This window comes from Rhipicephalus microplus, unplaced genomic scaffold (assembly GCF_043290135.1).
Source record: "Rhipicephalus microplus isolate Deutch F79 unplaced genomic scaffold, USDA_Rmic scaffold_49, whole genome shotgun sequence".
Taxonomy (NCBI): domain Eukaryota; kingdom Metazoa; phylum Arthropoda; class Arachnida; order Ixodida; family Ixodidae; genus Rhipicephalus; species Rhipicephalus microplus.
This window is the reverse complement of record NW_027464622.1, coordinates 2,115,839-2,187,291: the sequence shown is the minus strand read 5'-3', so window position 1 is coordinate 2,187,291 and position 71,453 is coordinate 2,115,839. Positions and strand designations below refer to the sequence as shown.

The window sequence follows — 71,453 nt, the reverse complement described above, 5'->3', positions numbered from 1 at the left end:
TTCAGTGCCTAAAGTGGGTTTCAGCGAGTTCTCATCTTAAATAGTTAGAAGAAAAAATTAGTATTTGAAACAATTAGTGTTAAAAGAGTATTCTACAAGAGTATGGGAATGATTATGACGGGTTGGTCTGCCGTGAAAAAAAAAAAATAGAAACCTTGAGGTATCTATTTTTATTATGTTTTGGAGTAACTGAAACATTAGCTTTAGTCTGGTTAGCTTTGTTCGGTTTTGTAGTGTTAAAATGCCAGCGTTATTGAATAAGTGCATCGCTGAGTCCGTCAGTCTATACTTGCTAAAATAAACTTTATTTCTTTTCTTTGAACCACTTCTATTTTATTAATCTGTTGATGGGTATATGGGAACCCGACAGGGCTGGCATAATCTAATACAGATCTAATATTACCAGGGCACTAATATTAGCCAACTTCGACTCAATAGCAGTAAGGCGCTCCTCTTTTATCTCTTTTAAATCGTCAGCAATGCTTTGTAGCTCCTTCGCGAACTGGGTAACATCAGGGCCGGGTTTGTTTCTACGTCTCCTGACAATAGCAATAAGTTTTCAGCACAGTCTACAAGATTAATTACAAACAAGCAAACAAGCCGCGGGCACGGCAGCATGATCAAAAATGGGTAGTTAGAACGAAAGCATTTTCTATAGCGCCTGCTCACCTGCATGAAGTACAGAAGAGGATTAGCCAACCGCATCGTTGAGTTGCCGCCGTGCCCGAGTTTTCTTCTCGCTTTCATGGTTGGGTCGGTTTCTCGCGGTGCTCTGTTTCAACTAAAGCCTAATAATACCGCTGTCACACGAACACTACGGCTAATAACAGTTACAGGCACCTACACGGTACACGGCAAACATAACCACTGTTAGTTTTCTAACCGCGGTTATTGCAAATCAGAAGCTTAGGCAGGAGTTTTTCTTTTTTTCGGGGACGGGAGGGCATCACTTTGAGCTGAAGTGGGGGCGGGGCACACCCGTATCCAATGGCGAAAAAATTCAGAAGCGTGGGGGCATGGACCCTGATGTGCCACCCTCTGGATACGCCACTGTCGCAAACGGGTAACTCCACCAGTGATCGACGCAGATCCGAAAAATGATATTTCAGATTTGATTGAGTATTTAACATTTGATGCACGTAGCATCCGCTAACCCGAAAATAAACTCAGTTTCTTTTAACAGCATCATTTACGAGAAAAAAATAAACATAATGAACACAGAATGGAATGAAAAAACTTTATTTCAGTCCTGCAGGACGCGCTTAGCGCGTAGCGGGCGTCTCCCACGTAGGGACCGACCGGGAGTACCTGGCGGCCGCTTCGTGAGCCTGCTGAACGGCCCATTGCTGGTCGGCGAGAAGTGAGCTCCTGAGGGACCTCTCCCACTTGCTTGCAGTAGAGTCGGGAGGAGTTGTTCTACACTCCCAGAGCATGTGTGCGAGTGTCGCTGTGTGTCCACATGATGGGCATGTGTCGCTGGGGTATGCATCGGGATAATAAACGTGAAGCGTGGCAAGGTTTGGGTACGTGTGTGTCTGTAATAGGCGTAGGGTTAATGCCTGCGGTCGGTTAAGTTTCGGATGGGGGGGTGGAAAAATGCGGCGTTCCAAGTAAAAGTGCTTTGTAATTTCATTGTACGTAATTGGTGCATCCCAATTGGTATCTAACCCAGCAAGATGAGGTTGCCCTATGGCAGTGCGGTCGGTAAGTGCGCGCGCTGCATCATGGGCGATCTCGTTGAGGTTGGATAGGGCACTCGGCACCTGGCCGAGATGGGCGGGGAACCAGATGACAGTGTGGTGCTTCAGGGCACTCGGGTCCGCATTGCGCAGGATACGTAACGCCTGGTCGGAGATGACTCCGCGTTTGAAGGCTTTGATGGCCGGCCTGGAGTCGCTGTAGATGAATTCCCGTTTGCTGTCGAGCATAGCTATAGCTACTTGCTCCGCTACTTCGGGTTTTCGGGTGAGGATTGTGGCTGAGTTAAGAATCTGCTGCGCGGATGATACCGCGACCGCGGCGAAGGCTTGGTTGTTGCGATAGGCAGCGGCGTCCACGAACGAGACGTTGTCCGCTTCCATGTCTATGCGCTTGAGAATGGCGGTGGCCCGCGCAAAGCGCCTGCCTCTGTTGTATTCGGGGTGTACATTTCGTGGTATGGGAGCGATCGTGATAAGGTCGCGGATTTCACGGGGAATTAGAGTCAACTCTGGGGGGTCCCTGTCCCTCGAGGAGAAGAAGCCGAGCTCGCGCAGAATATGGCGGCCCGCCTTGGTGGTAGTGAGTCGGGTCAATTGCACACGTGCCTGAGCTTCGGCGATCTCTTCTAGCGTGTTATGTACGCCAAGTTCGAGGAGTTTGTACGTTGGAGTAGTGATAGGGAGGCCAAGGGCTCGTTTGACCACCTTGCGAATAAGCGCATTGAGTTGATCGCGCTCAGCACGCAGCCACTTGTGTATAGCGGCAACGTAGGTAAAATGGCACAAAACAAACGCGTGTACGAGACGCAGCAGGTTGTCTTCTTTGAGGCCATGGTGCCTGTTGGCTACTCTACGTACGAGTCGTATGGCATTCTCAGTCTTAGTCCTGAGCTTGTGTACTGTTTGGGTGTTGGTTCCGCGGGACTCGATGATCATGCCGAGGACCTTGATGGTGTCTATCCTGGGTATAGTACGACCATCTCTGGTGTGGAGGGTGATATTGCGTTCCGCCGGAGGTTTCCACCCTTTGGGCTTGGCACCCAAGCGTTTGGGCAAATATATCAACAGCTCCGACTTCGCAGGTGAGCACCTAAGACCGGTGTGGTCGAGGTAAGACTCGGTGGTGTCAATAGCCTCTTGCAGGGCGGACTCAATGAAGCCATCCGACCCTGTGGAGCACCATATGGTTACATCATCCGCATAGATAGTGTGATTTAGCCCGTCTATTTTTGAAAGTCGTTCGGAAAGCCCAATCATCAGGAGGTTGAAGAGCGTGGGTGAGAGGACGGATCCCTGAGGAGTGCCCCGCTGCCCGAGCTCCACTTCTTATGACACTAGGTCTCCTACGCGGAGGACGGCTCTGCGTCGAGTGAGAAAAGAGCGGATAAAGTAGTAAAATCGATGACCTAGGCCGAGGGCTGCGATCGCTTTCAAGATTGACGAGTGCGTTATTGTATCGAAGGCCTTTTCTAAATCGAGACCGAGTATTGCCCGAGTGTCCCGAGTGTTCCCGCCATCTAGAATTTGATGCTTTAGGAGTAACATGGCGTCTTGTGTGGATAACCCTGGTCGGTGTCATGATATGCGCGGTAGGTTCATCTGGTGCGCGATGTTTGTGAGTTTGTGCTGTGCCGTACGCCGACGAAGATGACGATGAGACAAGGAAAAGGCGGAATCGTGTCGTCAAAGTCAAGCCAAGCCATGGGGAGAGAGAAGAGGAAGACGACGACGGGGCGTTCGAGAAGAAGGATCGGAACGAAACAGTGGCAGGCTGAAGCGCTCGTCGGGTCGTGGTCCCGAAGCCTACCTGTGCCTGGGGTCCGCACGAGCCTGGCTCCCTTCTACCGTGTGATCCAGTAGCCGGCGCCGGTCCGTTGTACTCGGATCCGGGCGTTTTCCAGACCTGGACCTACTACTGGCTGTCCGGGACGTGCTTGCCACACATCGACTCTGCCTCACGCTCCGCTCCGACCATGCCTGAGGCATCGCTGATGTCGGCGTAAGACGCAACGCAACGCATCGACTCATCTGCCTTCGACGTCACACGGTGAAGTGTTTCAAACCTTGTGTAGTGCAGTGGGGGACTACGCTAAGCGTCAGACCTTGTCTTTCGAGAACGTGTGTCGTGCTCGTACTTAAGGCAGTTCTTCGCTGTTGCCATGTAACACGCCAAGCTTCTTTATCGTTTTTTTTTCTTTTTTTCGTGGCATTAAAGCCTTATAACTCAAGTTGCAAATGTCTTCGTCAGTCTCGACAACAATTATTTAAGTTGCCGTGATTGCCCGAACCTTATCCCTCACAATTGGCGTCCGCGCGACAGGACGAAGCCGTTTGCACTGGGTTGAAATCTATAGGGAAGATGAGTGAGCAAGAGCTTATAACGCTAGCGGAACGCATGGGGCTTCAAGGAGCCGAGCTAAAGACGTGGGTAGACGCGCGGTTAGAGCGGGCTCATGAGGAATCTGTGCAAGCGCGTGAAGAGCGTTCCGCGGAAAGGCAGGCGGCGAAGGAACGTTTGGAGATAGAAGAAAGAACTCTTCAACTGCGAATTCGACTAGCTGAGGTTGAAGGTAGCCGAGAGCCAACAGCGCGGGACCGCGAACCTGAGAGGAGTCAAAGCCGCCCGTGCTTGATCAATCCTCACAACCTGATCCCAGTGTTTGACGAGGGGCGTGACGATCTCGATGCGTATCTCAAGAGGTTCGAACGCGTTGCAGTTGGTCAAGAGTGGCCTGAGGAGAAGTGGGCGACAGCGCTTAGTTTATGCATCAGTGGGGAAGCATTGAAAGTCTTCGGTCGTCTGTCGCCAGAAGACTCAATGGATTACCAGAGTACGAAAGTGGCCTTGCTCCAGAGGTTTCGTTTCACAGCCGAAGGCTATCGCGAAAAGTTTCGGCAAAGCAAGCCTGAAGACGGCGAAACTGGTAAACAGTACGCCACGAGATTACAGAGTTACTTCGATAGATGGCTGGAAATGTCGGAAACGGACGAGGACTTTGCATCCGTGCGCAACCTCATTGTAGCTGAGCAGTTTCTGAATAACTGCCACGATCGCCTGGCACTTTTTCTAAGGGAGAAGAAATGCAGGACGGTAAAAGAAATGGCAGAAGCAGCTGATACCTTCTTGGAAGCCCAGCGGCAAACAAACTTGTTGGTATTTCGTACCAAGTCTGCAAACAACATTCCCAAGGAGCAAGAAGGATTTACTTATACCCAGCCTCCTCTTAGATGTTTCGTCTGTGATCGACCCGGCCACAGAGCATCTGATTGCCGCACGAAACCCCAACGAGTCTTCTGTGGGCACTGTCGGATGCCCGGCCACGATGCAAGAGCATGCCCAAGCAACGGTGGGTCAAAGAAAATGACATCTTGCATCGTGTCTACTGACCAGAAGTCCGAGACGCCCCGATGTGCCGATGATTCATCACAAGATGAATATGTTGCTAGTGCACTCCGAACGCGCACCGCAACAGCTACACGAAACTTGCCGGTGTTACAGGGAGAAGTGTTTGGACATACTGTATCAGTCTTGAGGGATACTGGAAGCAACACCCTGGTCGTGCGACGTTCCCTCGTTCCCGATGATGCGCTGACGGGTACTACCGCCACTATTTTATTGGCCGATGGTAGTTGCATCGAGGTACCGGAAGTACGGATTCTATCGCCCTATTTCACCGGAAATGCGATAGTCAAATGCATGACGTCGCCACTTTACGATGTCATCGTAGGAAATGTTCCCGGCGCCCGTGACGCTAATGACCCCGACTCAACGTGGAAGGAGTCAGCGAGCCTGAAGTCGGAAACTAATCAGGCATTGAATTCTGAAGAGAAATCCAAGGATGGATGCGGGACGAAGAGCACAGTCATGGTTGGTGTTTCAAGCAAAGGACATCGCCGGAAGCTCACGACTGCTAAATTTGGAAACTTAGAGGTGACACAGGAGTCATTTCGCCAAAAACAAGAGGAAGACCGGTCGCTGGATGTTTGTAGGGCGAAAGTCGACACCCTCATCCGCGGTAAAGGAGCCACATACCACTCATTTATGTTCGAGAAAGGAATCTTGTACCGCGTTTACCACTTGACTCCGGGTAAATCAGTTCAACAAGCGGTGGTTCCAAAGGCGTTGCGTGTCCATGTGTTGCACTTGGCACATGAATCACCGATATCTGGTCACCAGGGTATCAAGAAGACGAAGGACCGAGTTTTGGAGTCGTTTTATTGGCCCGGTGTACAGGAGGAGGTACGAAGATTCGTAAAATCATGCGACGCATGCCAAAGGACATATCCCAAAGGCAAAGTAGGCAAGGCGCCTCTTGGACGAATGCCTTTGATTGACACGCCATTCGAACGTGTGGCCGTTGATATCATTGGACCTCTGACGCCGATTTCAAAGAAGGGTAATCGGTACATTCTTACCCTTGTGGATTTTGCCACTCGGTACCCGGACGCGGTGGCTTTGCCCGCAATTGATTCGGCAACAGTAGCAGATGGACTACTGGAGATGTTCTCTCGAATAGGATTTCCACGGGAGATCCTCTGTGATCAAGCATCTTGCTTCACGTCAGGCCTGATGGAAGAGGTGAATGCTCTGCTTGATATTCGACATTTGAGCTCGACGCCTTACCACCCGATATGCAATGGCTTGGTCGAAAGGTTCAACGGCACTTTGAAACAGATGTTGCGCAGGTTGTGCCAAGAGAAGCCGAAGTCATGGGACCGTTTTCTTGCGCCTCTGTTATTCGCCTATCGAGAAGTACCTCAGGCCAGTATGGGCTTCTCGCCGTTTGAACTGATCTACGGCCGGCACGTCCGAGGACCCCTGGATATATTAAAGGAACTCTGGACAGGGGAAGACCTAGAGGAAGATATCAAGACTACTTACGGATACGTGCTTGATCTGAGAGAACGTCTTGAACGCACCTTGAAGCTGGCTCAAGAGAATCTCTCCCGAGCTCAACACTCGCAAAAGAAGTATTATGACCGAACCTCCAAAACCCGACAGCTCAAAGTTGGTGACCGGGCTCTTAAATTGCTCCCAACCAGGGAAAACAAGCTTCTTATGCACTGGAAGGGGCCATTTCCGGTTACAGGAAAAAAGAATGACCACGACTATTGGTTGGACCTTGGGCACACCACGAAAATGTTTCACATAAACATGCTCAAGCGCTACGAAGAACGTCAACCAGAAGTCACTAGTCAAGCTTCATCGTTCGTTGTAGTCGAAGAAGGAGAGTCGGATTCACCCCTCCCTACATTTAAAGTAAATGAAGGGAAAGGTATTGAGTCGGTCACACTCGGAAGTAATTTAGACGAAGCACAACGCGATGATATGTGCAATCTCTTGGAGGAATTCCGAGACATATTTTCCGAAGTTCCTGGGAAGACGAACCTCCTAGAGTGCCGGCTAGAGCTTACTACAACAAAACCAATCAGCACGTCACAGTATCCGTTGCCGTTTGCAATGAAGGAAATAGTAGAGAAGGAGGTTCAAGATATGCTGAAGTTGGGAGTTATTGAACGATCCCATTCGCCGTATAACTCACCCTTGGTCCTGGTTAAGAAACCGGACAACAGCTTTCGCGCGTGCATTGACTTCCGTCACATTAATGAGGTTCTGGTGTCCGATTCTGAACCCATACCCAGAACTGACATTATGTTTGCTGAAGTCGGCACGAAGTCGGTTTTCTCAAAGTTAGATCTTACAAAGGGCTATTGGCAAGTATCCTTAGAGGAAAGTTCTCGACCGAAAACAGCTTTTTCAACGCAATCTGGACACTACCATTTTCTCTATATGCCTTTTGGGATTAAGACAGCCTCGGCCATATTCACACGATTGATGAGGAAATTACTGCACGGCATTCCAAACACAGTGCATTACATAGACGATGTTCTAATTGCCACAGCTACGTGGGAGGAGCATCTAGTGACATTGAAACAGTTGTTTCAGAGGATCCGAGAAGCAGGCCTACGGATCAAACCTCAAAAATGTGAGATCGGAATGACTTCTGTCATCTTCCTTGGGCATCACCTCGGCGATGGTACAATCCGCCCAGTAGAAAGCACGATAGCGAAAATCGCTAAAGCCACAAGACCGGAAACGAAGAAGCAACTTCGCTCTTTTCTCGGCTTGGCGGGATATTAGCGAGACCTCATACCTCACTATGCCCAGAAAGCGAAACCACTGACTGAAATGACAAGAAAGATGGAAAAGAACAAGTTAGCGTGGAATACCGAAAGAGAAGAGGCATTTGAAACCCTCAAACAAGCTCTAGCATCTACGCCAGTAGTCAAGGCTGTTGACATAAAGAAACCCTTCGTATTACGTACAGATGCATCTGATAGGTGTATAGGCGCTGTGCTTATGCAGGAACACGAGGGTCTTCTTCACCCGGTGTCATATGCCAGCCGCCAACTTATGCCCCGGGAAGAGAGATACTCTGCAATTGAAAGAGAGTGTTTAGCGTTAGTTTGGGCGATCGCGAAATTTCATATCTTCCTTTATGGAACCTCCTTCGTCGTTCAGACTGACCATCAACCGCTACGATACCTCTCTCAAGCCAAGCATTTGAACAGCCGGATCTTGCGCTGGAGTCTCGCATTGCAAGAGTACACCTTTCGCGTTGAGCATATCAAAGGATCAGAGAACGTAGGTGCTGATTATATGAGCAGGCTACAGGTGTAGGTGCTAGCTATACCACATTAATGTAATAATGTACCATATGCCTAGGGACTCTCACATACAGACTATTCTCTTGGTGCAACAGTTCTGTACATTTGTTTGTCGTAAGTCTTGTCTCCCACGCACTTTGGACAGTTTTTTTTTAAAAAAGAAAAAAAAAACTTTTGAAAGGGGGGACTTTTGTCGTGATATGCGCGGTAGGTTCATCTGGTGCGCGATGTTTGTGAGTTTGTGCTGTGCCGTACGCCGACGAAGATGACGATGAGACAAGGAAAAGGCGGAATCGTGTCGTCAAAGTCAAGCCAAGCCATGGGGAGAGAGAAGAGGAAGACGACGACGGGGCGTTCGAGAAGAAGGATCGGAACGAAACAGTGGCAGGCTGAAGCGCTCGTCGGGTCGTGGTCCCGAAGTCTACCTGTGCCTGGGGTCCGCACGAGCCTGGCTCCCTTCTACCGTGTGATCCAGTAGCCGGCGCCGGTCCGTTGTACTCGGATCCGGGCGTTTTCCAGACCTGGGCCTACTACTGGCTGTCCGGGACGTGCTTGCCACACATCGACTCTGCCTCACGCTCCGCTCCGACCATGCCTGAGGCATCGCTGATGTCGGCGTAAGACGCAACGCAACGCATCGACTCATCTGCCTTCGATGTCACACGGTGAAGTGTTTCAAACCTTGTGTAGTGCAGTGGGGGACTACGCTAAGCGTCAGACCTTGTCTTTCGAGAACGTGTGTCGTGCTCGTACTTAAGGCAGTTCTTCGCTGTTGCCATGTAACACGCCAAGCTTCTTTATCGTTTTTTTCTTTTTTTCGTGGCATTAAAGCCTTATAACTCAAGTTGCAAATGTCTTCGTCAGTCTCGACAACGATTATTTAAGTTGCCGTGATTGCCCGAACCTTATCCCTCACAGTCGGAAGCCAATCATGTGGTGCGGGATGCAGTCGTTATCTTCGAGGTATTGACCAACCCTGTTGAGGACGACGTGCTCAGCCACTTTGCCCACGCACGACGTGAGAGATATGGGGCGTAGGTTATCTAGGCTCGGCGCCTTTCCCGGTTTGGGTATGAGAACCGTGTGAGCTAGTTTCCAAGCATCGGGTATCTCACCCTTTTTCCATATCTCGTTGATAGTGTCAGTGAGGTAAGTGACGGAGGAATCGTCCAGGTTGCGTAGGAGCTTGTTGGTGATGCCATCGGGGCCAGGGGCTGAGCGGCCATTGAGCTCATGGAGAGCTCGGCGCACATCTTCAATAGAGAAGTCGGCGTCTAAGTTAGTGTTGTCGCTGCCAGAGTAATCAGGGTGAGGGGTCACAGGGCCCGTGGGAAGCGGGAGATATTTTTCCAAGGGGTTTTTTACAACATCTTCCGGTGACACTGTCCGTTTAGCCTGATGAAGTATCTTCACGATCGAATGACGCTGATTTGTGCGGGTGTTGGTTTCATTGAGGAGGTGTTTGAGTAAGTTCCACGTTTTGCCATTTCGAACCTGACCATCAATCGAATTACAAATTTCGTCCCACTGCTGTTTTGAAAGGATGCGGCAGTGATCCATCATGGTCTTGTTCAGCTGAGATATGCGTTTGCGTAACCTCCGATTAAGGCGCTGGCCCTTCCACCGGGCCAATAGAGACTGTTTGGCCTCTAGTAGGTGGGCGAGACGACTGTCCATCTTTTCGGTTGGAAGGTCTGTGCTGATAGTTTTCGTTGCCTTGTTTACATCAGCTTTGAGCTGGGCCGTCCACGTCTCGAGGCTCGGTGGGGTATTAGGAGCGGGTCGTTCTGCGCGGGTTTTACGAAGGAGGTCCCAGTCAACCCATGTGTACGACTTGGTCTTCCTGCTTACTGTGGGGAGGTGTACAGCCAATATGAAGTGGTCGCTACCAAGATCTACCGCGAGGTTGGACCAGCAGGCGTCGGAGATATTCTTGACGAAGCATAGATCCGGTGTAGTATCTCTTTGCGTGGATGTACCATGAAGGCCTTGTCCGTAATGAGAATAAGGCCCATGTCATTCACATTTTTCCAAAGCTCGTTACCTTTGGGTGTGTCGTACGTGTAGCCCCAGGCGCTATGCGCAGCGTTAAAATCGCCTGCAATCACTAGCGGGTTAGGCCCCGCGAGACGGACAGCTTTCTGGAACAAGCGTGTGAATCTTTGTCTATGGTGGCTGGGACTACTGTATACATTGAGCATGTATACGCTTTGTTGTGATATGTTGCCAGGGAGAATTTCGACCATAACGTGCTCAATTTCGGGCACATTGAGGCTGTGCGCTGTGCAGGTAATCTTGTTAGCGACCAGGTTGGCGATACCACGTCTTCCCGAGGGGCCGGGCAACCACTGGTATCCGGAAAACGTGGCGGTTGGTACGACAGTCTCTTGTAATAGCATGATGTGAGGTTTGGCTTCGTGGCTACGGAGGTATTGCTGCAGGAAAGCTTTCTTGTGGGTGAAGCTCCTGCAGTTCCATTGCCAGATTCGCAACTCGTCAATTGGCCTGGTCATCTTGAAGCATTTCGGAGTTGGCCTCAGCACCCGGCGGGTGCATAAGGGCCGCGTGATGTGGTGGACTGGGCACGACTGTACGTTGCGACAACGGCTTATCCGCGGCAACGGCAGGGGCGACGACGTGATCAAGATATTGCTCCACTTGGCCCAAACGATTACCGTGTACCGCAAGAGTAGACTGCACGAGAGCCATGCTTTCGCCAAGAAAGCGAAGGCTTTCCTTAATCGCTGATAGCGTGCTCTTAATGTCGTCTAACTCTGCCTTTGTAGCTGGCTGGTCGTGGGCGACCGCGCGTTTCTTGGGTGCGCTCTCGCCGTCGTCGTTACCGGCGCCTACGGGCTGCGGCTGCAACGGAGTGACTGCATTGTCGTCGTTGTCGGTTGTGGGCATAGCAGCGCGTGCGTTTCTGTCAGTTTTTAGTTCGGCAATTGCGACTGTGAGTTTACGTATTGTTTCTTTCATCATCGCATTTTCGTGCTTTAAGATCGCTATCTCAGATGTGTTGTGTGTATCATGCTCTGGGAGTGAACCCGACCCTACCTGTGATGTAGTGTTTCCTTTTCTCCGGACGGCGTCCGCTCAAGTGAGAGGTCCCCGCTTATTCTTGTTGGCGTTGCCTGGCGATGGTGGTGCCGATGGGCTAGGCGATCGTTGACGCGAGACCCCGGTGAGACTGGGGTGAGGCCTGGAACCAGCATGAGGCCCGGAACCAGGGTGGGAGCCGGAGCGTGACCCGGGCCGGGAACCTGAACGGGAACCGTGACGTGAACCAGAACGAGACCTGGAGTAGCCTCGCGATATAGATCTGGTTGGGGTCCCACTTCTGGTTGGAGTCCCACTAAGTTTCTGCAAGTAAATTAATTAAACGTTATTCAGCAGAGGTAACGTCCGTTACTTTTTTTTCGGTAACGGCAACGCGTTTATTTTGTGTTGCAGGGGCGAGTAACGTATTTAGTTATTTTTTTTCGGTGGCGGATACAACACTGGTCTTAACAGAATGCGAGTACCGTGCGCGCATTTTCAAGAGAGCCTTGTTTCGACTCAGAGAATCAGCAATGATATAGTACGGGAAACACCCGGCATTGACGAGCGTAACGAAACTCGACCCTGGAAGGTGCACAAGTGCCAATCGTCTGTTTGTCGATGATCCGTTGTCTCGGATATGGCAATCTGGTATTTTTGTGGAAGTCGCTTGTCATTTCACGTCACCAAATTTTATTGCTGCCTTGAAATGAAGAAAGAATTAGCGTCATTGTTTCCTGCAACTGGAGGGATTCTTTGCTAAGCACTTGAATGAGGGCTCAAGTCCTGGCATTAATAAAGAAAAAAATCACACGGGAGAATGGGTTAATTCGATGGAAAGAAAGAGAAAAATAAAAACCTAGTACGCAATGCACGTACGCGCCAAATTGCGCTGCCCCCCCCCCCCCCCCCAAATGAAGAAGGACTCCTCGTTGTTTCTTTCTTTTTAAACGCCATAGTGTGAAAGGTCTCGTTTCGCGAAAATTCCAGCGTAGGCTTCGTTGGTTGTAGGCGAAAAATCGGTGTTGTCTGTGATAGAAAATTCGACGTAAACGCCTCTCAATAAATAAATTAATAATCGAAGTTTTCGGCTTCAGTAGGAAACTAACCCAAGCCTCCCGCGTGGCTAGAAGTTGTTCTAACACAGTCACGACAGGGTTTTAAGGTGTTAAAAACACGAGGAAAAAAACAACAACGACCACATCGATGTCGCCTGGGGACTTGCAGAAATATGTAGCGCTGGGAGTTTTCTTGAAGCATATAATAAGTTATGACAGATGCGTCGTAACATGCGAACCGTGCAACAAATGAGTGGTTTAAATGCCCACTTGTTACAAATTTCTTCGGTATAAATAATCCTCGTTAACAGTGTGAATAAATGTGTGCAGCCCCGCCGGTCGCGAGATCGAATCCCGGCTGCGGCAGCTGCATTTCCGATGGAGGCGGAAATGTTGTAGGCCAGTGTGCTCAGATTTTGGCGCACGTTAAAGAACCACAGGTGGCCGAAATTTCCGGAGCCATCCATCACGGCGTCTCTCATAATGAAATGGTGGTTTTGGGACGGTAAACCTCAGAAGTCAATCAATCAATCAGATGTGTGCAGCGGCGTACAGGCACGCGTGTAGCCTTACACGGGCGCCTAGTGGGTACTTGATCAATTCGCAAAAGGAATATTCATGGCATAGTGGTCACTGCATAGTTGTTACTGACGTAGTCGTTACTGCACTGGCAGCAGGTATTGCAGGATAGCTTCAAACGGCCAATGTTACCGAGTACAGGCGTTTCTTTTCTTGTGGCATCATTGAGGCGTCCACCCAGAAGCGAAGACATGCTTGCGATTCACAAGGCGCTGCGAACAGCGCCCTATTGTGTTGTCGCGTTCTCTACTAACGGCAGCGAAGCTCAAGCATCCTCGAAGTTGTTTTACTTCAGTAAGAATACTTGTAGGGTGCGTACAAACGTACTACACTCGCAAGGTCTTGTTACGCCATGCATGTGTCTAAGGGGAGTGCACTATAGGGACATGTCAGAAGTTCCATGTCGAATAGAGCGTGCGCTAGCGAGGCAGCTGTGACGCAATAGCTTCCTGTTATCGCTAATTAAGAATTGCGCGTTCTGTGGTTAAAGATAGGTTCGTTGCTCGCCCTGCGTATTTCGACTGTGCGTGTGCGCACATCTAAAGACATGCGGCCGCGATAGTATGCGATGATACGGTGGCATGATTGACGTACCAACAGTATACGTCAGCGCATTCATCCACTTTTTAGAGTCCCGTACATCAATATGGTCGTTCGTATTTGGCCAGCTATGGGCTACAAATCACAGACATGTGCGCTAACCTAATAGGCCTGCCAAGGTAGCGTGGCTGCATGAAATGTGACAGATCTCGTTTTGCTCAACTGAAGCGATCGAAAAAAAAACCCCGATGGCTCAAAACAAGCAGCATTTGTTGTTTTCGTGTTGGAAAACTGTTGATGCTTTTCGTAGGGTTCATGTTCATCTTTGATTGGTTCATATGGTAGCCTGACACGGGTGTATATAAGCATCGCCCCCACTCCATGGCATGTCTGTCATTGTTTCCAAGTTCGTAGCGATGGCTGTCCAGCTCGTTTCTGCGCTCCTTCTGATCCTCAGTGCCACGGCTGCTCATGGAATCGAGTCGACGGTACGTATGCATTAGTGAGCTTTCAGAATTGTTCGCGGGGCAGCTAATTGCCAGTGGGCGCGAAAACTTCATTCGTTCAATAACGCTTGCGTCCTCACTTGCTGCAGTAATGCCAGTTGGTGCCGCAAGTGCAGTAAAGTAGATGGCGCAAGTAATCAATTTTTTTCCACTACCTGTTTTCGGTTTTCGAGAAGGTTCCGGACTGTAGTAGATCTGCAGTTTCGAGAAGGTTCCGGACTGTAGTAGATCATTTCGATAAGATCACGCCCACTGTGCGAACGGTACAGATTGTTCTGGAACCTACGCCACCGCCAGTGATAACGCTAGAACATTCGACGGCAAGAGTATAAATGCCGACGCACTTCGCCGCTTGTCAGCTGTTGATCGAAGGCCGACGCTCTTTTCGCCGCTATCAGCCCGAGACTGCTATCTGTGCGAGACTGTTGCTGTAATTGGACTTTCCGTTTACTGGGCACAGGTTCGTCCAAATAAACAGTTAAATCCCAACACGAAGTCTCCTGTCTTCGGCCACGTCACGACCCCGTGACAATACTCGTCACAGTGACACTCCTGTAGTTGAGCGCGTGATAAGAGGGTTTAGCCCCGCTGCATATCGCCATCTGGTCACGACGGCTTGGGGGCACTTCCATGCATACGGCGTCTCCATCAGCCCTATAGCATTGCATCGGAATTGTTATATGCGGCTATATCGTATCAGTAAACCATGGGGTAAACATCACATGTCGTGCAGCTTCCTTTCAAGAGGTCACTGGTAAGACATGTGTTAAAAAAAAAACTTGTGCGCTTTTGCAGGAAATGCACCGTTGTATAGGTTCGAGATTTTCATGTTAATGAACTTTATCAGAGTAAGTTATAGGGATGTACCTCTGCTTCTTGAAAAACGGAGCCATGTGTCCAGGAAGAAGCTACGAGGAAAAACTGCAGGCTCATTGTCGCAGTGTGATAATGGCTTGCGCATGAATCACGACGTGCTTGTATTCAATGGACGTTTTATTTCTAAAGCGTCCACAGAGTATTTTGAAACAGTCGTAGTGCGTGGCGTTGCCTTTATCTAGCACTGTTCGCCACGCTTACACAAGTCGAGACATTTAGTTGCAACAACGGGATAGTCGCCATGATATCATTTGCCCACGGGTAGCTACTCTGCGCGCTTTGACCGATTGCGAAAAAGCTCGCACACGCATACGCACATAAAATTAGCGAAAAAATGACGTTAGAATGCTTTTTGATAGGGAGTATTAAGTATGCTATTTAATACGTTGCCTCTTGTTTCACCGATGAACGAAGCTTTCTGTCCTCGAATTCGTTCTCAAAACATACTCTGCTGTGGCTATAGAGCTCTGTTGCTGGGGCAACTTGCCATCGTGGTCGAAGGTTGGGTGGCATTACGAGATGACCACACTGCTTAACGCGAGAACGCTGGCGTATATAGATTTAGAGACAGTTCTTACAAGCTCCAGGGCCTTCTCTTCGTAGCTATGTTTTCAACTCGATGCTGTGCCACTCCGATCGTCCGCCATTCATCTTATTCATAACTTGAGTAAAATGTGGCCAATTCCAGATCGAGCGCGAAACAGCATATCCCTGAATCAGGTATTGATATGTAATCATGAATGATTGATATGTGGTGTTTCACGTCTCAAAACCATATATGATTATAAGAGACGCCGCAGAGGAGGGCTCCTGGGGATTTAGACCACCTGGGGTTCTTTGACGTGCATCCGAATCTGAGCACACGGGCATACAGATTTCACCTCCATAGAAAGTGCAGCCGCCGCTGCCGGGGTTCAAACCACAAGCAGCCGAGTACCTTCCTCTAGACCTCCGCGGTGGGGCATTGGTATATAATCGTGGCCCGGGAGTTAGCCGAAGTAACCCGGAGCTTTCCTTGTCAGCGTGCGCCTAACTGAGCCCATATGCGTTGCTTTTGGTAAGCTCCTCTCAATGCGTTCGTCCTCTTGGCCTTATACAAATCGTTTTTTTCCTCTCCCACATAGGTGGATACTTTACCTTTTATTTACCTTTCGAAGATAGAGACTTCGCGGCAATGAAATGTTTCCGCTCACTGATGCATTGTCCATTCGTCACTCATTATCACTGTGGTCTCATCAGATTGAGCCTCAAGTTTTCTTGGAGCATCCGAAAGAACAGTGGAAAACTTTCGCCTGCGACGACAATTTGAATCATAAAGACATACGCCACAGCGAAAAGTTTACGTTCACAACATATTTTACAGTGAACTCCAAGGCAATGCGAAATAGTTGGAAAGGACAGAGCTGATAGAATGGCGCGTCCGACGCATTCATAGAATGACTAGTTACTTCCTACTACAACTTCTGGCGGCAAATGATGTGGGATGTTTATTGATGAATCTATGCGCTTGATTTTTCAACAAAACTTGTTTCGTTTAAATGGTTTGCAGAGCTCTCAATAGCACCGTAATAATCATTAAATATATATATATATATATATATATATATATATATATATATATATATAGTGGGAGTAATAATTCAATGGGCCAGTTAGTCTTCGTGAAGGTATGAGATATGGCACAACGGGAGCGTTGTCAACAAGGATAAATATATTTCCCAACAGTTTCGGGAGAGCAGGGAGGACCCCTCCCGAAACTGTTGGGAAATAAATATATTTATCCTTGTTGACAACGCTCCCGTTGTGCCATATCCTATGTATATATGTATATATATATATATATATATATATATATATATATATATATATATATATATATAGTCTAGTAGATCCTCCGTGAGCGGTCACAACGTGGTTTATTTCGACGTTTCGGCCTAGAGTCTGGCCTTCATCAGGAATAAAGATACAGTATGTCGGTGCTCAGCTTTATACAATCTCAAATCAGAGGGCAAGGAAAGAGGAAAAAAAGCAAAGAAAAAAAGAAAAGAAAAGGAAAGAAAAAAAAAAAGAAAAAAGAGAAAAATAATCCACCGTATATTATTTTTCTCTCTTTTTTCTCTCTTTTTTCTCTTTTTTCTTTTTTCTTTTTTCTTTTCTCTCTTTTTTCTTTTTCTCTTTTTTCTTTTTTTCTTTTTTTTCTTTCCTTTTCTTTTCTTTTTTTCTTTGCTTTTTTTTCCTCTTTCCTTGCCCTCTGATTTGAGATTGTATAAAGCTGAGCACCGACATACTGTATCTTTATTCCTGATGAAGGCCAGACTCTAGGCCGAAACGTCGAAATAAACCACGTTGTGACCGCTCACGGAGGATCTACTAGACTATATGCAACGCTACGGCCACTCAACCACCATGCCTGCCTATATATATATATATATATATATATATATATATATATATATATATATATATATATATATATATATATATATATATATATATATATATGGACAAGAAGTGTATACCTAAGGCTCATTTTTTCCGTGTTTTGACACAATATTAGTAAGATCTAACAGATAATAATGCAAAGAAATGTATAGGGGAAGTTATTAAAACCAATGTAATGTAATAAGAAGAAAGAAAAGTGGGTGAAAAAATAACTTGCCATGAGCAGGTCACTGCCGTGAGTTGGTCAGCTGCCCGCTCATAATAAGTTCACGTGCTACGTGACGCCACATAGGCTCATAAAAAGATGTTCCACACTCGCCGCTATGGCTACAGATGGCGCTCACTGACTCTCCCACGTTTAAATTCACATATAAAACTAATAAAGTGGCTGGGGAGATAGCCGCCATGATAGCTCAGTGGTTAGAGCATCGAACGCGTTATTCGAAGGTAGTAGGTTTGTTTTCTGCTCACGGCAAGTTATTTTTTCACCCACTTTTCTTTCTTCTTATTTACATTACATTGGTTATAATAACTTCCCTATAGATTCCTTGGCATCATTGTCTGTTAGATCTTACTAATATATATATATATATATATACATATATATATATATATATATATATATATATATATATATATATATATATATATATATATATATATATATATATATATATATATATATATATATATATATATATATATATATATGTGGGCGGGAAAGATTAAGTAAATATTATTTAGTACAAAAAATACAATTCAAGTCATACACATATAAGCACAATATTCATTAGAAACGTAAGTTACAATACGTGAAGGCGTGAAGGTGACTTACAAAAGACAAGTATTTACTAATTAGAAATGTCTGCTGATTGGTGAAAACGATAATTCGTGGAAATACTGCAAATCTGACAAAAGGTGGTAAGGTTATGAAAGGAAACGTTTAACCTTTCATATCTAAGATATCCGCATTTATTTTATCATAGCTTTGAGTTTCAAACAGGTGGGCAGTAATTTTTTTTATATTCTCAAATTTCGGCTGTGCAGCACCTTTTATTCTGTACGGTGTTTGGGATAAACTTATAGTTCATGTGAAATGACATGGTGGTGTGATGAGGCTGAAGAAAACCAAGTGTACATTCTTCTACACTTGGCTCTACTTAAGAAACTCATGCAAAAAGGACGAAGTTTCGATAGATGTTCACTATCATCATACTTTCTTTTTTCGATCAAGGGTGAACAGAAAACATTTCAGAAAGATTACTCCGCGTACTAATTCATAAAAGAATACTGCGGGCCTTAGTAATAATTAAGTGTACTGCTGAAGACATGTTCCTTGTATTTTCTTATTTATATAGTATTTGTTTCCTCGAGTATCACTTCTGGTAAATCAAAAACAGTTTGCAAGTGTTCTGTATTTAGTTCGGGAATGTTTAGGTGTTTTACATGTAGATATTTTAGCGTAGCGAATATTTCGCGCTGTGCGATTAACTCACCTGCCTCGTGAAAACTTAATTTGCATACGGAAACTGAGTGTCTGAATGTTCCTCTATGTATACATTTGTCAAATTTTGTATTGACAACATTACATCGACAACTATTACTTAAGAGTAGCCGGTGATGCAGATGGGCCCCACTTTTTGTTAAATGCATTTACGATAAAAAAATGTGGCTGATCCCACTACCCCGGCATCGGTATAGCACGAAAGTGAATTGTGTCTTTACAGTGGTAGTTGAACGTTTATTGTGCGTTGTTTCATCAACAGCAACTCATTGCAAATTCACGCAAAGAACGGCAAGCAGCTCGAAACTGGCAGCGCACACCTCAAGCAGAAAACAGGAACAAAATGAGCATACACAAGACTAGCGCTGCCTAACAGCTGTCACAGCTCGACAATAGAAGAACGCTGTTCAAAGAGAGCGAAAGGCACACGAAACGAACGCCGAAGTATACACAGGACAAGCTGAACAACTGTCACAATTCTTACTTGACTATGAAAAAAAAAAAGAAGCATTTGTCTCCAAATGCTCAAACACTCCCGTGTTTCTGCTACACAAAAATAATTCTCATCTACTTCGAGTACTTTCTCGCGTTATCACAAGGATTCCGGTACTTCGCGGTAACGAATGGCGCGTGCGTCATCAGTGTAACATAGCATTCTTCTCAGGAATGTGGCCAGCTCAGGTTTTTAAGGAAAGTAACGTGAGCAAGTGCACATGACGATTATTGTTGTGTAGCACAGTTACTCCCCGAAGATTTCATTTTTTCCCCTTAGAGTGTGCTTCGTGTATGAGCTGCGGCTTCCCTCCATAAACACGGTCGGGGCAGCGAGTGAAGTGACCTTCATGCTCTCCCGAACCTAAGCGCGCTCCCGAACCTAACCACGTTCCGTGCAGGTGGCACTCGTTGAAACGCGATAGGCGCAGCGTCCAACGCTAAACAACGCTGGAATTATTAGGCACTTTTAGCGCACTGACCTCCATTAAAAAAACTGAACGACGTATCCCCACTCGTTCATGCAGGCGCTTGTGAAGATACCAGAAGGTTCTTTCGCTGTCCCGGAAACTGGCGTCTTCAGGGCGTTTCAGGCGCGTAATTTAAGCATTATCTGGGGGCAGTCATTGGTGTGATCGTATCTTCGTGTTTTTGTAATATATTCTCGCAGTCATTCGACTCGACACAAAAAATGACAGACACCGTAGCGATGCTGTTAGAATGCGACGGAGGGCTGTAATCTACAACTAGCGCATACAACGAACCCTACGATTAGGCACCACTTGGAACGCTGACTGACACTGCACAAAAAATGACAGAGGCTGTAGTGACACCGTCTGAGAGGCGGAGTGCAATACTCTACAACTAGTGCATACAATAAACTCAATGATTAGGTGTCATTGGAATGCCAACGCTACATGAAAAATGACAGACGCAGTAGCGACACCTTCTGAATACAGCGGAATGCTATAACGTAGAACTTTACAATTACTCATCAGTCAGGTAAAAGAAGAAAATTTGTCACGGAATAATTTTTACAAAAAGAAAAGAACAATGAGTGCAATTTTAGCTAGGGGTGCAGATTCGTCTTTTGTAAGTGATCTGAAAAAAATAGCGTTTTGAGAGCGCCGTTTCCAAACTGAGTTTTTGGAACCGAGTGGTCAAAGCCAAGGAGCTTTACTAAATATTTTTTAACCTTCTTGGTGCGAACTGGTCACTGCAACATCTGCTTTCTGGAGATGGCGTCGAGCTGTCCTTCTTCGAGTTACTGACCTACTTCTCGTATATTTGAAGCATCGGTAGTAGGAAACAGCATATGAAAAAAAAAACACCTTCATCACGCCTTGTTAAAAAAGAAAAAAAAACGGCGAGCAACTACCCCAATTTCTTCGCAGAATGCGTAAAAAGTAAAAATATTTTGAGCAACTTATACGTGAAACCTCCTTGCAACAACATTTCAGGTCAATTCGTGCAGTGTACTGCGCTACAGGCCAGAATTTCATTAAAAAGAAAAGAGAAGCCCTCACGCCGGCCGCAGGTGACTGTTCATGGCGGTGGCTTTCGGGACGGCGGCTTCTGGTGGCTTCAACCACACGTGCTCGTTGCGCCATCGAGCTCCCCCTAGTATAGAGATCAGTGTTTTAGTGGACCGTATTTTGCCTACTACTCCGCTGAGCCACTCGGTGTTTGCGCCTCTGCGCATGCCCTATAGACGGTCAGGTGCTGAGCGTGTGAGTGGACCGTCGTAACAAGCGAAGGATCACGTGACGCGAGGAGAAACGACCAAAATGGCAGCCTCTTGTGCCGCGAGTCCACGCCGCTCGGGTAACACAGTGGTTGGTTGATTGATTGATTAAAACTTTATTTTTGTCCTGAGAAGACACAGGGGAGACCCCGCGCCACCCGGCTAATCCCACGTAGAGACCGTCAAGCCGAGCTTGGCGGCCCGTTCACGGGCACTCTGGACGGCCAGGGTTTGATCCTTAAGTTCGGGGTTGCGTAAGAGTGCAGCCCACCTGTCCTCGCTGAGGGCGGGGCTGATGGCTTCACATTCCCACAACACATCCGCAGAGTTAGGATACGCACTGGCTTGGTCTTAGGGTGACTTGTTCAGCAAACACGCAAGCACCAACGGCACTCCAGGACACACTAGAATCTGTGCTTCCTCCGAGCAGTCGTCGCAGTGAATCCCTTCGGGAATCCGTGCATGTTGGGTGATCTTCGACTTCAGACAATAAGGGAGCGAGCGTCTCGAGACGCTATTTTGGTACACTTGCTTTGGGAGCTCACGGCAATACCCCAAATCAGGGGGTACAGAGAGACATGGAATGGACATCGTTTCAATACGGGGAAGCTAGCAGCAAGATAAAATTTGAGGAGCGATTGAGAAAAATGGGAGAGGAGCGTTGGGCTAGGAAAGCTTTGAGTTACTTGTACATAAAGAATGTCGATACTAAATGGAGGAACCGAACTCAAAAATGGTCAAGCAAGTATTTAGACAACAGCAGAATACCAAGCCGAAAGAAAAAATTGGTTAAGAAGAAGGCAAAAGAAACAGAGGGACATGTGGAAGAAGGGAAGGCTTACGAAATCATCACTGGAGACCTACCGAACTTTTCAGCAGGAAACTGCAAGGGAAAAGACCTACGATAATTCTCAGGGTAGTTCTCTGCTCTTCGAGGCTAGAACGGGGGTATTGCGGACCAAGATGTACCGAGCAAAATACGAAGGCACAGACACGGTATGTAGTGCGCGTGGAGAGGAGGAGGAAACGGCTCAACATTTTATATTATTTTGTAAAGGGCTACATCCTATTGTCGAAGATAATGGCGCTGAATTTTTCAAAGCATTGGGGTTTAGGGACAATGAAGGCAAAATAGACTTTAAACGGGTAGAAATAACCAGAAGGAGGCTAACTGATTAGTGGCTACTATCGAGGCGTGAGTGAAATTCAATCCTTAAACAAACAGTGATATTACTTAATTTTATGGCTAGGTGGCGTGAGCCACCGCTATCTAAAGGGCACAGCCGGATACATCCGTCCATCCATCTTGGGTACTTCCGCTAAAGCGACTTCATGAATCTTCGTTAGTAAGCAATTTAATTAGTAACAATTTCCTTTCAGCAGCAGCAACTGATCCACCTATCCAGAAAAGCTCTTTAGATTGATTTGCCACAAGACAACGCATTTAAGGCGCTGCCTCAGGGCAGGGCGTCTGAAACGTGTTTCGGCTTCTTTGAAGGCTTCGGTTGTAGTTGAGCTCCAAGTGAAGGAGACAAAAAATTAAAAATGCTCATGCGTCAAACAGTAAATGAATTTACACTATATTAAAACAACATTTTCAATGTTGTTGCAAGATAGGAACGTTGTTTTTATTTTTCTTTACAAGAATGTTCATGCACTCGTGGCGTCGCCATTGCGATGACCGAACCATGCTTGGCTGAAACCGAAAACGTGCGTTGCGTTCTGGTAACGTTGAGCGTTTGAGCAGAACGTAGAAAGGAGCGCGAAATTGGTCAGCTAAAAGTGCCTATTGTATATGCAACTTTATGTAGCAGGCTTGCTCCAAGGCACGCCATCTTGATTTCAAATGTGTTGCCGGAAAGCTACTCGCCACCCGCGTATGAGCAGTTTCCGGGCTTCAGTGTACTACAGTTGCTTTGTTGTGCTTTATTTGCATTTTGTGAAGGTACTAGCAAAACTCAGTTCCTTTCCATTTACTCGCGTTCCTTTCCATTTACAGATAGCAAATTATTCGTGCACTTTTCATCGTGGTTGAGTCAGTCAGAAATGGAATTCTTTCGTCACGTAGGGCTCATTCGTTAACTGTGTGAGGAAGCCAGCTAAAATTTTGTAGACTTCAGCTTAATCGAGCTGGATAGTGAACGAATGGCCGTGCAACGCCCTCGTTACGCGCGGCTCTCATTACGCGCAGTTTCGTAAAACAGTGACGCAACTCTGCTACCTAAAGTTAGCATATACAGTAACTCTACCCAACGCGAGCTCATCATGTCATTTCGCTACGGATGGCAAAAACGCGCTGAAATTTCGGAACCTTGAGGACAACCAAATCGTATACGGTGTATATAGATGGCTTACCGTAATCACTATTGTCAACGTATGCTACGTGGCCTAGTGGCGAGAGCCGCGCAATGAGGAGTAGGGGATCGCTGGTGCACCGTGACAGAACTTTTTCCGTCTCGTTTTTTTTGCAATCTGTGAGTATACAGTCATATCCTGGACGAAGCTACGTCAGCGCAGCTGTAGTGGACACCGGTATAAAATGCTTGAGTGTTAAAAGATCGTATCACAAAACAATTCCAAAGGATGGTCACTGCTGAAGTGAACCGACTTTCCTATCATAGAAGAATCATCTTACAGGCAAGGTTCATCCCTAATGCGTGATCACTAATTATGCACGAAAATGGCATAACCTGAACATGTTGAATTGAAAACTGCGGTGCCAGGGGTCCTGCATAAATCTCGCTCATATTTCGTGGAAGACCAGGATGAGAGACAGTGATAATGAACGTCTAGCTGCTCGAATTGATATCATTTGTGATTACAGAGGTTGGGTCCCTCTTCCGGGGCACCAATTGTGCTCACCGGCCTGCAGGTCATGTATCACTACGTTGGTTTCCGCATTCCATTTCTGCATGTATAGCGCCTGCCATGACCAGCTTAGGAGAGTGTTGAGCGCTGTCGCACTTGAAAAAGAAAAGCGCATCTTGAATTTATGAATGCGTTTTAATGTGACTAGCATTTTTATAAAATCTAGATCACCACACGCTTTTGTCGCTTAGTGGCTATTCCGCTGCTTTTCCAAAAGTGGCGCATTCAATGACGGAGTACGGTGGCCTATCCAAGAAAAGTCCTAGCTTTTACATAGTTAACTGTTCCTCATGATGATATCATGAATCCAAGCACCAGAGTAGCTCAGTGGTAGAATACTGGGCTGGCACCCATATCATGAATCCGGCTCTCAAAACATCAGAATGTTTAAATCTTATGCGGAACACTTCAAGTATTGTGCGTGCATATCTAACCTATTTCGTGACCACTGTTGATTTGCACATAATTCCTTGGAGTTTTCTCTGTGTTGTGCGGAACCGAATTCGCATAGAGATTCTGTAATTGCGACGCTGACCAGGCACTTTTTAACTGCGCCGCCGGTTGCATTGGCAGCACAGGGTTATCTTTCAGCATTCACGCACGCCAGTGCCTGAATCCACCCACAAACTCTGCTTTCAGTGCCTGAATCCACCCACAAACTCTGCAGTAGCGCTGCTTGAAGGTGCGACCAGAGAACAAACACCTACCACTTTAGAGAACGGAAACTGTACTTTTGACTGTAGTAACAAAATATGCGTAGCGGCGGCGTTCTGAACTGCAATGCCGAGAGGCGAGATGGCGCTGTTAATGCTATTATCACCCATAAACAGACACATTTTTTTCGCTCATGGTTGACTGGTTACAGCTGGTTTGTGCTACCACGCTGCTCGCTCCCAGTGGTAATAAAAGCGAAGCATTTCTTAGCGAACTTCGGCGACTTTGAGCGTATCTATCTATCTATCTATCTATCTATCTATCTATCTATCTATCTATCTATCTATCTATCTATCTATCTATCTATCTATCTATCTATCTATCTATCTATCTATCTATCTATCTATCTATCTATCTATCTATCTATCTATCTATCTATCTATCTATCTATCTATCTATCTATCTATCTAGCCGCCTACGTTTTGGTGCTCTCGTGGTTACCCCCTTAACTTGGCGAAAACCAAAATTAACATAGGAGGATATGATGGTTTGACGAATATGACGTGCTGGTCAAGGCATGAGTAATGTCACAGTCCCGTCACGTACGTCGTCAAGCACTTCCCGCCAGGCAGTGGCACATACACACGGGCGGATATTTGCCGCTGGTATGCGGGTATGCGCCACAGGTAATTGACACTTAGTATCTACCCATCTACCCAGGAATGACGAGCACACACATGGGCAAATTTAACGTGCGAATGTTAAGAAATACCCGATACCGGTAGCGTTGACCCAACGAATGCAAAGAGTAAATGTCAGGGTCACAGCTAGAATCGAACCCAAGCATCCTGCGTGGCAATGAAGCATTTTACAACAGAGCTATATACGCCAGGTCTCGGAACTACTTTTCAAATAGATGCAATAATCTTCGTTAAACGTCAGTAGTGGTTGCAATGCTGCCTATCCAATTTTACAAACATTACATATGTACTCATTCGAGATAGCCGTCATGTCGCGTTAACGTCAATTGTGGTTGGTTGCCATGCGGTGAAGTTGATTTATGTAGCAGTGTCTAGGGCCAGCATTCTCGTGAGCGTCAGCGCTTCATACCAGCTTCTGGTGTTACTAATATGCATGTTGGCATCGTGGCGCAACTGAAAACAACTGGTTATTTAGACATGTGCAACTCTTCAACATATATGTCTGTGCGTGTGACATTCGTACATGTATTTAGCATTATTTCATGACTTGTCGCTCAATAAAAAAAAGTACAATACGGTCCCTCCCTCCGCATGCTTGGCGTAACGTCGATTCTCAGGTACGTGGGATCGGCTAGTTTTTTTTTCTCGTCGTTAAATCACGAATCGTATGTCTTATTATCGCGAGGTCACCAAACTGGTGAAAACAACGTCAATCAAGTAAGATTTGTATCGTTTATTGAGAGTGCCCAAGCCGGTACAAACGATGTATGTATGCAGTCATGTCCGAACGAACAAGTCACTCATACTTATCGCATACTCTCCACCCATGTGTAAAGACTGTTGAAAGGTAACAGATATAATGATATAACTGAATAACGAAATTCCTGGATCAGCGTCACTCTCATTGTGTCGGGCGTGCGAGTTTAATGCCTGAATAGCTTCAGGACAGGGCGCTCATCCTGCCGTCAGCTATGCGGCGCTTGTCATGTTGTGTTCATCTTGAAGTGAGCGCATGATGTGGAATCGGGAATGAAACATGCATAATGCCGACAGATAGCGTAGTGAGGACAATGTGGTGTTGCTAAATTTGTTACGTAAATAATCGCAGATGCATGCAGTTCTGAATCTTCCTGGCTCTGCGTTACCATGAATGTTTTACAAATGGGCGAGGTTGCGTTGTGTCAACAGGGTAGGCACGAGTTTTCATTTCGCGGCCGTGAGCCCTTATGAAGAGTATTACGCATTTAGGTGATCGGCGAAAAAATATTTAAGGCTTATATTCCCTGTTAGAGGTTCATTACACAGCTAATAAAGCTAGAATTTCTCGTCGTAAGTAACAATTGGTCTACTGAGTATGCAGCGAACATGTATGCCAAAGAAACAGATATAAGGTGAGTTTTTAAAGAATGGAGAACCAAAGGTATAAGAAAGTAAGCTTTAGGCATGCATTGCACATTTTTGTTGTTTGCATTTCTTTGTTGGTGATCATACGGTACACTAAAGAACTGCTCAGCTGTAAGCGCAATCTCTTTTAAATGCGAATGTATATCTTAGTCGGGCCATGTCAGGCATCCGACGTCGTCCGCGGTGGTGTCCGCGCCGGCAGGCCTTATGTCTGCTTCCTCACTCCTCCCATAGCGACAGCTGCGGGCACGCGCACTCATCCTTGCCCCTAGTAACCGGAGCATGTGATGCGAGAAAGTATAGGAGAGGGCAGGTGCAGTGCTTCGCCGCTCCTTATCTCGCCGTTCACTCTCTCTCCTTCCTGCGCCCCACTTTCCCGTCCACTCTTGCTTCACCCTGAACCATTCACTGGCTGGGTGCCTCTCAAAAACATCCGAAAATGTGTGCTCGAGACGCCTTTGTGGAACGCCAATGTCGAGCCAACAATTCTTTTGTTCACTTCATAGTATTTTTTTACCATGCACGCTAGCTACCAGAGCAGGAAACGCATATCACGTTTCTCGCGACAGAAACACGCCACGTGCGGCGAACGGTGCTAATGGCTGCACGGTCTAAGCAAAACAAAATTTTTCTTCTAATGCTGGGTTCTTAGGTGTGAAACACCGTTATGAACGCTACGCATTGAATTCGCACTTCCTCACAATTATAGTATTTTCGGGAAGGTGGGGGCATTTTTTTGCATAGACATGTCGGTAGAACTTGAGCACTCTCTTGAGAGCAAACACCCCCAAAATAATTTGGTGGGGCTTGATGTGAACCTGTGCTGAGGCAAGATCAATAAAGGTCACATATATTACATACTTGTTGTGCTCATGTTTTCAGTATACTCGTGTACGGAAGTTGAAAATTGTTTTCTCCCAGCCACTTTTAGAAGTTTCGGCTTGAAGTACTTAACATCTTGCAGCGGGGCTGTGAATAAGTCATGATGATGTACGTTTGAAGTACCTCTTCAATTTCATAGTTTCTTTATAACAGTAGTCTACAGAATAACACTTCATAGTGATAAATACTATAGCTATGACAAGGTAATCTAAACAGAAGCAGACGTTCTGAAACAAATGTGGGATGTTTCTCTGCTATATGAAAAAGAACACTACCACATCTAATAAGCACAATCTTGCTCATCACAACAATGCTCACGTGCTTGGCATAGCTGTGCTGCTAGTGCTCATCACCTTTATAATTCGTTTTTCATTTGAAGGAGTCCACCGAGCATATGTGCAATGTCGAATGCGATTGAGTGCAGCCTTGTGAGCTTTGGGGCATCTTTTTGTAAACTTGATATGATGCCAACAAGGTTGATTCAGAAGAAACAGTTCAAAGCGTAGTTTGTAAACTGTCTCACAAGGCACAGCGAAAGGTCAGAAAGGCTGGTATTGACCCTCACTGCTGTGGTGTTCATTTTGTAATTCAAATAATACTTTTTTTACAGTTGCTGTGCAAACCACTTCATGTATATGGGTTATACAGTACTGGTTAAAACAAATTCAATCGTAGCCTCACTGGAAACATGACTGCCTGTGAAAATATCTGTTCTTGCACTTCGTCCTCACAGATTTTTCACATTTTCAAGCTTCCAAGTTGTGGTGGCAGCGAGAACTATCGCTCATGTGCAGTGCGGCCAGGTGGCGAAAACTCTGCCATCACACGCATTGCGTTAGGCGAGCCAACGCGTGTCGTCTGCTGCACGCGCACGGCAGTAGGAAAGCCGTGTGCCTTCAAATGGCAACAATGTATAACAACCAATTACGTTCCACTCGATATACAAGTAAACTTTAAAATATGTTACTATTTTTGCTGGCGTTTTTTGGGTCATCGTTGATATTTCAGTTGGCGCTTTCTCCGATGCACATTCTGTGTTCCAGCATACCTAGCGCTGGTGGACATTGTAAAAGTATTGAACAAGCGCATAGAAAATCGCTGGATCACGGTGCTCTTCTGGCAAGCTTGAAAATTTGTGAAAATATGCGGGAATATACATGAAATCACCTATGTGCGAAACCCAGTTTACGTGGCGACTGTGGACAAACGCAAGGTTTGCCAACAGTGGCAAAATCTTCGAGTGCATCGTAACTTTGAGCCACTATTTTTTACACCTTCCAGAATGACAGCAGTACTTTTGTTTTTCAAAGGGGTACACGACAAAATACAAACGTAACATTAGGTGAAACTATTCCAGCTTACAGACAGAACCTAAATAAACGTACCAGTCTTTCGTCAAATTTAACGTACACAAACTAACAGTTTGGGTGTTTGCGTTTTTTCACTTATTCGTTGTACTACAAAAAGGATGAAAAAATAGAAAAAAATGATGAAAACCAAGTGACACAGCAGGCATAAAAGACAAGGCATTTGAACTGAAAGCACCCAAATTTTTGTTGCCATCATAATAGGATCCGCAGGAAGGCCGAAAATCAGCTAGCAGACGACAAACGAGCGCTGCGATGACGTGATGCGCGCGAAGTGAGGCTGCCCCGCTCGCGCATGGGCTCAGATACTGTGACGTGTCGTCTAACGGCACTAGTAGTACTGAAAGCCATGCGCTTCTGTGTTTACTCCCAAAAAACTGCGACTGTACTAGTGCTGCACATCTCCTGCACCTTTTTGAAGTCAATAGCGTGGTTCAGAGGTCGTCATTGCTGCACCACTGAAATGAACGGCAAAGTACAGCACCTCATGAAATAGATCATGTGGTGCAAGTGACTCAAACTAACCCTTATGCACACGAGTGTGTCTGCATTTCACCTCCATCAAAATGTGGCCACTGGATCAAACATGTGTCGTTGAGCTCAGCAGTGTCCCGTAACGCAACTAATGCACAGAGGTAGTGTTTCAGTTTCAACGCTATAAGTGTAGATTCCATGACACAGCAGGCATTCGATGCTTCTGGCCGATCAAAAGCCCCCTCCACGCGAGGCAATGTAGCACATTCCCAACTACAGCATTGGAAGGTTCGAGATGGTCTGTGGTAGCGCACGTTTAGATGTTTCAACGTGCTTGCAGAGTGGACATTTTGCGGTAGTCATCCCGTTGTTTCATGGCAGTCAAAAAAAAAAACAAGTAACAACATCTTTGATAAACTTATTGAATGAAGATGAAGTTTTTCAAAAGTAAACAAATAAACTTTGAGAACTAGTAAACCGCAGTCTGTTACCCATATATGTAATGGTACCTTATAACACAAGTGTATCAGTTGGCTTTAATTCTTTACAAGGCGTGTCATGTAGCAGATACTCTGGCCATTGTACACAGCTGCATCATGTCAGGTAGGCCATGAGGCTATGATAGAAAAAAAGCAGTATTTCTCATTTAAGTGATCGTTTCTTCGTCACACTGAGGCGAAAGTACACTCATTCTGTGATGCTTCTCAGGTACGACTGCGGCACACTATACCTCGTAGGTTTTTTTTTTTTGCTGATCTACGGGCTAGGCACAAAGACGCATGCGAGGTGGTAGTGTTGCATTTGCCTTCTTTCATAACAGCGTCCTGGTTTGTGTTACTTGGTAATAAACTTTCAGAATGCACTAATGAGTCAGCAACTCGCTCCCACGTGAAGCCATGCCGCAAGTAGCGCACGTTTTCTCGGCGACAGATTATGACACGCTGAAAACGTTAACATTGCAATGCGCTGCCACCGTGTGACGCCTGCGCAATGTTAGTGGCGAAAAACCGAAGTGGTTTTTTACTTACCAGGCCCTAGGGTGTCCGCAGAATTTTTTTTCAGGTAGGGGGGGGGGGGGGCAACCACTTGTTGGCGGGGGGTATTGTAGGTTAGCTCTAAAAGAGCAATATTTATCCTCAGAGTTACGCACATGCAAAAAAAAAAAACGAGACAACGAATCATTTGATTGGAAAATACATTGGATTTTGTTAATGAACAAATAACTAGAAGGAATGAGCAAAACGCGAAAACTTAGCATCGATTTCAACGTGTTAATTTTGGCGCAAAACTAGAGAGAATACGAAACGTAAAATGACAGAGAAAATAGTCAGAGGGGAGCAAACTACGCACTTTTTATTGCCGTCCGAGATGAGAAATCAATAAAACTTGTACGCATGTGCCACGGCGTGAAATTGTGACGTAAGCATGTCAATGGGTAAGCTGTCGATTAAAAAAGGATATCTGAGATTGATACACTACAATTGATGTACCACTGACACAGATGGACTCATTCCTTGAAATATGAAACGCTTCTAAAAGTTATCTCACACGTTTGGTCTCTGCTGTTGCCAAGGTTCTTAGCTTGCTCTAGGAAGATGTGCACCCTCTTTTTTACCTATCTATTGGCGTGCTCCCTTAGGCGGTCATTACGTCCCGTTTGAACTTGCTGTTCCCGCAGCTAACAGGAATTCGGTATACAACACCTTCGGCACCCCGCCTGAAGGGTTTCGCGTGCCTCTTTAGGCACCCTTGCTGCTTGATTGATTGATTGATATGTGGGGTTCACGTCCCAAAACCACCTTATGATTATGAGAGACGCCGTAGTGGAGGGCTCCGGAAATATCGAGCACCTGGGGTTATTTAACGTGCAGCCGAATTTGAGCACACTGGCCTACAACGTTTCCGCCTCCATCGGAAATGCAGCTGCTGCGGCCGGGATTGCGTCCCGTGACCTGCGGGTCAGCAGCCGAGTACCTTAGTTACTAGACCACCACAGCGGGGCACCCTTGCTGCTTAGTACTAGAGCTTTGCTGGCACAGCTGCGCCAGTTAAACTGGAGCGGCAAACACAACAGGAAGTACACGCATAGTGGCCACCTTCCTTTGTTTATGGCTCACTTTGTGCACGCACGGCAGCACTTGTTTTGCACGCTCCCATGCTCTCAAGTGCTCTTCCACAGTACTCATTTTCACTTTCCTCGGCAAAGACTCGGCTACGTCAACCAAGACCATTCGAAGGAAGCCAGCCTTATCGAGTTTGAAAATCTTAGTGCAAATTCTAGTGCATCATGCGCAAACCCGACCTGCGCAACACAGATTCAAGGAAATACAGAGCAACGCACACTTAAAAACCGTAAGACAATAGCGCCTTTGTGCGTCGAGGCAAGTATAAATGCAAGAAACTAAATCAATTTTCACAGCCGGGCAAACATCTAAAACTGCACACAATATTTGGTCTGAAGGTCATGAGTGCAAGTTAGTCCCTTAGAATCTTTCTTGAAGGCACCTAAAATGAAATATACCATTTCATGCCCATAGTGGGCAGCGCACAAAATGAAAACACACAAGAGAAGGAAACCGGACAAATAGGAGTTGTCCTGTTTCCTTCTCTTGTGGGTTTTCATTTTGTGCGCTGCCCACTATGGATAAGTTCCAACTCGCCCACCTTTCGGTTCTACTACCGTTTCATGTTAAGGAACATGGCATATCTTATATTGAAAAATTGAAGTATCGTCAACATATACCTGAACAGAAAATGGATGAAACGAAGTGGAAACACATTGTACTGCCTGGTCAGTGCGACATAAAAATATATACTGAAATTGGTGCTACACTGAACCTGATACAAATTCCTTTCTTTTGTACATAAATGCCACCGTTAAAAGAAGATAAGATGCTGTTCAGAAAAATTTGAGATAAACTGAGATAGCTACAAAATTAGCCTCGCCACTTACTTCAATGCAGTGCTTAACTGCAGAAACAGTTCAAAGTGAAACAATATAAAAACATCATTCAAATCGACTGAAAAGATATTCTGTATTTTCTTTGAAACAAAAAAACTCAACACTATAAGTTCCCCGCGCACTGTTAATTGTTCGGAATGGTACATAGACCTTGTGGGTTTTAGCGTTAAAATACTAGCAAGCTATCTGCTTTGGACTTCGAAATCTGCTTGGACGAACGCTTAGCCCCAACTTCACACAGTTTGTCTACGTTCTTCTCGACTTTCGTCAAGCTCGCTTTCACACACTTGAAATTCTTAATAACAGCCTGCAAGGCTTTTTCTTTAAAGGCCCATCGAGCCAATGTCACAAAACTGTCTTTTCTGTCCAGTTGCATTATGCATAACTCATTGTCTTTAAAAATATATTACGCGATTTTAAGTGTGCACCTGGCGTTCAGTTGCTGTCTTGAGCGCAAATCTCTGGAGACGGTCACCTTCCAGTAAGCACCGCTCACGCTGCTCCGAAGACGCTGTTTTATGTTTAAGCTTTGCGCCAAATTTAACACGTTTAGCAAACTCACTGCATGCGGGATTTCAGTCTCGCTGCATGCGGGATTTCAACCAGTGTGAACTGATCATCACCAGCGCACAGAAGCACACCATTGTCATCGATATATAACTGCATTCCAGTTCGCCAGTTTTCTTGGAATAGCAGCTGCAACCGTCTGGGGGTTTTCTGGGCGAATTGCGTGATGACACGCGTGATAAATTCATCCTTGTGTCTCATAACACGCTCGCTGTGCACAATCATCATACAAAGGGAGTCCAACCTGTCATTTATCACTGATCGTAGCCATTTTTTGACTCTCCTCATTGTACCGAAGGAGCGTTCGACGGTGCAGGTGGTAACTGGCAATGTCAGAGCTTCCTGAATGGCTTTTGCGACAGCAGGGAAGAATGTTTTGGCCTGAAGCAAAAGTTCAGAATAGCTTAATTTTGAGGTGTCCCTGGTTTTGGTGTGCCACAACTCGTACCAAGGTTTGATCTCTTCCTTGAAGTTTTCGATGCTGTGAAATTCTTGGAGTTTATCAGCAAGGACAGCCAACTTAACAAGGCTCAAAAACTTCATTTTGGTTGGATGAAGCTGTAGAAGCTTCAAGCTCTTCTCATTAGTGTCAGAAAAGCGGCTTGCCAAGGAAGCAGTGAGAGAGTCCAAGTAAGGCACATATTGTTATGTAAAAAATGACACGAGGCGTGTCTATTCAAAATCTATATTTAAACTGATGCGTATGGCGTCGACTAAGATGGAAGACAGCACGCACAACCGACAGACCACTTCCTCGTTGTCGTCTTCTAACCACTGATACGTCAGCTACGTAGCATTACCCCCCCCCCCCCCCGGTGGTAAAAGCGCCATCTCGGTGCACATTAACTACGGTCTTCTGTAGGCAGGTGGTAAGGTTTTAGCCTGCTGACGTGCACAACATCACTGGGTGTGGTTGCAGGCAGGCTTGTGGTCTCAGATGCAGGAATGATCTCATAGGTGACGTCGGTTACCTGGCGGATGATACGGTAAGGACCCATGTAGTGAGACAACAACTTCTCTGACAAGCCAACTCGACGAACTGGGCACCACAGGAGAACAAGAGAACCGGATGAGAAGTGAACGTCAGCATGCCGGCTGTCGTAGATGGCTTTCTGGGTGGCTTGCGAAGCCGAAAGTCTAGAGCGGGCGATCTGACGTGCGTGGTTGGCACGACCAATAGCGTCGCGTGCATATTCGGTTGACAGCGTTGTAGTGGTTGGAAGTAGGGTGTCGAGCGGTAACTTCGAATCACGGCAATAAAGCAAATAAAAGGGTGAATAACCAGTAGTGTCGTGGCGCGAAGAATTATACGCGAAGGTCACGTGAGGTAGCGCCAGGTCCCAGTTATGGTGGTTGGAGCACACATACATCGCGAGCATGTCCGTTAGGCTCCGATTTAGCCGTTCGGTAAGGCCATTTGTTTGGTGATGGTAGGAAGTGGTCAGCTTGTGGTGCTTCGAGGAAGAGCGCAGAAGATGGTCGATCACACGGGACAAAAATGCGCGGCCGCGATCCGTGAGTAATTGGCGAGGAGCGCCATGGTGATGACGACGTGGAGCAAAAAGTCCGCAACGTCAGAAGCGGTGCTGGTGGGGAGCGCTCGAGAGATGGCATACCTAGTCGCGTAGTCTACAGCAACGGCGACCCACTTGTTGCCCGATTTCGACTCGGGAAAAGGACCGAGAAGATCTACACCAACACGGAATAGAGGTTCGGTTGGGATGGAGATCGGTTGAAAAAATCCAGCCGGGGGCACAGTAGGTCGCTTCCTATGTTGGCATTTATCGCAGGAGGACACGTAACGGCGAATGGACCGGGCGAGACCGCGCCAAAAGAAGCGGCGACGCACGCGGTCGTACGTCCGAGATGCACCCAGATGACCAGCAGTTGGTTCATCGTGAAGCTCGTGCAGTACGGTTGAACGCAAATTTTTCGGCACGACAAGAAGGCGCTCGGGGCTATCTGGCTGGAGGCTACAACGGTACAGCGTGCCATTCAGGAGGACGTACATGTGAAGTGACGTGTCGTTCGGAGCAGATTCGAGACGGTCAATAAGTTGTCGCAGAGAAGCATCACGACGTTGTTCATCACCAATCTGAAGAAACTGGGACACTGACATGACGCTGAGGGTTGGCTCGATGTCTGGTTTGTTGGGCTGTTTAACAGTGTAGCGAAATAAGCAATCGGTGTCCAGATGGAGGCGTCCAGACTTATAAGCAACCGAGTAGGAATACTCCTGTAGGCGTAATGCCCAACGACCAAGTCGTCCAGTGGGGTCCTTCAGAGAAGAAAGCCAACACAGCGCGGGATGATCTGTGATGACACGGAAAGGGCGGCCATACAAGTAAGTACGGAATTTTTAAACCGCCCAAACAAGAGCGAGACATTCCCGTTCTATTATAGAATAATTGCATTCAGAGTTAGAAAGCGGACGGCTAGCGTACGCGATTACACGGTCGTTGCCCCACTGAATTTGCGCCAGAACTGCACCAATTCCGTGACCACTCGCGTCTGTTCGCACTTCTGTAGGAGCATCGGGGTCGAAATATGCAAGAATAGGTGGTGTCGTTAGAGCGGTGATTAGCTGAGAGAAGGCGTCAGCTTGAGGAGGGCCAAAAGAAAATAGGACGTCTTGTTTGAGAAGGTTGGTGAGTGGCCGTGTGAGTGCCGCAAAGTTTTTCACGAACCGGCAAAAGTAGGAGCAAAGGCCCAGAAAACTGTGAACATCATGGACAGAGCGTGGGACTGGGAAGTTTGTTACAGCGCGTACTTTCGCCGGGTATGGCCGTACGCCGGCAGCGTCAACAAAATGTCCCAATACGGTAATCTGGCGAAGACCGAAGTGGCACTTGGAGGAATTGAGCTGCAGGCCCGCCCATCGAAGTATCGATAGAATGGTCGAAAGGCGTTCAAGGTGGGTTGCAAAGGTAGGTGAGAAATTGATCGCGTCGTCCTGGTAACACAAACATGTCGATCATTTAAATCCTTGTAGGAGCGTGTCCATCATTCTCTCGAAGGTCGCTGGAGCGTTGCAGAGCCCGAACGGCATGACCTTGAATTGGTAAAGACCGTCAGGGGTAACGAAGGCGGTCTTTTCTCGGTCCATGTCATCTACAGCAATTTGCCTGTAGCCAGTTCGAAGGTCGAGAGATGAAAAGAAGGTGGTGCCATGGAGGCAATCAAGGGCATCGTTAATGCGTGGTAGAGGGTACACGTCTTTTTAGGTAATTTTGTTGACGTGGCGATATTCAACGCAGATACGCCATGAGCCGTCTTTCTTTTTTACTAATACCACGGAAGATGCCCAAGGGCTCGTTGATGGTTCGATTACGTTTTTCGTAAGCGTTTCGGCCACTTCTATCTGAATCACTTCTCGCTCGGACGCTGACACGCGGTACGGCCGACGGTGAATGGGCGCAGAGTCACCAGTGTTGATTCGGTGAGTGACAATTTTAGTCTGGCCCAAGGGACGATCGTCGGTGTCGAAAATGTCACTGTATGAGGCCAAAACATGGCAGAGAGCGTCGGCCTGGTGAGGCGACAGCTCCAATCCAATCATGTTTCGAAAAATAGCATCGTCTGAGCTGGGTGACCGTGACACTGCGCTTCGATCAAGAGCAGATACAGCGACAACACTGACATCGTCCTCTGTTATGTCAGTTATCTGGGCTAGAGACATCTGGCAGGACAACACTTGAAGGGTGAAACCAAAGTTAAGGAGCGGAAGTAACACACAGTTATCCGCTATGGTCGCGATGGTATAGGGCACAGTAACACTGCGCGTCAGCCGAACGTCAGTAATTGGCCTAACGATATCATCACCGTCAGGAACGGGGGGGGGGGGCGATGACTAAGACACGCACGTGACGGCTCGAGGTGGCAGGCGAACGAAAGTGGTTGGGTTCAAGCGGCTGGTGGGCTTTGCAGAGTAGTCGGCAAAGATTGGTAGATCAAAGCTGACGTTGCCAGACGAACAGTCAATTAAGGCCGAGTGTGCCGAAAGGAAATCAAGGCCAAGTATGAGGTCATGAGGGAAGCAGGCTAGCACGGCAAAAAGGACCACGGCGTGACGACCGGCAATGCTGACACCAGCAGTGCACATTCCGATTACTGGTACAGTACCGCCATCGGGAGCACATATTGCCTGCGTCGTAGATGGCGTCATAATCTTTTGTAAGCGGGAGCGTAGAGAAGCGCTCATAATAGACAGGTGCACACCTGTGTCAATGAGGGCGGTCACAGGAACATGGTCAACTTGTATTTCAAGCAGGCTATGGTGCGTGGGAAGCGTCAGTAGAGGATTTTCGGCCGTCATTGGTATTGCAGCTTCACCTCTATAAGCTGCAATATCTAGTTTTCCTGCTGCGGTCGTCCAGAGAAGCTCGGCAAAAAAAAGCGCCGAGGTGGCGGAGAGCGGGATCAGCGACGTAGCGGCGACGGGGAGCGAGAGCTGTGGCGACCGGACGAAGGGGCGTCAGGGTAGCGGCCACCGGGCAAAGGGGCGTCAGTGGAAGACTCGTAAGATGACGATGAATAGAAATTGAAGGGTGCGGCGACTGAACGTCGAGGGGTCGTCGGATGCATGAGCGCCGAGGTAGAGAAAGTCTGACGTGGTTGGTTTGACCAACGGCGGCGGCAATAGCGAGAAACGTGCCCAGGCTGGTGACAGGAAAAACAAATCGACTGGTCATCGGGTGTTCGCTCTTCCGAAGGGTTACGGAAGGGCATTGTTGGAGGTGAACGGTGAGCGTGTCCTCGGGAGTAGGACGGGACTTCAGGGCGAGTCAAGGGATATGCTGATGTAAGGCCGAGGTTCGCAAACTCCTGCCTCACCACAACTTGTATTTACGCCACTGACGGCTGTTGTTGGTCAGAGGTGAGCATTGCGAAAACGGGTGAGTGAAAAGGAGCCGGACAGGTGGCTTCGATGTCCCGACGAACAATGCGTGTGACGTTGTCATACGGGGGGGACTGGCGGGCGGCTTCACACGATGAGGCTGCGGCCATGTTGGGCAGCCGGGTGAATCGCTGAGTATTACTGCGGCTCTTGGCTTCTTCGAACCACCGACACTCTTTAATGACGGCGTAGACGGTGGCAACGTTGTTGTAAACTAGAAGATTAAATGCGTCGTCTGTTATGCCTTTCAGCACATCGGCCACTTTCTCAGACTCACTCATGTGCTCATCAGTCTAGCGGCATAGGGTGATGACGTCGTGAATGTACGCGACGTACGACTCCGTCGACGTCTGTGCACGTGCCGCCAGTTGATTCCGCGCGGCGATCTGCCGCCCAACGGTGTCGCCAAAAAGGTCGTGGTTCTTCTCTTTAAAGAAGTCCCAGCTCGTAATCTCCACTTCGTGCGCCTTGAACTACACTCGCGGTGGGCCTTCGAGGTAAAAAATCACATTGGCAAGCATTAGAGTCGGGTTCCACCTATAGCTTGCGCTGACCCGTTCGTACCGGTTGATCCATTTGTCGACGTCAACGCCATCTTGACCGGAAAATACACTGGGATCACGAGCAGGAGGTAGAATGACGTATGTAGAAGTCACGGTAGGGGCAGGGGGCGAAGACGATGGTTGTTCAACCTGTGACAGGGTTGGAGCTATGATGATGCGGCCGTTGCGGAGCTTCGTGATGAAGACGGGGAAGTACCCAGGCTTCCACCACAAAGATGTTACGTAACAATGACACGATGCGTGTCTATATAAAATCTATATTGAAACTGATGCGTACGGCGTCGACTAAGATGGAAGACAGCACGCACAACCGACAGACCACTTCCTCGTTGTCGTCTTCTAACCACTGATACGTCAGCTACGTAGCATTAAATTGCCACGCGGAAATATTTCTCCGGCGACTGTATCTCGTAGTTGTCTCGGTGGGTCCGACGAGAGGCTTGCCTTGGCACAGATATGAATATGTTTAAGCGATTGCCTCCCCTGCTGCTCTCTTGATGTCAAAGAACTGCTCTTCTGCCTTAGTACGGTGGTCGCGAAGTATGTTCTGCAGCTCAGTGATTTGGCCGTGTACCGAATAAAAGATCATGGTTACACTTTGTAGAACGTTCGTAACAGGTTCCAGTCGTGCGCTGTACTTCGCTACGATGTGCAAGCAGACAAAGGTGAGCTTGTCGTTGCACAGTAGAAGATGTGAGGTCGTTGCCTAGTTGCAGCGTTCGAGGTTGATTTCATTCATGAGGGCTTCTCGAGTGCTTCAACTATGGCCACGTAATGTGGACAGAAGAGTTTAACTGACTTGTATTTTGCAGACCACCTTGTTTCACGCAGCATCAAAATGTTGGGAACCAATTTTTTGCGAAGTATGCTCTCACAGACGAAGTTTATGGTTTGCTTAATGATCCCTATTGTGTTCGAATTTTCAGAGACCGTTCAAACTGTTGTTCACGAGATTCAGTTTGTGGCTTGCGCAGTGGAAAAATAATGCACTTGGAAGCTCTTTCTGCAATACTTTGTGAACTCCAGCTTATCTTCTAGCCATTGTCGAGCATCCATCGTACGCCTGTCCAACGAGGTTCGAAATATTCAGCCCAGCATCCTTTAAAAACTTCAAGATTGCGGCGGCAATGCAAGCTGAGTTTTAGCCTTGTACTAGGAGACAATGCAAAGTGTTCTTGAAGCCGTGCATCTCCTGCTTCTACAAAAAAGTCAAGAAGATCATTAAGAACTCCACTGTCAGATTGTTTGCCGCGTACTGGCAAGTCATGCGTTGCACAAAATATATAGGTGGCAATGATCGGAATTAGCTTCTGGCGGTTCCTTCCAACTTGCTCGTGCAGGGCTTTGTTTAGCTGCTGTACAACGGGTAATTTCTTGTCTGACATCACACTCATAAAGTTATGTGAGGCGGCCGTTGCTTCCTGGTGTCATTGGGATTTCACATGATCCGTGCACGCCTCGTGCATTTTTTTTGTAGTTACTGAAAGTGCGCCCGATAAAGCTACCTTCAGTGCGCCGATGAACATTTCGAGGAAAGGTGACGCAGAAACGACAAAGGGTGCCTTTCAGTGTCGCTGAGTACGCAAGCCAAGGGGCATGATCTGCCAGCCATTGGTAGCGAAGAGTCCTCTTGCCAAGTGTTACATTTTTCTTAAAGTCATATGTAGCATTTGGCGACCATGGAATAGTCAGAAGTCGTAACTTCAAGTTTTCTGGGATGCCGGCATGTTTAGATTTGTCTAGGAACTCTCCTAAGTCATATTCTCGAGAAATGTTAGTTGCTTGCTTGCTGTTGTAATTTTTATTTATTATCTAGCACGGAGAAGTATCATCGAGGCTTACTGTGCCGTAGTAGCTCACTGATGGTGAAACCTCTTCCACGGTGGCGGCGACCCCAGGCACTGTCTATTGGTGGGAGTCTGCATCACTAGGCTGGTGAAATGCAGCAAAATTGTCACACGCCACTCTAGAATCGTCCGCCGGACAGCTCAGTGACACTCCGTCATGCATCAATGGACGCGTGAAGAATCGTCGGATATCCATAATTGAGGACCGGAGAAGGCAAAGCTGTCAGAATGTCACAAAATGAGTGCGCCTTCGAACGACAGAAAGCAGTCGGGCCGCCAGCGGGTTCTCCTTTCAAGACCGCGCAACGAAAAAACAACCATCGAAGACAGTGCGACACCATGTCAGACACCAAGTGGTGGCGAGTCAACCTCCTTGCAACCTCGAAACATCCACCGGCATGAATGAATGTGTGGTTCAAAGAAAAAAAGACACCTAATTTCTGCAGCCCTGTAGGGAGCATGGTGCAGTGTCTTGGGTAGAGGAAATGTGATGAAAGTGGATAGAGGAAAGAAGGTGTTTTTAGACATGACGAGGCTTGGTTAATGGCATGAACAGCAGGCCGCCGGCAGGAAAGGGTGTGGGAAAGGGTGATCTGGTTTTAGTGGTAGGTCGCGATTCCCGTCTTCTCAAGGAACTCCGCCAGACTTCGAAGTTCTGGCAGATAGGGGAGACACGGGAAAAGGAAGTGCTCCAGAGTGGATGCAGGAGATTGACGAGAAGCGTACAATGTAGTAAGGAGAGAAGGCCAATAGACGCTGCGCCGTGCTCCCTTACGGGCTGCAGAAATGAGGCGTCTTTTCTTTCCTCTAATCACTACCACCACCACTTGCAACCACCACCACTTGCAACGCAGCCAAGACAACCTGCTCTTTCTGGCAACCTGCCAGGGGCCTTCAAGAGCTTCCTGGAACATTTGGATTCCACGGGGATATCATCGAAGCTGCAGGACCTTTTCGTGATCTCTGTAGCCCCACACTCTCAGGTCTTACGACTCGGACTGCCCTGCCACCGGCTCCTGACCGCATTCCGCTCTACCTGCTATGGCCGCCGCACGTTTCTCCAAACGTTCTCCTCCAGCCTATTCCTAGACTCTTTTCTCCACTTAACCCCCCTTCCCCCTTGAGGCGCTGAGCCGTGCTCTCACATGGGCTGCAGCAAATAGTGCCTTTTCCTCTCCTTCAACCGCACATTCATTCACCGTCGGCGGAAAGTTCCAGAGAAGACTCGACGTATCCGTAGCTTCCACTGTGCTTCACACAAGCGAAGGCACCAGAAGCGTCTGGAATCCGGGCGTGCACAATAAAAGCGTGCAGTGGTGGGGAGCAGCAGGCAGTCCCAGTCCCAGTTCGGCGCAGCCACTAAGTGCCGCATCGTGCCACCCGGCCAATTTGATGGCCAAACAAGAATTTCAAAAAGAAAAGAAAAAAAGGAGAAAGAAAAGAAAAACAGAAGTAACGAAGGCAGCAACAGCGACAATTGCTTCACAGGAGGGAGAGAAAAATTAGCAGGAGGAAAGACGGAGAGCTGCCGGAGGTGGGTGGTTTATGCCTGTCTTATCTTCGTAGGGTAGAGAAAAAAAGCCTGAGCAAGCGACCAAGGTATTGCGGAAAAGAGAATTGTCGCTTCTACACATCACACGCACATGGTCCGAGTTCAGATGGTTCCGCGATTAGCCCGCAGCGCTGGGCCGTGCACACACGAGAAGAGATACATACGACCCACTCCAGCTTTGGGAAAACTTTGACCAAGGTACAAGCCTAAAAGTAACCCCCCCGCCTATCTTTCACATATATACCCCGAGTTACAGGGGAAGGCAGATGACCCCCTCTTGCGGACACCCATGAGTCCAGGCCGTATATTCTTGAACTTGAAACGGGTGTTTGTCCGAGGAAAGCGACAACGGTCGCTTCGCTCCTTCGAAGTCACCCGAGTGCGCTTCGCGAAAGCATTTGAACGAGTTAAACAGAACGAAAGTAGGTGTGTCGGCTGGCAGTGGCTCGAAATATTTACATCGAGATGAAACTGCGAGAGCCATTCGAATGCACCGCGATCCGTTACCTTCTGTCACTGCCGTTGGCCATCGTATATTTTGAAATGAGGATAATGATGTTGATAGGCTGCTGATAACTACGAACCAACTTGAGCAAAAACTATTACAAAAAGTAATGACTCAGCACCCAGCTAGGCCAAACTACTTGGTATATACAGAAAATTGTTTTATTAGGTGTAGCGTTACGCAAAGATGCACAATTTGATTACTTTATTATAGAAATTTGGCCCCGACGAGGACACCTCTATACCAGAAAGTGCAATAGCGCGAATGGCGGCGCCCATGTGATCATAACACAAAGGTCAGTAGATCCACTCCGGGTGTTGGAAGCTGGAGCGCACCATGGTTGATCTTTTTGCCCTCTATGATGGTTTGTAGAACTTGAGAGTTTCCAGGGCCTGGCGTGGCGTCTTCAATGAGGTTTATGACAGGGGTGTTGGTTACCATACGCTACTCATTTGAGGACACATTATCGCGGTAATATAGTATCACAGTTGTATCCTGACAGAGCTGTAATCGGGCTAAGGTCGATGTTATTCATGAGCTTCGTTCTTTTGCAATTTTTCTTTCAGGATGACACGGCAACCTTGCTACAGGCTGTGGCAACGATGCAAGACACCGTCGCCTACTTCAGCTCGGTTGACGATCCCAGCGAGAAGTGCATGACAGCAGAGCGGCCAGTGTTCATCCCTGAGGAGGCCAAAGCGGTCTTCACTTTTCACTATCAGAGCCAAAATGGGTGACTATGCCAAGCTTACTAGTTTGATTTGATGATACTGGGATGATTACATGCGTCGCTCGGATATGCTTAAAGACTGCGTGAGAAGTGAAAGCTTGATCGCGACCACCCATTGAAAGATAGTGTGGCCTGCCAAGTTCTGCCCTCCACGGTGAGCGTGCTTGTTCCCTCAGATTTTTACAGCGAAAGCTGTTATGAGATCACAACTTAGGTCTCGCGCAGTGCCATAGTTGTCCACCGCCACCATCGGTGTCCGTAACCACAGCGCACGTAATTAGGAAAAAAAGGAACTATTACCAATGACAGAGTGGGACTTGAATCCGGGTGCGCGGGGCGCCAGCCCAGTGTTCTACCACTGAGTCACGCCGGTGCTTGGGACATAATGGCAAGCTTGCCTTAGGAAGGCTTGATGTCGGAAAAGCAATCGTGTTAATATACGACTTATAAAGCGTTTTGAAGCAGCAAAAAAACAACCAGTCATCGCACAATTCGAATAGCGCAACAAGTGGGTCGTGCAATGCTCCAACCAATTACAAAAGCTTGTTTTTGTTCAGCTAATACGTGTGGCACATACCAACATCAGGCATAATTACACATTGCCATCAGCCACTGCATGAGCGATTGGCACAAAATTCCTCGCAATAGTTCTGCGTTTACCCCGCTTCTCAGAAGAATGACGAAAGATAGCATAGCGAATGCCGGCCTACTGCCCTAAAACTTTTATTCTTGATGCCATATTGGGCATCAAGCAAGTGTTCAGAAAACGCTCTGAAAGGCCACTCTTCTATCTTTCGCTGTGACTGTGCTGCGCCTGCCGCGCAAGCCTGGCTTTTTTTTTGTGATTCCGCTGCATACGCGTTCTTTTTGTGGGACACTGTATATTCCTTTTTTAGGGTAGCATGTGCCGTAAATGTAGTGAAGGATAAACCGGCTCGCACAGCTGGACAACCAGCTTTGGTTTGCTCGTAAGTATAATCTACTTGCCTTGCTATGTGAAGACGATTCGATTGTTTATGCACAAGTCGCATTAACTGAAGCTTACTATAGCGGTTTTACTGGGTCTTTTTATTGATACAACAGGCCAAAACATTGTGTTCGCCAAAAGGTAGACTGAGTGAACGCTGAGTGTCACCCGATCTGTGCCACCCGGCCTTCGCATGGACGGGCCCACGCCGATGTACCCTGTCGATTTCGGACAATCTCCGATCATGCTGAAAATATTGTACAGCTTTAAGTGAATGTGATACGTAGTTATTGAGGGGTTATATAACTTGACAATGCCTGGAGGGTGATTTAAAGTTTTAGCACCCAAGTGAAACTGTGTCGCTCTAAATATAGTCAATTACTACGAAACAATTTTTCCTTCATCTCAAGGCACTACTATTTAATGACATCGATAGTTCATTATTTTCATTTACTTTATTTACTTATTTACTATTACTTTATATATATATATATATATATATATATATATATTCAAAGTGTAAAAGTAGATGCGCTTTCGCATAACAACTTGTTTATTCAGCCGACGTCCCGACGTCTCGACGGGAGCCCCGTCTTTTTCAAGGCATAATACTATATACACATTTTCCTGTCTTCTTATAGCTTCTAGAAACAGGAGGAAAGGAAACAGAAGAAAAAAAAAATCAACAGGATAAAAACAGAATAAAAGAAAACCCAAGCACTCTGTCAGCGTTACAATCACTAAAAGACGCAAACGGCCCTCATTATTCAGAACTCTGCCCCTAGCCTCTCATTGCAACAATACAATAATATTACCCCCTAACAAAGCTATAAGCGTATACATCTGGCAATAGAGAAATGGTTTGCTGCTTCGAAGTGTGGCAGCTTGGGCTAGTTGGTATGGCATGACGATAGTTATAGTGCGAGAACAAAACGATGACTTCTTGTCTCTGTGTCGTCGTTTTGTTCTTGCGCTATAACTATCGTGTCTTTCGTGTCCTTCTTGTCTCTGTTTCGTCGTTTTGTTCTTGCGCTATAACTATCGTCTTGCCACTTCAAGCACAGCCGGAACGCACGGATAAGTGGTCCCGGTTATCGTAGAATTCCACTTTTTTCTTTTTACTTTCTTTTCTTTTTTATTTTTTCTCCTTCCTCTTCTTTTCCTTCACTGACAGGAGCCAATCCATATAATCAATGACAGAATCTCTTGCTGCACTGTCAGCCTCTGAAATGGGCTTGGGATCACACACCATGTCATTAGCACTTGAGCACAAGCCTTAATCTTGATTTTGAGCTATGGGTTCCTCAAGACTGTCTCCTCGAGTTCACGACGAGACGTCGATTGCTTCTCAGCGTGCCCGGGAATGTGCAATCGCTGGGTTGGCTTGCCTAGGCTAACTTTGACGTTCGTTCCATGGTTGCTAGACTGCCATGGCCACTTCCGCCGTTCATGGCTTTTGGTCATTTTAGTTAATTTACCCGATGAAACCTATAAAAAATGTTCCGATTGCCCAAAACTTTTTATCGTTAAATATACGGATGACCAAGCAATTATGGGTAGATAGTTTCGTTGATGCGTCTTTTTCGTCTAAAAAAGTTTCGTTTATTGGGATATCACTGTATATATATATATATATATATATATATATATATATATATATATATATATATATATATATATATATATATTGCCGCATGCATAGCTGCATTTAGCGGCGAGATAGCGATGACAACGAAGATCGTCGTGGATTTGCTTGAGAGCGCAGGCGAGTGAAGAAGACGACAATCTTAGCCGCCTTCTTTTGAGAGCGTCTCTACAAGTTCCACTGTCCGTGTTTCTAAATAAACCCTCTGTAATTTATAACCCGTGACACTGGTGGAGGAGTTGTGTACTACCACCTCATGATAGGCACCTCTGTGAGAAGCCCTGAGTCCAGCCCTACGAGACAGCCACGCGTGGAGACGCCTGTGCACCGCTCAAGCTCTCGCCTTCAAGTTCTTGAACCAGAATTTGGCCTCATAGAAGGAGCAACACTTCAGACAGCCACCCCTACTGAAGAAATGGCATTTGCAAGGTTCCTGCACAGGTGACAGTCCAGAATATGCACATTTTTGAACCATTTCATGGCCGACCGAACGAAGATGCGCAAGACTGGCTTGAGCAGTTTGAACGGGTAGCTAAATCAAATTTCTAGAGTCTCGATGGAATGCTCTTCCACGTATACTTCGCGCTTGAAGACGGCGCCAAGACGTGGTTCAAAAACCACGAGGTAACATTGACGACATAGGAGGAGTTTTGTCATCTGTTTCTTGACACCGTTGGTAACGCCGACCGACGCGAAAACGCACAACGCCTTGTTGAAGGACGCACCCAACAGCTGCATGAAAGCGTTGCCGTGTTTGCTGAGGATATGGTGCGTCTGTGCCACCGCGTGGACCCCAACATGCCCGAGGCTCAAAAGCTAAGCCATCTCATGAGGGGCGTCAAAGAGCAGCTTTTTGTTGGTCTTGTGCGCAATCCGCAAACAACAGTGCACGAGTTCACCAGGGAGGCTATCGCAATAGAGCTCGCGCTGCAGCAACGGTACAGATAGTCTGATCGCCCGGCCACCAGCGCAGCTGCAGGCGCCACCGCACTTACCGCAAATGATGAGTTTTCTCTACGCCACCTGATTCGACAGATCGTGTGTGAGGACATCGCGAAGGAGAACGCAAAGTACACATTGCAGTCACAGGCGCCCCCGCAGCAAGATTATTTGGTAGCCTCCGTCGCTGAAGTCGTTCGCCATGAACCTCGACAAGCGTTTGCCGCTCAGCAATATTCGACTGAATCGTAACATCTAAACTCGTGTACCTACGCAGACGCTGTGCGTCGTCCATTGGGCTCCAGAAGTATCCTACCAGCTGAATGGATACAGCTATGCAGACGCTGTTCATCAACACAAGCCCATGCCAGCACCACAGTATTTCGAACCGTATCTTGTGGCAGCCTGGGCTCAGCAGGATTCTGTCAGGCGACGCTATATGCAGAAGACTGACATATGGCACACTGTGGATCCCGACCACTCTGCTCCAACTGTGGAGAGCCAGGGCACATATACTGTTTTTGCCCACATCGCCGATCTGAATACCGCGGTAGTGTACCTACCGCTACGCGCCGACAGTTCAACGAAAGCCATGCCCCCATCCATGATGACCAGGCTGGCAGGCGGGAAGGCTCTGCTACCTTCCGGACGCGCTCACCATCCCCGGCTCGTTTTCGTTCACCAAGCTGCCGTAGTTTTGCTGACGCTGTCAGAAGTTGGTCTCCGAGCCTACAGCGGGGAAACTGAAAGCAGTGACCTCTGGGGGAAAGGTTGCAAGCCGTCGGATAGCCGAAAACCCCCACTGCTGCCGAAACACGTGAGAGACGACGATGAAGACTCCGCCGAGAAAACTGTGACTGCCGACCCCGCTGTGACGATTGATCGCGTTGAAGTGACGGCCTTAGTCGACACGGGTGCAGACTTTTCTATAATGAGTGAACGATTGGCAGACAAACTCATGAAAGTCAGGATAGAATGGACGGGCCCTTATATCCGAAATGCTGGAGGCCAGATAATGACACCCACGGGAAAATGTACAGCAAGACTCACGATTGAGAATGTGGCTTTTGTAGCCACATCTGATCCTACCGGTGCGCTGCAATCCTCTGATACTGGGTATAGACTTCTTAAGAGAGTACAGTACTGTGGTCAACGTACGTGATAGTGTGATTACATTCGTCACTGACAAGCCTGTGACCTATGATCCAGACCAAGAACCCAGGGTGTTACGTGATGTCAACGACGACGTCTTCGTGCCACTACTGTCATGTAGTCTTGTTTCTGTGTGTTGCGGTGTGCACTGTAATGATGACGCCTTAGCCGAACACATCCCTGCCCCTCTTTTTCGAAATGGCAATGCCATCGCTCACAGCATCGTCAGCTTAGTGGATGGGCGCGCAGAGGTGCTTCTGACCAACTTCAAGTATGAGTGCCAGCACATCGGTAAAGGCATGGCTGTGGCGCACCTTGAAGAGCTCGACTACTCTCACGACTGTCTTCTTATGCAAGGGGAAGCCACAGGTCAATCACCTCCGCATACACCACCAGTCTATATCGGTCCGAGTCTAACACCGACTGAACGATGCAGTCTTATGAAGCTGCTCAACCAGTTCAAGGACTGCTTCTCATCGACATCACGAGTGGGTCGAACAGCTCTGACTAAGCATCGCATCATTACTGAAGACACAGCAAGACCGTTCCGACAGAACCCATGTCGCGTCGCTGAGAAAGAAAGTGAGGTAATCCAGCAGCAAGTCAAGAAGATGCTACTAAATGACGTAATCCAGCCATCAAAGAGTCTTTGAGCATCGCCAGTGGTACTCGTCAAAAAGAAAGATGGTACCTTGCGTTTCTGCATAGATTATTGTAAGCTGTACCACGTTACGAAAAAAAGATGTTTATGCATTACCACGAATCGATGACTCTTTGGACAGGCTACGGCATGTGCGCTACTTCTCATCAATGGACCTTAAAAGTGGATACTGGCAATTAGAAGTAGAGGAGCGCGACCGAGAAAAGACCGCCTTCGTGACACCAGACGGGCTTTATGAATTCAAAGTCCTTCCTTTCCGTCTATGCTACGCCCCGGCCACGTTTCAGAGACTAATGAATACCATTCTGTCCAGCCTGAAATGGAAAACATGCCTTGTGTACCTCGGCGACGTGATTGTTTTTTCGGTAACGTTTGAAGAACGTCTGAAGTGGCTACTGTCAGTCCTTCAAGCCATACTGTCCGCTGGACTCGCACTCAAACCGGAAAAATGCCACTTCGGCTTCGAAGAACTCCAGTTCCTGGGACACGTGGTCAGTCGTGTAGATAAGGAGCCTGACCTAGATAAAACTGCAGCCGTCGCAATGTTTGCAAGGCCTGTTGATAAGATAGTGGCCAGGCGTTTCCTGGGTCTCTGCGCCTACTACCGGTCATTTATAGCAAGCTTTGCACACATCGCCTCTCCACTCACCCGCCTTACAAGGGAAGACGTTGCGTTTGTATGGGGTGAAGAGCAAGAAGTTTCGTTCAAAGAGCTGCGACAGCGTCTACAAGCTCCACCCGTCCTCGCGCAATTCGACGAGAATGCACCAACAGCCATCTATAAAGACTGCAGCAATGAGGGCGTAGGTGCTGTTTTTGTCCAATGCCAAGATGGTGTGGAGAGAATAGCTGCCTACGCTAGCAGAACGTTGACACGCGCCGAGTCCAACTACTCAACAATGAAGAAGGAGTGTCTTGCTGTCGTTTGGGCAGTTGCGAAGTTCCGCCCGTACTTATATGACCACGCTTTCCAAGTCGTAAGCCACCATCACTGTCTTTGTTTGTTGACCAACATGAAAGACCCATGTGGACGTTTAGCACGATGGAGCTTACGGTTCCAAGAGTACGACATGGCCGTAGTTTCAAATCCGGAAGGCATTACTTAGACACCGACTGTTTTTCAAGGTGACCGAATGAATCACCGGCTTAAGAGGATGATGAATTCCCAATTTTTTAGGTTGTTGTTGTTTAGTTGTTGATGCGGCTATCACTTCTCGGCAACAACAAGATGATCGGGAGCTCAACTCGCTTATAGAATCCTTGAACGAACGAGCCGCCAATGCACCAAGAGTGTTTTCGAAGAACTTATCGCCATTCTGTTTACGGGGCGGAATTCGGTACAAAAAGAATTTCTCATTAACTGGTAGAAGCTATCTGCTGGTAGTTCCTGAAGCCCTCCGCAGCGAAATTTCAGAAGCCTGTCATGACGAAGCCACTGCGGGCCACCTCGGTTTCACAAGAACACTGACACGCGTCAAAGAAAAAAAATATTACTGGCCAAGAAGCGCAGCAGAGGTGAAACATTACGTCCGAACATGTATTAACTGTCAGCGGCGCAAGGCACCACCTGTCAAACCCGCTGGGCTATCACATTCTGTTCCCGTGCCATAAACTACGTTTTCTCAAATAGGAATGGAGCTGCTGGGCACATTCCCAACATCGGACAGCGGCAACAAATGGGTTATAGTGGTGACGGACTACCTCACCCGGTACGTGGAGACCAAGGCAATTGCGAGAGGCACTGCAGCTGAAGCGGCCCAGTTCTTCATTGAGAACATTGTCCTGAGACATGGTGCTCCAGCTGTCGTCATAACAGACAAAGGTACCGCGTTTTCAGCCGAGCCTTTGCGCACTGTGCTTACGCTCAGTGGCACAGCGCATAAGCCTGCCCGCATCTCAATAATCAACCACCAGTAACTTGACGCCCAACGGCACAGCGCATAGGAAGACGACAGCTTACCACCCACAGACGAATGGGCTTACAGAACGACTTAACAAGACAATCGCTGACATGCTTTGCATGTACGTCGACGTGAAATACATGAATTGGGACCGAATATTGCCGTACATCACATTCGCGTATAATACGGCATGCCAGGAAATAACGAAAATGACACCGTTCGCACTAATTCATGGCAAAGAAGTTACTACAATGCTTGAGGCCATGCTGCCTTACGATTGCAATGATCGACACAGACGCCGCAGACTTCACTGAGCGCGCCTAGGAAGCAAGGCAGCTTGCCCGCGTCTGAATAATCAACCACCTGCAACTTGACGCCCAACGGTACAACCTTCGCCATCGATTCGTCACTTTTCAACAAGGAGATAGAGTCGGGGTTTGGTTTCCTGTACGACGGCGAGGCCTTTCGGAGAAACTCGTACGCCGATACTTTGGACCCTACAAGGTTTTGCGCCGTCTTAGGGACGTGACGTACGAAGTCGTGCCCGACGCCTCCTCCTGTTCGAAACGTCGTCAGCATCTGCCCGAGGCAGTGCACGTGGCCCGCATAAAACGTTACCACTCTGAGTGATGTAAACACCCATTGGCCAAATCTCTACCTGTTGAGAATCGGGACGACGCTCACTCTGACGGGAGGGTAATGCCGCGTGCATAGCTGCATTTAGCGGCGAAATAGCGACAACAAGGAAGATCGCGGATTAGCTCGAGAGGCGCAGCGCAGGTGAGTGAAGAAGACGACAATCTTAGCGGCCTTCCTTTGAGAGCGTCTCTATGAGTTCCACTGTCCGCGTTCCTAAATAAACCCTCTGTAATATATATATATATATATATATATATATATATATATATATATATATATATATATATATATATATATATATATATATATATATATATATATATATATATATATATATACATATATATATATATATATATATGGTGGTTGAGTGGCCGTAGCGTTGCATATAGTCCAGTAGATCCTCCGTGAGCGGTCACAACGTGGTTTATTTCGACGTTTCGGTCTAGAGTCTGGCCTTCATCCTGATGAAGGCCTGACTCTAGGCCGAAACGTCGAAATAAACCACGTTGTGACCGCTCACGGAGGATCTACTGGACTATATATATATATATATATATATATATATATATATATATATATATATATATATATATATATATATATATATATATATATATATATATGCTAAAAGTACCTGCAGTACAGAAAAAAATATTTCGCATTTAAAATGACAAACATGGTAAATTGTTTAAGTTAGGTGAGTGTCAGGAATTTAAAAATGTAGGTATTTGAAACTGCAAATAATAAAGCACGGTGGATATTGCCTACGGTATTTGGTCTTTCTCTTTAAATAACTGTCTTGGATTTTCTACATTTTAAATTTAATATTCTGCCGACACGTATGTGGTTTACCAAGAAGCACCGAAGAAACCCACTTTAATATTTTTTTTATTTAAATATAAACTACTTTGTTTGAAGTTAAGGTAAGGTGAATACGTGGGCGGGGACGGCCACGGGCTAGGTGGAGCGACAAAATAAGGTGGTATAAAATGAAATTACTTGGCACAGAACAGGGCGAATTGGAGGTCATTGGGAGAGGTCTTTGTCTGGGAGTGGACTTAAGCAGGCTGACAATGATGGTGATAGAAGAACTTTTATCTTGGTGAGTTGGTTCGCATGTTTGTTGAAGGTGTTATTTGTGGCACAATGCTTGGAACATGAATAGGGGAAAACGAAAACGTAGACAGATGGCACTCATCTGCTTTTCTTTCGTGTCTTCATGTTCTAAGTATTGCGCCACAAATGACATGTTCAAAAAAACGATGATGACGGCCTTAGCCTAAATGAAGCTGTTAATTTGAGCTAATAACCTGGCTAAACTGAGTGGGTGATCCGGGGAGGTGCGCCACTCATGGCGGCGGGCGCGCGCATTACACCGGTGCCACTTTTGATTGGAGAGTGAACTCCGTTGGCACACAAAAATGACGACCAAGAACATGGTCGCAGGACGTAAGGCTTCTGTTTATTTTTAACTACGTTGACGTATTTGGTACATAAATACTGTTCGCCTAAATGCGTAGTTTAAGTAGAAACTTCCTTTCATGTGTGCCACGAGGTCCAGTTTTTGAAGCTTCTGACCGTTGGAGCTTGTTTTCTCGCTTTTTAATTTAACCATTTCTTACTTTCCAGCAATTTTAAAGTCGACTACTGCGTCAATATTACTGCTTCTGACTCTGGAAACTTTCCCTTCGGTCCATGCGATGGTAAGTGGACTCTCATGAATGCACTGTTTTTTCTTCATTGATCAGTGCCTTAAAACCAATCATTTCCATTCTTGCCCATCATAAGAGATGATTATGCTTCTATTTATTCATAAGTAGTGATGAGGTAATTGAAATTATTCATTTCCTCAACATCCCAGCAGCCACAGTTCAACCGTTTCAGTATATAGAAGCTTCACTTCAGTATATATCTGCCACGAATGAGCACAATGAGGTCACAAAGCTGCCCTCGATTATATCTGCAATAAATGTAGTTGAGTCAGCGGAAGCGGCCACACCTGATTAACATACCTGCCGCATGAATAAACTGGTTGCGTGCGGTCGTTCAGCTCTTGAGCACGTGTTCAACGGTTCCCTTGTCGGCGCTAGCAGCCACAGAGTAGGAAGAGGGGAAGGAGGGCCAAGTGTGAAAGCACTCATGCGGTTGGCTCTATAGGTGTAAGTTAAAAGGTGGAGTTGTTAATAGCCCGCGCAGCGGCATTGAGACCTCAAACTCCTGGAGCCAATGGCTGGTCTCCAAAGTGTCGCTGCACACGTGGGACGGCTAAGCGATGCAACACGGCACACAATTTATATGTGCAGTATTACTGCGAGGTGCCTATTAGATATCGAAATCCAGGCAAGGCTAACTTCTGACAATTAACTGACACCTTTTTAAGGATTCGAAAGTGCATTCCCGAAGTAAAAAAGGAGGAATATTGGTAAGAAGACGTCGTGCCTTGTTTAATGACATTGTTTACCACTCTGTACTTCAATCGTGACTTCCTTCGTTTCCGCCAGTAAACAGAACTCACATATGAGAGCGAATCTTGCCGATTTAAGTTTGCGTTGCTTACCTTACCCGAAATGAAAAAGAAAAAGCGCGGGCGCTTGCAGGCTGCGTTAGAGGAAACATGGCCTGTGATGCAAGGAAGCCTAAAGAGGCTCCCGTCAGAGGCCAGATATTGCTGCCTCCCAACCATGAAAACCGAGAGCTGAAGGTTTCCGACCTGTAATATGCACAATCAGCTGATGAAGGCTCATGTTCGCAGTTTACATAAACGGACACGAGTGATTCTGTGACACACTCGTGCTGCTGATTTACGCGGCGTGGTTGATTTGCGCTCCTGAAAAAAAATGTTCCTGTGTTTTCCAGACATAGGGTCTCTTGGCACGGCTCAAATGCTCTTCTTTGACGGTCACAGCTGCTTCGGGGGCATATTTCCCCTTTCCGGCACTCAGCGTAAGTGGAGGACACTTTTTCGCTAGAACCAAAGGTGTTAAACATTATACACGGGATCTTCAGCGGTTACAGCAAGCGTTCTCGCTGAAAAATGATAGGAGTAGTTTCATCTTGCGATTCACTACGCATGAATTGACATAGCGGCGATCGGAATAGTAGGAAACTTCACACACATACTCAGGATAGACCGTTGCATGTGCGTTATGAGGGTTTTTATATTATAGGCTGAAGTATGACGTGTATATATCTATCGCGGCTTATGGATTTTTTTCTGAAAATTAGTTCATGAAGATAAGACCTTTATACATTCGAGATGCATCATTTGGTTCGCGTTTGTGAAACTGGGGTCGCATAACTTTCGCGAAACACAAGCGGCATTCATTACACACCTGGTCAGCTTCATCACGTACAGTGCTCCACATTCGTAGTCATGGCTCCGGGGGGGGGGGGGGGGGTTGCGCTGACTGACGATGCCACGTTTGAATGGACATATATGCCCCATAAAGTGGTCGGGTAGCTCAGTTGGTAGCAAGTTCTATTTCATCCGCATTTCATTCTTTATATTTATATTACATTTATTACTAATAAAATCCGCTCTCATTCCCTAGCATTATTGCCTGTTGATTCTGACTGATATATATATATATATATATATATATATATATATATATATATACATTGTGGGACAAAATATTAGTGAGATGCAACAGGCAATAATGCTCGGGTCTGAGAGCTATTTATTATAAATTTCGAGAAAAATGTAGTTTAGGAAACAAAGCAATAATTTATTTATTTTTACCTAACAATTTCGGCTGGTGGGCCAGCCTTCAGATGACCTAAGCCTAGATCTTCCTAAAAAGGCTGGTCCACCAGCCGAAACTGTTAGGAATGAATCAATACATTATTGTTTTGATTCCTATACCGCACCATTCCCGAAGTTTATAATTTTTATTATGGTAGCCAGAAAAAACTCCGACCATATATATATATATATATATATATATATATATATATATATATATATATATATCATCAGACTGATTTCAACTACTGCAGGACAAAGGCCTCTCCCATGTTCCGCCAGTCAACTCGGTCCTCTGCTTGCTGCTGCCAGTTTATACCAGCAAACTTCTTAATCTCATCTGCCCAGCTAACCATCTGTCTCCCCCTAACCCGCTTGCCTTCTGTGGAAATCCAGTTGGTTACCCTTACTGATCTGCGGTTAACCTGTCTACACGCTACATGCCCAGCCCGGGTCCATTTCCTCTTCTTGATTTCAACTATGACATCTTTCGACTGTGATCGGAACTCCCTGAATGTGTGTGCATGTGGTTTTTTTTCCTAATTTATTTTATATCTATCCTCTTTCCGACCCTTTTCCCCACCCCCGTACAGGGTAGCAAACCAGTTCGTCTAGGTTAACCTCCCTGTCTCTTCCTTTTAATTATTTCTCTCTCTCTCTCTTAACCCCCGTTTGTTCCCTAATCCACTCTGCTCTCTTCTGTCTTTTAAGGTTACACCTACCATTTTTCTTTCCATTGCTCGCTGCATCATCCTCAATTTAAGCTGAACCCTCTTTGTAACTCTCCTGGTTTCTGCTCCATAGCTAAGTACCGGCAAGATGCAGCTGTTATATACCTTCTTCTTGAGGGATAGTGGTAATCTACCTGTCATGATTTGATAGTGCTTGCCAAATGTGCTCCACCCCATTCTTATTCTTCTAGTTACTTCAATCTCGTGGTTCGGCTCCGCGGTTATTTCCTGCGCTAAGTAGACATAGTCTTTTACAACTTGAAGTGCAATATTATCTATCTCGAAGTGCTGTTTTCTTCCGAAGTTGCTGTACAATACTTTCGTTTTCTGCAGCATAATTTTAAGGCCCACCTTTCTGCTCTCCTTGTCTAACTCTGTATACATGAGTTGCAATTATTCCCCTAAGTTACTCAGCAATGCAATATCATCGATGAAGCGCAGGTTACTAAGGTGCTATCCATTAACTCTTACCCTGAGCTGTTCCCATTCTAAGCCTCTGAAAACCTCCTGTACGCACGCGGTAAATAGCATTGGGGAGATTGTATCCCCTGGCCTTACACCCTTCTTGATTGGTATTCTTTCACTTTCTTTATGAACCACTATGGTACCAGTTGATCCACTGTAGATTTCTTCCAGGATGTTTATACATGCCTCATCGATGCCCTGATTCCGCAGTGTCTGCATGACTGCTGATAATTCTACTGAATTAAACGCCATCTCGTAATATATGAAGGCTATGTAGAGTGGCTGGCTATATTATGAGCATTTATTTATTGAATTAGGGAATAAACGGGGGTTAAGGATATCTAAGTTGAAATCAAGAAGAGGAAATTGTTATTAGTCGAGCATGTAGCGCGTAGACAGGATAACTGCTGGTCATTTAGGGTAACTAACTGGGAGAAGGCAAGCAGTTTAGGGGGAGAAAGAAGGTTAGGTGGGAAAATTAGCTCGAAAAGTGTGTGGGTATAAATTGGCAGCACAGGACTGAGTGGACTGGTGGAAATATATATATATATATATATATATATATATATATATATATATATATATATATATATAATTGCACCCGGCCTGTTTTTGACCATCTCAGAATATGTTGAAAGAAATCATGGAGGTATATGTGAATTTGTGAATATGACTATCATAGTTGAATCATTTGTGTTTTAACTTTCTTTCTTTTTCGCTTTAGCGAAGAACTGGAATAGGCTGTATGGTTAACGTTTTTTATAGAAAGCACAAATCTTTTTACCAGTAGTATATTTACATTTAGTGTTTTATTTGTTTCAATATTAGGTCAATAAATTACTGCGGTAGCAAATGAAGTAAAATTGTTGCCGAAGTATTGTAACAAAGTTAAGAAAAACAGCGTTTACTCAAGACCTGATTTTCGTTATGTAGTGTTCCAAGTTTATGCATGTATATATGCATATATAACGCTCGAGAGTAAAGAAAATAGAATAATTGCTTGCTGCCTACATAGTTGCTATTTCAGTAGCGGCATTACTTCTTAAAATGGCTGAGAAAGTTAACTACAGCGGTAATTAACGAAACTATAATATAACGCTTTTTCAGCGAAGATCCATCGCCGCTCTCAGGTTTCAAAAAAGCAACTTCTAATAGTTTCTGCAGAGTAATGAATTTGGACTAAATTTTCGAGGAAAATGGAGGCGCGAATGACCGAAACTACTAGACTACCAAAATGACGGCACTGTTGAGGACGAAGATTGAAGTGGTGTTAGCTCTTCTACAATGATGGACGTGCGTGCGTCATGCGTACTCAAATTTCAAGTGCGTCCCGTACACAAATAGTGAAAATAGTGTGAAGTCGATCGATGGTTGATACAGAAGCCTAAATAATTTGAGATGTACCAGAAAAACGGGATATCTGAGCTCTTCTGCGTTGCGGTTTCACCGGCGAAATTGGTCAGAGTTTATAGATGTGTTGAAAGTACCAGCGGCCGCTTTTTGGAAATCTGGAAAGGGCGTTGGACTCTTTGAAGCAAAGACTATACTTTTTCTATTTGGTCTAACCATACGTTTTCACCAATTAAAGCTCTTAACTTACATTTGTTTGAATACTACAGTAATTGATATTTTAGGCATGTTTTATAATATCTGTCGCTGTAGGCCCGTGTGCTCAGATTTGGGTGCACGTTAAAGAACACCAGGTGGTCAAAATTTCCGGAGCCCTCCACTACGGCGCCTCGCATAATCATATAGGGGTTTTGGGACGTTAAACCCCACATATCAATCAATCAACCAATCATATCTGTCGCAACAGAAAAAAAATTAAGTATTGAGGGAGCAAGCAAATATGGTATTTCTCTTATATTTAAAGATTATCGGACATATATTTAGGAATATGCTGTAGTGCTCGAAAAGCATTTTGGGAAATATAGTCAAACTTTTTACGAAAGCGACGCTTCTAGGGGCAATAAAGAGGATAATTATGTGTCGCGCCTTGGTAAATTAATGCTTCACAATACCGAAAACACCACCTACAACCTCACGGTGTTTGATGCGGGAATCGAAAGACAGCCTCTCCATCCACATTTTCTTTCGCACTTTTTTTTCACCTTTTCGGACTTTTTTAAAAAACGTGCCAAAATAAAATGTGGATGGAGAGTCTGTATTCGACTCCCGCATCAAACATCGTGAGGTTGTAGATTTTGAAGGCGTCCACTGGGTCATACGTGGCTTCATTGATAAAATTGAAGTAAATTGTCATCTATGGCTGCCTTAGGCTTAGCATACGACTTTTGAAAAAATTGTTATTGAGTCGATATGACGAAAATGAGAAGAAGTCTTCTGAAAAAGTTAACGTCACGCGTGGAGTTCTCGGCTTGAATTAAAAAAAAAACGAAACTTTAACGTTCATTTTCTCCCACAATAAAAAAAATTATGATAGTGCAGCATAGCGCAGTTTATCACTTTAAACCAAGCCATTGTTTCTCTTTAGTGTCGCTTTAACGTGCTGTGATATAGCCTAGGTGTTTTTTGCAGCCGGCACTGACACAAATTTTTCATCTTTTGCAGAATGTATCATGTGGGTGAAGGTAGACTCCAAGGATTCTGTGTCGGACGAGTGCCTGCAGTATTATGACAATGAATGCGGCCCAGAAAAATACAAGCTGTACGATAGCGAGCAGTGCACGTAACCCTCTTCGTCACGTCACGTCGGGTTGTGTACACTTCACTAAATGTGGCGCTCACATCAGCGGTTGGGGCACTTTTGTGTGGGCGCTCCAAAATAAAATAATTTCAGATTCTTTACCAGATTCAGATTCTTTCAGAACTTTACCAATACTGAGCCAAATAAAAGCACCATATTATCGATGATGTTTGTTATGAAGGAAACTATGTGAACGACGACGAAGAAGCAAGAAACGGCAAGCCACAGCGTTGGTGCACACGTGCGACCCGTGCTTGCGCTTGTCTTGTATTTTCGGCCTGTTAACGTTCCTCGCTCTTCTGGCATTCTTTGGCCTTCCAGTAGGTCTATACGTAAATAAACTACGTGACATCTGGTGGAGGTGTGTGGACTCCCGTACAAACCTGGAACTTCGCTCCCGTAAGCTTCCCCCTCTACGGGACACGAACATGGCCACCGGGACGCCTCTCCAGGTGGGACCTTCGGCCGTCCACGTCACTTGCGGCGCCGTGTATCCTCAACGAGACCCTCCTATCTTCACGGGCTCCACTGAGTCGGATGTCGAAGATTGGTTGGCGAGGTACGACAAAGTCGGCGCAAGTAACAAATTGGACGACCCAAGTAAGCTGGGCTTTGTCACGTTCTACCTTGCGGACACCGCGCCACTGTGGTTTAATAACCACGCAGCTGACATTTCTACGTGGTCTGCATTCAAGACTGCTATTACGGATGTCTTCGGACGACCTGGGGCACGGAAGCTTCAAGCCGAGCACCGTTTACGTCACCGTGCGCAGCAACCAGGCGAGACCTACACGGGCTATATTGAAGATGTGTTGCATCTATCCAACCGCGTGAACTCTATCATGCCTGAGGAAGAAAAAATCAGGCACATTTTGAAAGGCATTGACGACGGCGCCTTTCAGATGTTGCTCGCGAGAAATCCCCCCCCCCCCCCAATAGCTGTGCTCGTTTCTCTCTGTCAGAGCTTCGATGAGTTGCGTAGGCAGCGCGCAATTGCTCGTCAAGCCCTCACGACGCCAGACACGCTCGCAAGCTTGCACCTAGCTGCCCATCCTACCGATCAGCAGCCGCTGCTTTCTACATTCAAGGACTTCGTCCGCGAAGAGGTGGCGCAGCTGTCACTGCTGCCACTGACACATGAGCCCGCGCAAGCTTTGGCACCGGACCTCCAACACGCCATTCGAACCCAAGTCGCTGAGGCCCTTGCACCGATGCATCAGCAACCACCTGTCACTACGCCTCTCACGTATGCCGCCGTCGCTGCTCGGCCTACTCAACAGCGTATGCCGTATGCTCAACCTGCCACGCCGCCCTATGTCGTGCCTACAACCCCTATTGCTGCGCCGTATCCCTACGCGAGATCTTCTGCTCCATTATACCGTCGAGCAGAAGCTTGGAGGACGCCAGATAATAGGCCCATCTGTTTCGCCTGTGGTATCGTTGGACACGTCGCCCGCCACTGTCGCCGAGATCCCCCTCCAGTTGACACCGTGGGCAGGCCAATTGCGTCGTCGTCTAGGACGCCATCAAGGTACACCACTGACGGTCATCAACCCTTCGCAAACCATCGGTCACCATCGCCCGACGACGCTCCCTGTCACCTATGCATCGTCGACCTGCTACAGAAGAGGGAAACTGATAGCTGCAGCTCCGGAGGCAACAGCTGCATACCATTCGAGCTGCTTAAGGCCTCCACCTTTCTCGCCGCAAAACGGGACCACCGCACAAGCGCTTATCGACACAGGAGCCGCCGTTTCCATAATCTGTGAGACTTTATGCCGCAAGTTGAAAAAGGTGACGACGCCTCTTTCGGGCCTGATGCTCCGCATGGCCAACTCGCAGTGCTAGAACCTACAGCTGTGTGCACTGCACGTGTCATTATCCAAGGTGAACTTTATGCCATTGAATTTTTTGTGCTGGCATCATGCTCCCACGAAGTCATTCTTGGATGGGACTTCCTTTCGCGTCATTGGGCCATCATAGATTGCTCACGTGCAGACGTTGCCCTTACACCGCTACAAAGCTCTCAGTGTGTTTGGCAGATTCTCTTTCTGAAGCTTACAATCTTGTCGTTGTTGCAGACACAGAAATAGCACCGAGAACATCCACCCTTGTAGCCCTGACCTGTACGGCCGCTCCTGCCGGAACTGTTTTGTTCACTCAGTCTGACGTATTTACCCGCCGCCGTAGCCTACACCTGCCCTTTGCCATACTCACCGTGGAACCCGGTGCTACCGCCATGCTCGTTGCGAACTCGCTATCGTCGCCAGTTACCTTACTTTGCGGAGAATGTTTGGGTAACATACAAGACGTTGACCTCTTGCGCCCTCTGGAGTTTGCCGAACACCCACCTCACCTCCATCTCAATGCTAATACGCCACCTGTGGCCACACTGCCCGCGCCAGACTCATTCCAGCCCTCTGTGGCCGCTGAGCTATCACCGACACAAAGACGCGAACTCTTGTCCCTTCTTCGAGAGTTCCGTTCTGCGTTCGATTGCGCTCAACCATCTTTGGGTCGTACAGCGAACATCACGCACCACATTGACACCGGTACTCATGTTCCTTTACGCCAACGACCATATCGAGTTTCAGCGGAAAAGCGCCGTATTATCAATGAACAAGTCGACGATATGCTCAAGCGTGGTGTCATCCAGCCATCGCAGAGCCCTTGGTCGTCCCCAGTTGTACTTGTGCGCAAAAAGAATGGGTCTATCCGATTCTGTGTCGACTACTGCCGGCTCAATAAGATAACTCGGAAGGATGTGTACCCATTGCCAGGCATCGATGATGCTCTCGATTGCTTGCAAGGAGCAGAATATTTCTCCTCTTTAGATTTACGCTCAGGATATTGACAAGTTCCATTGGCTGATCCTGACCGATCGAAGACTGCATTTGTAACAACTGATGGGCTGTATGAGTTTAACGCCATGCCGTTCGGACTCTGCAACGCCCCAGCTACCTTCGAACGGATGATGGACACCATCCTTCGCGGCTACAAGTGGAACACGTGCCTTTGCTACCTAAACGACATCGTCGTTTTTTCTCGCGACTTTTCGACTCACCTTGTTTGTCTTCGTGCTATTCTCACGTGTATCACCTCTGCTGGCCTTTAACTTAACATCAAGAAGTTCCATTTTGCCGCACGACAGCTCACTATACTGGGTCACGTCGTCTGCAGAGAGGATGTTCTCCCGGATCCGGCGAAACTCCGCGCCGTGGCCGACTATTCGAAGCCCAATTCCATCAAGACGCTTCGAAGTTTTATCGGCCTGTGCTCATACTTTCGTCGATTTGTGCGGAACTTCTCTTCCACCATCACGCCTCTCACCAACCTGTTGACAACTTCCAAAGGCATTTCTGCTTGGTCAAAAGAGTGCGACGAATCCTTCACCGCACTTTGGCGGTTATTATCATCACCTCCAATACTACGTCATTTTGACCCTGATGCGCCTACGGAGGTCCACACCGACGCCATTGGTGTCGGTCTTGGTGCTGTATTGGCTCAACGAATACCAGGATACCAAGAATACGTGGTCGCTTACGCGAGTTGAACCCTCAAGAAAGCCGAGTGTAATTATTCCGTCACGGAGAAAAAGTGCCTCGCAATTGTCAGGGCTTTGACGAGGTTCCACCCATACCTTTATGGCCGCCCTTTCGAAGTCGTTACGGACCACCACGCTCTATGCTGGCTATCATCGCTCAAAGACCCGTCGGGCGCCTTGGTCGTTGGGCGCTTCGCCTACAGGAATACGACATTCGTGTTGTATACCGATCCGGCCGCAAGCATTCCGACGCTCACCGCTACTGGCTGACCCAACCACCTCGTCACCTTCTTCAGCTGTCATAACACCAATCGACTTCACAGACATGGTATCGGAACAACGCAAAGATGTGTGGATTTCCCAACTCCTTGCCTTTCTGACTGATCCGTCAGCTAATTTGGTCTCAAGAACTATCCGCCGTCAAGCCACACATTTCGCTATTCGAGACGACCTCCTCTATCGGCGGAATTACACGTCTGAAGGTCGGAGGTGGCTGTTAGTGATACCCAACCACATGCGTTCGAAAATCTGTACAGCTTTCCACAACGACCCGCAAAGCGCTCACGCCGGCACTCTCAAAACTTACAACCGTCTACGTCAGCGGTACTACTGGCGTGGCACGTACACATTTCTTTGCAAGTACGTACGTGCTTGTACTGCATGCCAGCGACGTAAAGCCCCACCTCAATGCCCTGCCGGTGCACTTCAGCCTCTGCCTTGTCCAGCGCGTCCATTTTACCGAATCGGTATCGACTTATACGGACCGCTTCCCACGTCGTCTCTTGGAAATAGGTGGATAATTGTCGGCGTGGACCACCTCACGCGTTACGCGGAAACAGCAGCACTACCCGCAGCAACCGCGAGGGAAGTTGCGTTTTTCATTTTGCACAACTTCGTTCTTCTCCATGGTGCTCCCCGCGAACTTTTGAGCGACCGGGGGCGTGTTTTCTTGTCTGACGCCATTTAAAGACTTGCTCGCTCAGTGCAACATGGTTCATCTCATGACGACAGCATATCACCAACAGACGAATGGCCTCACAGAACGATGTAATCTTACCCTCGGCGATATGTTGACGATGTACACAGCTTCAGACCAGACCAATTGGGACACTGTCCTTCCATTCGTCACGTATGCGTATAACACCGCTACGCACGAGACAACAGGGTTTTCCCCTTTCTTTCTGTTGTACGGACGCGAACCATCGTGCACGCTGGACACTATCCTCCCATACACGCCCGACTCCTCTGAGTACACTGCAATTTTAGATGTTGCCAGGTACGCAGAAGATTTTAGACGATTGGACCGTTCACTGACAACCGAGGACCAAGGCCACCAGAAGCTACGGCATGACACCGACCGACATCTCTCTACTTTCACGACTGGTGCTCTTGTTTGGCTCTGGATTCCACCGAATACTCCTGGCCTTTCCTCAAAATTACTGGCATATACCACGGGCCCTACCGCATTCTCGCCCGTACGTCACCAGTCAATTATGAGATTGAACCTTTGACACAGTCTCATGACTTACGCCGTCGTGGCCGAGAAATTGTGCATGTGAGTCGCCTGAAGCCGTATTACGACTCCGCTATAGTGACTACGCCTTAAGTCGCCAGGTTGGCTACGCTATTCACTGGGGGCCAATGTAGAAAACTATGCGAACGACGACGAAGAAGCAAGAAATGGCAAGCCACAGCGTTGGTGCACACGCGCGACCCGAGCTTGCGCTTGTCTTGTATTTTCGGCCTGTTAACGTTCCTCGCTCTTGTGGCGTTCCCTGCCTTCCAGTAGGTCTATACGTAAATAAACTACGTGACAGTTAGTACATTCGAAGGTTTATAAAAAATAGAGCTACTAGGACTCATTAAAATAGGCTCGGAATAAAAAAAAGAAAGATTAGAAAGCCACAAAAAATGATGGTTCTCCGTAGGACAGAAGGTTCAGTATCTTTAGCCGCAACGAGGGCCACTCCAGCCCACGTCTTCTCTTCTCTGGCCCCGTTTGATTACGTTTTGCCACCAGTGTTGCGGAGGGACCACTCCGGAATGGGGATGATTCCAGAATCATTCCACAATTTTGAAACTCCTGAATAGAATGTGAATTGAATGGGGACAGCGCTTGGAGGAATAAAATGGCAATTGAATTAAGCACATTTTGTCCAGAATGGAATCGGAATGCAATAACGTCTTTTTACGAAAATGGAGTCCGTCTTCGTCTATATACTGTTTTTTAAACTTCAAACATTAGTGAATCAGAGCCTTGAATTTAACACTAAAGCAATATTCATAAAATATTTTGGCTGATTACAAGCACGGTACATTTATAAGCAGCGCGCTTACTACAACTTTGTTCTTATAGCAATTGTGCTCCTCTGATGTTTGTCGCTGGTCTTCGCGTACCCGTGGTGGAGCGGAACCATGGCGGCAGCATAACCCCTTTTACGCCTTGTGACTTTTTTCCCCCTCGGCGGCACCCCAGCCACAGTCCACACCTGACTTCCCTCTCTTTACCCTTCACTTCTTTGTGCTAGCTTCTTTCGCCGTGGGCGACTTGGACGCATATTAAAAAAATGCTTTTCAAAGATGTGATGCTTATTGACGCTGGCGCGATGCTTTTGTTCACTGCAAGTTTTCGTATATCACTTTGCGCCATCGTCTCACCTCGTACTCCCCCGCACCCTTTGAAATACTGTCCCTCCTATATAGACATGGGTACCTTCACCCGAAACTCTGTCAGCGAATGTCTGTTGGTCAGCGCATCACACAGTCGTACACGAAAATTTGTCCCGAAACCCACCTGAAGCAGGAAAGCCTACGTAACCACGGCCTCTACGGTGTATCCCCAAGACCCGATGTGACGATTCGCGCCAAGGGAAACCCTCGTTCTTTCTGTTCTAGGATGGAGGGAGGCCCGGTTGGCGCCACCGCCGCTGCCGCGCCTGTTGGCGGCTAGAGAAGCACCACCGTAATGCACAATTACAGAGGCTCCTGTGTGTAGTGGTTCAAGCTTAAGGAGCTCATATTTGTGATGCGCCCCTAGGTAGACGACAATTGTATTCTCTCATTTTTTTTGTTTAACCAAGCCTCGAAAGAAATGTCCAGTCACAATTCAGGTTTTAAAATCAGCATTTAGCTACTAAGAATTCGTTGCAAAATTTCAATTATTGAACAAAAATAAAGCGTTTTTTGCGCCTTGTACTGCTTGCGATATTTATTGGACCATTTGAAAATCACGAAGGCGATTAAGAACTTTTTATGTTGTTGACCTAGTTACCAAAGAGCTAGTGACCAAATGCCGAACCTGTTGGGAGATCAGGCGTTCGGGAGATGAAGCTCAGGAAATCATACGTTCCTGAATCTCTAGCTGAGAGCTAGTCATCCCGCACACCCAGTCCTCCGGGGTGGGATCATTTAATTATTATTGTTACCTTTTTTTGTAACTTCATTCGGTTCCTACGACTCGGCGCATATTCGTGTTCGCATCGCCAAGCAAAAAGGACATTGTGAAGGACCGTATTTTTTTGCTACACCCTTATTGGCTACTACTGTAACGTCATGTTCTAATTAGTTATGTAAGCCTCAGTACATTCTCTATTGAAGTCGAAGGCCACAACGCATTCTCTAGGTCCACCTTTAGTTAGCCAAAGCCAAGGATAGGCCTGGTGCAAAAGTGAACAATCTCTCCATCAATTTGTAGAAGAGAAACCTCGGTATAAGTTAGCGTACAAACATACGCATTAACCAATGAATACTGAAGGGAAATACAAACTATTACTGCAAGTTGGTTGTCCCCCCACACGGAAGGGGCGAATACTATATTCACGACCTGATCTATATCTTACGATCAGTTTAGTACCAGGCACACGTATGTAACATTTGCGATAAGGATGAGAATGCATACCTGCCAACGTTTTTAGATATTGTATCTAAAAACATTGATATCTGTGCGCATGCTAACCCGGAAAGTTTTCATCACCCAACCCATGCTTGTGAGGCGTGCTTGAAAAGCATGAGGGCTAGTGAGCAGTGCGGCGTGCTGTGTTCCGTATTCGTTTCAAAGGCACAAGGTGCCCGAGTGGTGGTGTACCGTTCCATGTAATACCAGCAGATTTAGAGAGTTTTCGTCCCCCATTATCTAAATATCAGTTTTCTTCATATTCCCGACAGCTTCAAGCGCGTGGCAAAAACGCTTGTTCTTCTTGAACACTGCTTTTGTCAGCATAAAATTACGCTATTTCAGCATTCAAACAACAAAAATTAAGCCTTAAAAAACATCACGATTCGTTCAAACATGCTGACCATGTCAATACTAAATGTAGCGGGAGAAGTGCTCCTAGAGGAATTAGTAGGGCGGTTTACTGCATGAGATATGCCGCCAAGCTACTAACCCTCGACATGGGTAACGTAGAATGGAATAAAAAAAACTATATTTCAATCCTGCAGGACGCGCTTAGCGCGTAGCGGGCGTCTCCACGTAGGGACCGACAGGGAGTACCTGGCGGCCGCTTCGTGGGCCTGCTGGACGGCCCATTGTAAGTCGGCGAGAAGTGAGCTCCTGAGGGACCTCTCCCACTTGTCCGAAGTAGAGTCGGGAGGAGTGTTTCTGCACTCCCAGATCACGTGTGCGAGTGTAGCCTTGTGTCCACACGAGGGGCATGTGTCGCTGGGCTATGCATCAGGATAATAAACGTGAAACTAGGCAAAGTTTGGGTACGTGTGTGCCTGTAATAGGCGTAGGGTTAGCGCATGTGGTCTCTTAAGTTTTGGATGTGGGGTTGAAATATGCGGCGTTCAAGGTAAAAGTGCTTTGTTATGCCGTTGTACATAATGGGTGCATCCTGAATGCTCTCTAAGTCATCGAAATGGGTTTGCCCTGTGGCGCCGCGGTCGGTAAGTGCACGCGCTGCATCATGGGCGATCTCGTTGAGGTTGGATGGGCACCCGGCACCTGGCCGAGATGGTCGGGGAACCAGATGACAGTGTGGTGCTTCAGGGTAATGTGTGTTACGTACTTTTGCAGTTTTAGTGCCTCTGATGACACCATATTTATGGGGGTGTTCATTCTGAACTATCAACATGTCTTTAATACATTGAGGATTTGCAGGATTGGAATTGAATTGTTCCGCCATTACCGGAGTGTCAATGGGCCATTTTTTTAATTCCGAGGAATTGAAAGGAATAGAATTGCGGCAAATCCTGATACTTTGGAATGGAATTGGAATGGAATAGACACGTTAAAGAACCCCAGGTGGTCGAAATTTCCGGTGCCCTTCACTACGGCGTCTCTCATAATCATATGGTGGTTTTGGGACGGTAAACCCCACATATCAATCATCATGGAATGGAATAGAGGCGCCCGTTCCGTAACACTGCCTGCCACACCTTAAGGTGTGTGTCACCTACACAATGGTACGCGGTGCTCTAGTTCGATCCATTAAAAAGTTCACTGAAACAAAGGCCCAGTTTGATCATTCGTTCTGGCAAGACGGCTTTGGGCTTCCATGTAACGTGTGCGACTGCCCCTTTTGGCGAATTGTGATGAAAAAGCTGAAATATTCCGCACTTCATATGCCGCAGTTCAAACCAGCGATTACTGGATATTATTCTATTTGTGTAATTCAAATACACAGATAGATAGATAGATAGATAGACAGATAGATAGATAGATAGATAGATAGATAGATAGATAGATAGATAGATAGATAGATAGATAGATAGATAGATAGATAGATAGATAGATAGATAGATAGATAGACAGACAGACAGATAGATAGATCGATAGATAGATAGATATATAGACAAAACTCCCAAAGTGCTTTCGGTCTGCTAAAATTGCTTCTTATTCAAAATATATAAGAAAATCATGTTATCACGGTGGTCGCCTGTAGTGCGAGCTCTTAACGAATTTCACCTTCAATATCAATATATATACCGATTATCATTATTCCTCATCGGTTGGTTTGCTTCGTGCCGCGCCCCGCCGTGGTGGTCTAGTGGCTAAGGTACTCGGCTGCTGACACGCAGGTAGCGGGTTCGTGTCCCGGCTGTGGTGGCTGCATTTCCGATGGAGGCGGAAATTTCGTAGGCCCGTGTGCTCCTATTTGGGTGAACGTTAAAGAGCAGTGTGGATTAGGGAACAAACGGGGGTTAATGATATATCATAGATGAAATCAAGAAGAGAAAATAGACATGAGCAAAGCTAGTAGCGCGTAGACAGAATGACCGCTGGTCATTAAGGGTAACTAACTTTATTCCCAAAGAAGGCAAGCGGGTTAGGGGGAGACAGAAGGTTAGGTGGGCAGATGAGATTAAGAAGTTTGCGATTGATTGATTGATATGTGGGGTTTAACGTCCCAAAACCACCATATGATTATGAGAGACGCCGTAGTGGAGGGCTCCGGAAATTTCAACCACGTGCGGTTCTTTAACGTGCACCCAAATCTGAGCACACGGGCCTACAACATTTCCGCCTCCATCGGAAATGCAGCCGCCACAGCCGGGATTCGAAGCCGCGACCTGCGGGTCAGCAGCCGTGTACCTTAGCCACTAGACCACCACGGCGGGGCAAGAAGTTTGCGAGTATAAAGTGGCAGCAGCAAGCACAGGTCCGGGTTAGCTGGTGGAACATGAGGGAGGCCTTTGTCCTGCAGTGGACGTAGTCAGGCTGCTGCTGCTGCTGCTGCTGCTGCTGCTGCTGCTGATGATGATGATGATGAAAGAACCTCAGGTGGCCGAAAATTCCAGAGCCCTCCACTACGGCGTCTCCAATAATCATATCGTGGTTTTTGGACGTCAAACCTCACAAGTCAAATCAAAGCTGCAGGCCGCTTGTTGTTGATCGAACATCGTTTTACATGAGACTATTCACGTGTATAAGGTGCAGCAGCTGCTGTCGGCACAACATTCCTTTATGTCAGTGGAGTGTGGAAAGGGCGACCTAGATTCAAGGCTGAAAACTAAAATTTAATTAATAGAGCGCACATTAACCGTTCATAAGAAGACGAATGTCGCAGATCAGGCACTTGCTTGGTGTTTATATGAAGTAAAATTTTCTAGGGTGCTCGGCTGCTGACCCGACAAAGGCCTGTTTTGATCCCGATGGCATTTTAATGGAGTCCGAAGGGTGCGTGTGCTGTGTGATGTCAGTGCACGTTAAGTAAACCCAGGTGGTCTAAGTTATTCTGAGCCGTTCATTATGGCGTGTCTGCTAAATTATATCTGTTATTTTCCTTATAGCGAGGCTATCTTTAGTCGGCCCTGTAGAGTTGACGTGTTTGGCTTCACGTCTCTCATTGTTAGATTCCCGCCGACATGTATGGTAATTTTTGGCATGTAAGTCACCTGCACCTAATAAGTGCTATAGTGTTAAATAATGCTCACGATGATACATGGAAGCTTAACGAAACACTTAAGGCACAAGAAAGAAGACCTAGACAAGACTGTTTTCTGTAGGTCTTTTTCCAAAGCCAAATATTGCATTATCGATCAGTATAAAGAAACTCGTCTTGATTGGGCTCGCAATCGCAAATCTCCACCGCAGTTATGTAGCTTCAGTAACCACCTTATACAGACAATCGTGATGCACAAATTCATCTCGATCCCACTCGAAAGTGTGCCAATGTCACACGGGTACCCTTAATCAGAGCACATCTGCATTAGGCTCGATCCGGATCAGGCACGGTTGCACTGTCCCTTTTATATACAATCAGTTCCGTTAGAGATAGAGGTTGCTATCGCAATCGTTTTAACCCCACCACAATTCAGCTCTTGTGTCCGCCAAACTCAATCTGAATTACTTGTGGCTGCGCTCGAGCAAGCACTGTGGATCGGGGCCAAAAAAATACCATCCGGCTCAGCCCTGATTACGAAAAAGTGCCCGTGCGACACCAGTTTAAATGGCATTTCGAAGATGTTGACCATGATAGATAGCGGACTCCGTACCGACACACTCGGGCTTCTGAGCATGACAATTATCGAGACCACTTTGTTTACTCGCGACGACAAGCAGTGCACAGCGGTAATAGCATATAGATTGTATTCACCGAGACTTCACCCACACTGCCACATGGGCTGATCAAAAGGACGTGAGATGTTTCCGCTTTCGCTCAGGGATCACCCTGGGAATTTAGTGAAGTTTTTTCGGTAATTGTGGATGTTCTCTGCGCCTGTTCACGAAGAAGCAGCTGACTGTGTGCTATTGCAGTCGTTCGATTTTCGGTGTCGGAACGCTTGCGTTGTCTCGCCGCAATGGTTTGTAGTTCTGGCGCTCGACTACTAATCCGAAGGTTCTAGGATCGAATCCCAGCTGCGGCGGCTGCATTTTCTAAGGAGGCGGAAATGTTCGAGGCCCACGTACTCAGATTTCGGTGGACGTTAAAGAACCCCGGGCGATCGAAATTTCCGGAGCCCCCCATTATGGTGTCTCTCATGATGACATCGTGGTTTTGGGACGTTAAACATCAGATATTATTCTTAGTTGTCGCAGTCACTGCAATCGCAATAATTACGCCGTTTATTCGCGTTGCGATAGGTCTAGTTGAAACAAAACATAAAAAACAACGAAAACACAAATAGGGCCAGGTGCTAAGGACCGCCTTCAGTCTTCTAAAGCAAATGACAAGCAAGCAAAAATTGACGTAAATGTGTTATGCCTAAAACGTCGCCGCATTAGTCGCTCTTACAGCAACAAAAATTTGGCTTACTACGAATCATCCTGCGTTTATTTCATATCTGGTGAGTACAAATGCAGGTTGTACGTTCAAGCCCGAAAAAAATATACGTTGGTAAAACAATCATTACTGAAAACACACCAGGGTAATGCGCGCTGAAAGCTTCAGACAATATTGGCGCTAGGCTGGAACCATCAGCGGAGGCAGTGTTCGACCAAGCTAAGATTTGCTAGTAATGTGAAGCTTTTTCTAGAGATGACAAATTTTTGCTAGGAATTGATTGATATCTGGGGTGTAACGTCCCAAAACCACCATATGATTATGAGAGACGCCATAAGGAAAGGCTCCAGAAATTTAGACCACCTGGGGTTCTTTAATTGATTGATATGTGGGGTTTAACGTCCCAAAACCACCGTATGATTATGAGAGACACCTGGGGTTCTTTAACGTGCACCAAAATCTGAGCTCACGGGCCTACAACATTTCCGCCTCCATCGAAAATGCAGCCGCCGCAGCCGGTATTCGATCCCGCGACCTGCGGGTCAGCAGCCGGGTACATTAGCCAC

The 71,453-nt window shown here is 46.8% G+C and overlaps 1 protein-coding gene across 1 annotated transcript; it reads left to right on the top strand.

The window, feature by feature from the left end:
- Positions 1-13,988: 13,988 nt before the first annotated feature.
- On the top strand, positions 13,989-58,778 carry LOC119162320 (uncharacterized). Its single transcript, XM_037414755.2, has 5 exons — positions 13,989-14,073; positions 42,959-43,125; positions 52,659-52,732; positions 53,886-53,972; positions 58,542-58,778. Exons 1-5 carry the CDS (start codon positions 14,002-14,004, stop codon positions 58,661-58,663), a joined length of 522 nt encoding a protein of 173 aa, XP_037270652.1. The 5' UTR covers positions 13,989-14,001; the 3' UTR covers positions 58,664-58,778.
- Positions 58,779-71,453: the final 12,675 nt, after the last annotated feature.

Coding starts and splice junctions, on each gene's coding strand:
- LOC119162320 (XM_037414755.2), top strand. CDS start 14,002: ATGGCTGTCCAGCTCGTTTCTGCGCTCCTTCTGATCCTCAGTGCCACG. Junction 14,074..42,958: donor CTCATGGAATCGAGTCGACG/GTACGTATGCAT, acceptor TTTTTCTTTCAG/GATGACACGGCAACCTTGCT. Junction 53,973..58,541: donor TCCCCTTTCCGGCACTCAGC/GTAAGTGGAGGA, acceptor CATCTTTTGCAG/AATGTATCATGTGGGTGAAG.